This window comes from Eurypyga helias, unplaced genomic scaffold, assembly GCF_000690775.1.
Source record: "Eurypyga helias isolate BGI_N326 unplaced genomic scaffold, ASM69077v1 scaffold15824, whole genome shotgun sequence".
Lineage (NCBI taxonomy): Eukaryota > Metazoa > Chordata > Aves > Eurypygiformes > Eurypygidae > Eurypyga > Eurypyga helias.
Window position 1 is genome coordinate 1 of NW_010246998.1, and position 53,853 is coordinate 53,853.

Below are 53,853 nucleotides of genomic sequence, written 5' to 3' on the forward strand. Positions count from 1 at the left end.
CTCCCGCCCGGAGCGCCCGGCTGGGAGACGGGCACAGCGAGGGGACAGGGCTCACCCCCAGCCCGGGCAATTCGGGGGTCTTGCACAACCACGTGTAACGGAAACGGCACTAAATCGGAGCGTTTACGTGGAGATTAAGGCGTTCAGTGGAGAACTGCCTGGTCCTAACTCCAAAGACGGCAGTCTCTCCACTGCAGACTTTAAGAGATGCTTATTAAAAGGGTGTCATCAGACAAAAAAGGGATCCAGTCCCAAAGGAGAGAGATGATGATCCTCAGCCTTTCCCTGTGCTAGGATAAACCTGGCACCTACCGATGGTGGACAGTCCCCCAGCACAGGCCGCTGGGAGCTGAAGTGGTCCAACAGGTCTCTTCCATCCCCAGCGGCCCCGATCCCGTACCGCAGCAGAACACAATCCATCCATTGCTCAGGGTGACAAGTAGCGGTTCAAAAAGATACCCATCTTCTCCCTGCACGCAACGGAGGCAGCTGGTTTCAGTGGTTGACTTTGTGACTAGTGCCACTCTGCCCTAAGGTACCGTTCTGTTGCTGATCTCATCAGACAAGATGGACTAAGAGTGAGTCAAATTCTCCTTACCCTCATTAAATCATAGGTACCTTTAATGAAATGGGTACAGCTTTACCTTCTGTCTACCGCTGTGTAAAAATAAAAAGGCAGCATTTGAGCTGATGGCAGGGGGTGGCTCATCAATACTCAACGCCGTTCTGTGCTGAACAGACTCAGTACACTGAACTCCTTAACACAGGGAGTGGAGACTCGTTGGCTTAGCCCAGAATCAGTGCACAGTTGCTGTACCGCATACTGCATTACAGCACCCTTCAGCTGACTGTCCTTAATGGTGACAAACTAGCTAGGGGAACACAGGACTGCTGCTGAGAGCATGAAAGACTTGGCAATGGAGACAACGAGCTAAACTTGCTTGGAATGCTAATCTTAAGATCCCTATGCCAGACAGTAAACCCACCGGCCATATAAGCACCTGTACTGTTCACAGTACACCTGTAGGAAGCAAACTGTTATGTTCGTGGGCATTAAAGGATTTTTCCTGCATCTGGCCTTCTAAGCTGTAACAAAATGACAGTCTGACTGAAGACATACTTGAGCATACCCTTCAAAACTAAGAGGAGCAAACAATTTCCATGCTCAGGACGGCATTTGTTACGATTTCCTCATACTGCGCATTCTTACAAAAGGGAAGTAAGTAACCAGTGTAGGACAACCAGACTTGTCTCTGTATGAATATTAATCCATACCAAATAGGTACTTGTTTCCTGTTCCTCAGTACAATAGTATTAGTACGAGGCTTGCTCTAACAGCCTGGCTAAATGCTGAAACCTGTTCAGCCCACCTACCAGTTGCAAGGACAGTGAAGTACCTGTTGCAGTGCTATTGCCACGAGCAGGGCAGGTGCTCCATGGTGCTGGGAGACATGAGTGATTAGATGACACACAAGGAAGCAGTCGGCCAATTCCCACAGAGAGCTAAGGCAACACACCTGGAGGGGAGCTGCAAAAATAAGTTGGCTCCTACAGCTGTAGGAGATCAGATCAGATCAAGGCCCTTGAGGCACTATGGCCAGGTTAATTTTATAGCACAAGGTATGTAAATAAGTGTTCAGTAGCTGAAGGACATTTCGTATCACTTATTGCAACATGGCAACAGTGAAAAAGGTCAGTAATACATGTATTTGCAGCTCACTTCCTCTTCTCTTTATAGCTCTAATTAATAACCTAAACTGATTCAAATTAGCTTTGAATTCTTATTCAGAACTACTGCTACTAGTGCTGACAGATTATTTAGCACTTGTATTGTCTCTGTGTACTTGTAGCATTGTAGAGAGGTGGCTGATTGCAAGGTATCTACCAAGCACAGATAAAAAGGAGAAAGGAGTAAAGCATAGTCACAAGGATCCCTACCTAAAAGCAAGATGAGAAAAAAACCAAACAGTACCAGTTGTGAGAGAATGCCAGGTCACTTTGCTGCTCCAGTTGCAGGGGAGACCCTGAGAACTGGCAGCACACACAGCTCATCCTGAGCTGCTCCCATGGCTTCAGAGTGGAAGATAACGCTGCCGCTTTGGGCTCATTTTCAGACAGAGGATATTCCGGTGGGATCAATTCTCAGTTGAAACCTAGTCATGCCTTGACACAGCAGTACTAGTTTAGTGGTAGGGTAAGACAGGCTGGGTACAGTGCAGAAGTGGGCTTCCCAGTCTTTAGCATACTCAGCAAACATGAGAAAACAATGAACTGAGCCCATCACCAATTGTCTACCCTTGTCTAATGAGAAATTCTTACACAGAAGTCCTCATAATCATCTTAAACCTATTTATTTTTACTAGTGTGAAAAAAAAAAAAAACCTAAAGCCCAAATTATGCAAGATTTGGGTTTATCTGAAGCAATCAAAATTCAGGAAACAGTGTTTAATGGATACTTAACGTTTGGCTTTACAGATCAGGAAACACGTGCATCCTTAGAAAGAACACAACACAGGGCTTTTCTTTGTTCCTTGTGCCAGGTTCTAGTCTCAGTTCAACACAGATGAATAGCTGGAAGAACAAACCAAACCAGAATTATTGTACCTTTTGTAATAGGTGCTCCCAGTATTCCTTCTCTTCTATTACAAAAGCTCTAGCACTTCTGCCACACTAACATAGATGCTTATGGTAATGTAAAAGGCACATGGAAAACAAGGAGGTGATTGGTGACAGCCAGCATGGCTTCACCGAGGGCAGATTGTGCCTCGCAAATATGGTGGGATTCTACGATGGGGTCACAACCTTGGTGGACAGAGGGTGGGCAACTGATGTCATCTACCTGGACTTGTGCAAAGCATTTGACACCATCCCACACGACATCCTTGTCTCGAAATTGGAGACATGGATTTGATGGATGAACCACTTGGTGGATAAAGAACTGACTGGACTCAGAGAGTGGTGGTTAACAGCTCGATGTCCGAGTGGAGACCAGTAATGAGCAGCGTTCCTCAGGGGACAGTGTTGGGATCAGTGCTCTTTAACATCTGTCAGCATCATGGACAGTGGGATTGAGTGCACCCTCAGCAAGTTTGCTAACAACACCCAAGTGTGTGGTGCAGTCAACACACTGGAGGGAAGGGATGCCATCCAGAGGGACCTTGACAGGCTGAAGAGGTGGGCCACTGCCAACCTCATGGAGTTTAACAAGGCCAAGTGCAAGGTCCTGCAGAAAAACAGTTCTTCCCGCAGAGGGTGGTGAAGCACTGGCACAGGTTGCCCAGAGAAGCTGTGGATGCCCCATCCCTGGAAGTGTTCAAGGCCAGCCTGGATGAGGCTGAAAAAAAAAAACTGGTGGAAGGTGTCCCTGCCCATGGCAGGGGGGTTGGAACTCTATGATCTTTAAGGTCCCATCCAACCCAAACCACTCTATGATTCTATGAAAATAAGAGACCAAATTCCTCTCTAGGGTTGTTTTTTTTGTGTGTGTGTGTTTTGGCTTTGTGTTGGTTATTTTTCTTCCTGTCTCCAGTCTCTTACACTAGAGTCATTGCCAGTGTATCTGAACACTTTCTAATCTCCCACTGCTGGTGTCATACAGCTTCAGGCTATAACCAAAGACAAAAAAGTGCAAGTGACTGGAGTGTTTCATTAAAAGATAATTTTGGAATGTATACCGAATCAATTTGTCAGCTTTAATACTCCTGTCTACTCCCCACATGTACGTAACTTTGATCCTCCTGTGATGCTTTATGTGCTCTTATGTTTGAACAGAACAAGCAGTTGCTGTTGCTGGAGGTGTTATAGGAGGGATCCTTTTATTTGTTCTCATGGGAATAACTGCATACCTGCTCCGGAAGAAATTTTGCTGCCTCCTTCCTTACGAAAAGTTCACCAGCCCTGTCAAAACAACAAATGTAAATGCCATTTTTCAGGACCAGACAACTTCTGAAATTCAACTAAAAAGCACAAGGTACTTTGTTTTGTTTTTGAAGCATACACTACTGGTCATTTATTTCAACTTCTAAAGCCTCATATGAGGTGGTAATCTAAAGATATACACATTCAGAAACAAACGAGATAAGTCATATGACATCAGACATGTTCTGGTTTGTTCCTTTGGGAAAATACTTGGTGTTACTATGAATGCAATGATTGCTTCTGATTTGTGTAAAAGTGTAACTGGTGCATGGATAGCTTTGTGTTACCCAGATAAATTTGGCCTATGTTAGGGACATTCCAGGTGGTCTCATTATGAAGAATCTGAGAACCAAACAACAGGACTTCAGAAAGGAGACTGTCTTACAAAGTTAGCTACTGCAGGGCTTTGGGGCTCTAAACCAAGCAGCTGTGGTTAGTTCTTTTCCTTTGAAAGATGAGTTCATAAAGAAAAAAGGGGAAAAGTGAGCCATCTGTCTGAAGAATTAAGAACTTAAGTCTCTCACTTGGACCTTTAGGCATTATACAAATAAAATCAATTGGAAAACAATGGTTTTTTATCTTTTCTATCTGTGCATCTCTGCAAAAGTCTTACAAAATTGTAAGATAGGAACAGTAAATTTATTCCTGTTACCGAGTTTGGTTTCTGTATTCGCACCTGAAGTCAGTAGCTGTTGTTGCCTTGAGCAGATCCAGAAGCGTTCCATTCATCATTCCACCAACACTGCATGGGCGAGACTGGATTAACCTGACTAACGAAGAACACGTTCAGGAAGACAGTGACCCCCACATGATTCCTCAGTCTGGGCCACGGTCATCATTTCATTCTTTGGGTATGGCACTGCAAAAACAGGACTCTTTAAGGGTAACTTGGCTGTTATGAGGCGTGTTTACTGGTGGGATACCATACAGTGTTACACAGTACAAGCCCTAAACACTGTATGTGTGTGTGTATCTAAATGTATATTTATAGGAATCGGGCCAGAATGTAGCCATTCTTGCACACACAGCAGACAAAGCAACCTCTCCTCCTGTGTTCTGAGGAGGCACAACATGAGTACAACTCAGGAGGTGTCCGATTGTTGTCCCCAGAAAGAGCAGCGACCAGTTGCCAATTGCAACAACAAATACCTAAAACAATCAAAGTACAGTCACAGGAATAAGAAAAAAGTGGTGCAGCCTACAACTACTCCAAATCTGAGGGTAAAGGAATCAAAATACCAAGTTAATGGTAAAATGGATTGTGAGTTGAGATTAATGTGATTTCCTCTAATACAGCAGAGGTTATAAAAATGTCTGTTACCATCTTGAGACTAATCTGAGGGTGTTTGTTTTTATTTCATGAAGCTGGAGCTTACGTTGTAGGGACCATTAACCCTGAGCTGTACAAGTTTCCTGAAGACAGAAGTGAGACGGATTTTCCTGAAGGCAACATTGGGCGCCTCTGGTTCTCCATAGAATATGAGCAAGAGTCAGAAAGGCTCCTCGTCTCCTTGATCAAAGTCAGAAAGCTGCAGCCTCCTGCTGAGTCCTGCTGTCTGTTTGTGAAAATCTACTTGCTGCCTGATGAGAGAAGCTACTTGCAGTCCAAAACAAAACACAAAACCCTTAACCCACAGTTTGATGAAAACTTTGTTTTTCAGGTACCTTTTCCTTTTGATGAAGCAGATTTTTGTTTGCAAATACTGAGCTGTCAAACTACAGTACATGCTTTGTGAAAATTAATTTTCTACAAAACTTCTACCGAGATAGAAGTTGTTTCCACTGGAGATACGATTAGTGGAGTTTCTGGAGATCCTGGGCTACTGAAGTCTGTGGCTGCAGAGGTGATCTTGCTTGTGGTCTGCACCAAAGTTGAGGATTCCAGAACTTGCCCTGGGAATGATGAAAACTCCAGTTTCCAACGATGGCTGAGCCGTTCAGCCCAGAGGCAACCAATACTGAACTAAAGCTTTCATAGCTTTCAGTTTCTTTGCTGTGGAAGTAGGCTAGAAACTAGAACTCGTGAGATGTCTGGATGCCATTTGTATAGTCCTGTAAAGCTATGAGCTTGGCTCCCTATGTCAAGAGGCTTTGAGCTGGTGTCACAAGAAAAGCAAGATTTAAAACCAAAAAAAAAGTTTGTTTCAGACAACTGAGAAGCAAATGTTTACAGATTTCTAACCATTTATATCTGGAAGTGAATGCATATCACATTAGATCTGTATGAGCTGAAAAATTGCCAGCTAGCCTACTTGTCAAATGAACTCATTCTGTTTAGCTTGGATCTTTAGACATTTGCATAGCTAAAACTTCAGGCAAATTAAGAAAGTGGACTTCAAATAACTGAAGGAAACCTACACCTACCTTTAACACACTCCGAAAAAAATCTCCTCTTAAGTCATGCTAGAGTAGAAAAGTGCCAGATATTTTATAATTATATATTCTTCCTTTTCCTGTACAGGTTTCCAGTAAAATGTTGCTCCAAAGGACTCTGAAATTTTTGGTTTATCATGTTGATAAACAGAAAAAGCATCATCTCCTAGGTCAAGTTATCTTCCCACTGAAAAATGAAACATTAATGGATGACAACAAACTAATCATATGGAGAGATCTGGAGAAAGAAAACTTGGAGGTATGCAATAGCAGGTTGTTCGGCAGTGTGGAACTTGTGTCACCTAATGAGTAGTGGAGGGCTACGTCTGAAGTAGAATTAATGTTGTATCAAATATACCAAAATCAAAACTATTTGATAAACATGTGGAATCAAAATTCCCATCTTACCAACCTGCAGATCCATAGCTGTCATACAGGGATTATCCAACTGCTCAGAAACAGTCATGTGAGTTAGGAGATGGTTACATAAGAAAGCACTTCTTATTTGCTTGTTTTGAATTAGGAAGAGCAGAAAAAAAAGGCAGAAGAGGCAAGGAAACAGGCATCACCTGGAAGAGCTAGGAATTCAAAGGTTCAGGAAGGCTGATTGTTTCTATCAAGTGTCACAACAGCATAAAATGAAGCTGTTACCATTCACTCACAAGCCTTAGCATGGCACAAACCACTAGTATGAAGAAGAAATTTCCCCCCTCCCAGTTTGTGTGTGTGAAGGGTTTTTCAGTCATATTTGACAAGTGTTGCTCTGCTTTCAAAGCCTCCCTCAGAGTACGGGGATATCCAGTTCTCCCTCAGCTACAACGACTGCCTGGGTCGTCTCACTGTAGTGGTTCTGAGGGCCAGAGGATTAAAGCTCCAGGAGGAGAGCCATGCTGTCAGTAAGTGTGATTTCCTCTCTGCTATTAACTCCAGAATTCCTGTTGTAGTTTGCTCCTTCCTCATCTGTCCACCCAGGCAAGCTCTGAGTGACTCTGAAAAGAACAAGTAAACATCCAGGCGATTTCATTTTAGTGGAAACTAGCCAGACCTCATTACTGGGGTAATTAGATTTTGATAGCTCAGTTCTGCTATGTTTTGCTTTTGATTCATAATAAATGGTTTGTCCTGTGTCACCCAGCAATTTTTTTTCCTCCTGCTTTAATACAGCCAGCAACATCCCTTTGCTACACTTCAGTCTGGAGAAGGTAGCATTTCAGGGGATATCAACATTAACAGAGCTGCCTCAGTGCAAAAGCCCAGAGGTGCCAACTGCTTATGCTCAACAGCTGTCCTGGGGAGAGCAGAACTGGGAAAAGAATTCCCATTTAGGACAGCCTGGCTCTTGTGCAAAGGACCATGGCATGGAATCACAATTTCTCTCCCTTACTGCAGTTGGGTTCTTCCTGGTACATCATGCTCATGTGTCCTTGGCCTTGGAGATGTTGAGTGTAGAAATTACCCAAAAATGTTGTTTAAAATCACTCAAAGCAAAAATACATTAAACAAAACAATATAAACAAACCCAGAAAATCTCAGGCTGCTTTGGATGCCACTGTCCAAGATCTACTGAATAAACCCACAGTGCCATACAGGTTCCCTTCAGGAAGTGAAGCAAAGCAGTTGTTCTTTGTTGTTCCCACACTCGCACACAATTTTCATAATGCTTTCCTGAGCAAAGAGCAGAAATCACTGGTCTTTTCCTCAAACTTTCTACACCAACCACAGGGCTAGAAGTCATTATAGAGCCTTTTGTTTAAGGATTCTTCTTTGACTAGGAGAACGTTCCCCTGGAACATATCCAATCCAAGCACAGGCTGCAGCTTACATACTACTAAGCTCACTACATGGCTCCTCTCTCATGGCCTCCCCTTGTGTTGGATCAATCTTGATCAAATACATGAGACTACCAACCAAGCAAACTAAGATCAAGGATGCAGGCTAAGAATATGACTGCTGCTTTTAACAGCCCCTAAGCTGGAACATTGCACGCAACACTGCACTCGAAGTACTTTGTGCCTAATGTTATGCATTGCCATGCTGCCATAAATGTTTCCTGAATTGTTCATGGTCTAATTTTATACTTAATATTGACTCTTGAAAGCAAGAAATTCCTTAAGCCTTCTCCCAACTGCCTCTGATGTATTTTCTTGAATTTCTTTTCCTCCAAGGTGTCTATGTCAAGGTCTCACTGATGAACCATAATCAATTCATCAAAAGTAAAAAGACAGCAGCTGTTCTGGGATCTCCCAACCCAGTGTATAATGAAACCTTCAGTTTCAAGGCAGATCAGATGGAGCTGGATACAGCAAGCCTGAGCCTATCTGTGCTCCAGAGTATCAATGGAGAAAGTAAGCTATATAAGTTATTACAGTTAAGATCATCTCATATATTGCACAGATATTTAAACCTCAGAGGAACTAATACCTTCACAGAGATAATCATAAAACAGACAAAAGGTTTGGGGTATTTCACAGGCTGTCTCTTTAAAAAGCAGAACAACTTATTTGCAGTAAGTGTCTCTCAGAGGTGCAAGACAAATTTAATGGCAGACAGGAATAAAATAAGTGTAGGCTAGTGACTGTCAGCACAAGGTGCTGTACTTTTGCTTTCTTAGGATACCAGAATGAAACAAGCTTATGCAATAACGTTCTGTAAATACTTACATGTATAATCCCTGAGCCCATTTACTGTTCCTAACAATATCTGAAAGAGGAATAGGAATTCTAATTATCACAGCAGTTCAAGCAGCAAGAAAGAGAGAGATTACAAACAGCCCCTCATTCAATGGAAGAAAACCTGATGCTTCAGATCACCTCTTAATAATTGTCACAGACTCCATTAAGGAGTTCTGCTTAGAGAAGCAAGTGAGAATTCAGTAGTTCCACTGCTCATGAGAAAAACATCTTCCCTGCACTGCAAATATCATCTCAATAGTGAAACATTAAATACCCCCATTTGGATTCTATGCTCCTAAAAAAAAAAAAATCCTTCAGGTGAGATTGTGGGTAGGTGCTTTGGCTTTGAGGATTGACAAGCACTAGGATCAATACTCCAGTCTTTCATCATTGTCACTTGGAGCAGCCAAACACTTGACAAACACTCAAAACTTCACGTATAAGGCAGGTTTGAATTTTTTTTCCCCACCCACAGCTGAAGAGTTCAGGTACGAAGAAACAATCTGCTCACTGGCATCCCGCACACTACGACTCCCAGCTCTCTCAGTAACTAAATCCATTCTTTCCCAAGCTTGAGCATCATATGAATCCTACTACGGCTGCTGATGCCCAAAACTAGGGCACACTTCCACAGTACACACTTGAGACAGAGGGGCTGGGCAGATACAGATCTGTGAGCCTTAAACTGATTCTAGTTTGGAGTGTAGGCAACAGGGTAGGCCTGAACTGACTAAATCCCCCTACTGACTGTAGTAGCTTTTAATGCCCAATCTCAGCACACAGAAACGATAGAACCTGAAATCTAGAGTTCCTTGATGAAAATTTGTGTTTAAAAATAACTTCTAGAACATGCATGACTGAAAAATACAGGTTAATATTCTGATTTAGGTAAATATTTCAGAGAAGCACTCTGGTGTTAATCACCGCCTTTTTTTTTCCCCAGAAACACAGCTACTAGGACGTGTGGTAGTTGGGCCTTTCATGTACACCCGCGGCAAAGAACTGGAACACTGGAACGAAATGATCAGCAAGCCTAAGGAGTTGGTCAAACAATGGCATGCTCTCTGCCACAGCACATAAACAGCACAGATAAACAACCTTAAAATGGGAAAGCTCTCATCTTTCATAATCAAGTGACCAAGGGTACAAAATATTTGACCATTTTACACTCCTAACTAGACCAGCATAAAATAAGTAAATTCTTTTCCTTGCCCAAACGCAATGAGAAGACTTGGACCCTGATAGGCTGGAACACCATCTTTTCTCGCTTCAAAATGTATTTCCAATTTAATTAATATGCAGCAGAATAAAACAAAGCAGGAAGACAAACATGATCTCCCAATATTTATTTTGACTAGTGAACTCCAACTCTTGGTCATTGATTCTGGAAACAAGTGATCACCCGTCATGTGGGCAGAACCCAAAATGACCTAAGAATTGCTTCTGCTGATACCAGGCCTACCAGTCCACTGCCTTGCATCACCACCGACACAGCAGCTTCACCAAAAGGGATGGAAGGCCAGTAAGCATGCCAGAGCAGACAAAGCCCCAAAGACGCTGGCTGATGACTAGGTTTATTTGAAATAGCAGCATTATATTTAAAACCTCTTTTGAATATGAATGGTGGAAAGCACTGGATGTTTATTGATCAAAACCCTAGAAGCCCTTGTTCGCATTCTTCCACAGAGTATATTTCTGGCACTAATTCAGTCAGGTGTTTTCAGCTGACCCCAGTGTACAACACCGTGTTGACACTAAGGTGCTGAAGTCACAAAAGACCGACTTGTACTACTGGAGTACCCTGAGGGAGTAATACAAGGGACCTGTCTTGTCTTTACATACTTCCCCCTAAACAAACCTCTGCTGGAGACAGAGCATTGATTACAAGAACTTTGGGTTTGACCTAGTATGACCATTCTTACACTGAAAATCCAATTAGCTTAAGCCCACGGGACATACATCTGTGTTAGTGGCAGAGTTTTCTTTGTTAAGTAAATTATTGTTCTGTAAAATATTTCAGAGCAATTATTTTTAATGAAAATAAAATAAATAGGACATTCTTCTCTTCTTGATTGTTGACTAGGGAGTTGAGCTCTGTACCTTTAATGCCATATGGTCATAAACCAGACAGACTATTGCAGCAAAACATTTTGTACAGTTATGTTCCAAGAGGACCATAATCTCTGCAGCTGAAATAAAGCCAGCTTCATTTCAAACTGGACACAATATTAAATATATTTTTAAAAATGAGGCTTCTCTGAGGAGACAAGAACACTTTCCATTTTAATAATATTGTTATTATCTAAAGAAAATATTATGAATGAGCATATATCTGAGAGGAATTGTAAGATAACAGAATCCACTTCACCCGATCCCCCATTTGAAAGGTTACGTGGTACCCTCAAGTCTGTCTTGCCAACTGCATCACTGGATAGACCATGAGCCTACATTCATTACATTTAATTGAATTTTACAAAATGTTCAACCCGTATTATATCTCTGTTAAATTAGCCATGCCAGCACCCCCAACCCCAAAGGGTTGTTTTCAAATTTTACTCCTACAAAACCACTGAGAACCAATCTAATAGGCAACATGTTTTGCCCGAGATGGAAGACCATATATAGACTTCAGAATAACCATATTACTACAATAAATCAGTTTTACCAAATATATTATGCCCCTTCTTTATGATTTAAATCATACCAATAAACATTAACGATCTTAAGAGTAAGTGTTCAGAAAGTTTCAGACATGTTTACTGGCTTGTGCAGGAAGATGCATGTAGTGTACACTGCCTATTAACATAAATACCTCCAAAGTGGGAAGGAAGTCACCTGTCTGACTCAAGGTACAGCATGGTCCAAGCAATAACAATGCCTTGTGCTGGTGCAATGGCTTTTCTTTGTGCTTCTTATGAAGTACCAACACTTCCAGATGGTGTCTTCAGTAATGCCAGCTAGAATCATGAACAAACTTACTTAAATGCACCTACCAATGTACATGACTTTGCTCAAGGTCATCCAAGTGAAGTAAATGAGAAAGGTCCTTTTTGACTCTTCCTGAGTAACACAAGAAACATGGTTAAGTAAGAAGTTATAATACAGCATTATCAATTATCACATAATAGAGCATCTTTTTACCCACTGCCTTTTACAGATCATCCATCTGGTCTTATGCTTGAGACTTGTATCAAGAGGTAGGAAAAGGGATTACAAGACCTCTCAGTGCCTGACAGTGCTTCTCTTTCCTCTAAAAAGTTTTAAAATTTAACCAAGATGCATAGCACAAAAAACCCTCCATCCAAGAAATAGATACAAGATCATACAAAACGTGACACCTTCCCTCAATACCTCCCACTACTATTAGCCAATACAGGAATTTTAAAAGCTCTGCAATACATCTAGCCTGTAATGCAATGAAAGTACAACCCCATCAAATGACAGGGAGCAGCAATTTACCATTGTTTCAGAGCAGACGTGAATAACGGTTACGTTCTTCTCAAGAACGGGATCTGGGAGAAGCAGTTCCACCACTACTCAAGCACAGTATTGATATTCCCTTCTGGGTCACTGCCTACCTTACTTATCTCTCAAAGTTATACCTGTACTAGTCTTTCAGGGAGCCTAATGATTACTACCATCTGCACTACTCCATCCTTCCTCTAAGAGAGGAAATGAGAGACCAGAAGGATTTATTTAGTAACTGCTTGCTCCTAACATAACAGTACATCTTAAAAGCAGCAGCTTGATGAAACTGAAAGGGGGCAAGATGCACTGCAGCTGATAAAGGATCAGAAAACTCCTTCAGAAAAGCTTTCTATGCCCGATGGAGCACAGAAGGTGAAATGGCTACCTGTTTGAAAGGCAGGGAGAAGCTGTAGTAATAAACAGAAGGCAGCAGGACCCAGAGGTTTTACACAGAATTACTAATGTCAGGAATCAAAAAAACCCTATAGAATTATGGTAAATTTACTGACTTTAACACTGAACTAGGGTGTCATGTTTGTAGCTGGGATTTCAGACAAGAGCCAGAGTGGTGATCCAAAAATCCATGAGAAAAGAATGAGGCAGTAAGGCCCAAGTCAGCTGGAGAGACCTCACCACAGTACTTAAAATGCAATGTTTAGCCACGCTCAGCTCACTGATCTGCAGGGCATGACTTCCAAAGTTACCAGATCATCCTAACAAGACCTCACACTGACAGGCTATAAAACAATTTAGGATTTCTCTACTGTAATTATGTCTGGTTTTCAAGGGTCTTTAATCAACAAAAAAAATGCTCCTGGAATATTTTCACTCATACAGGATAAGCATTGGTGCTAATACCTCATTTAAATCCAAACGCAAACTGCTCTTCCCTTCCACACAGTTTTGGCTGGCATTAAGAAATTCCCATTTGAGAACCAGACACTGCTGAGTAAAGCACAGTTAGGGTAAGGTATGAAAGGCACAGATGCTTAGGGGGTTGGAACTAGATGATCTTCAAGGTCCCTTCCAACGCAAACCATTCTGTGATTATGACCTTCACCAAGGTGATGGGTTAGGGCAGCGTTATCCTGTTATTGCCAAGTCACACGAAGCTAAAGATAAAAAGGTGTTTTTACAGTGAGGTAAAATTCCATCATTGCAAGTCTGCTGACCTCTCCTTTTATAAAGCTGTGATTTTCCATATAATCTTTAGCACAATTTCTTAACAGTAGCAAAAGTTAAGTTTTCATTCTTGATTAGAGGAGGGCATTACAATTACTCTCTTCTGTGACCAATTCCTCCCTGCTCTAGGGACAACAGTATGGAAATTACTCTTCTACAGACACTTTGCAGTGTTCCCTCTGTAGAAGGGGCTACCTAGTTGCTTCTGGAGATTTGTCCTAGGGATTTGCACACCAGTGGTGCTAGGGTTGAGCAGTTTTCAGTGTCACCACGCTATCTTTCTTATGCTAGTCTCCAGTATCTTGGCACAGCAGGAAATTGCTTTTGCTGGCCTAAGATCAGCATTTCTATGCTCACTGACAAAACTGTTTCAGAGACAAAAATCCTGAGGAGTTATTTTATCACACAACACAGCTAGGGCGTAAATGAAAAGACGAAGTTTGGTATGAGCAGCAGAGCTGCACAAATTTATTTGGTCAATAGAATCTGGCCAGATTGATCAGAACACAAGTAGTCAAATACAGAAATAACATAAGAAACCTTGCAAAGCTTCAGCTGAGAATTCATTCCTCCAAAGTCATCCAATAATCCTTAGGATTCTCTCTTGCTGCCTGACTGACCAGAAACATCACTACTTTCCCATTCATTGGTACACAAGAGAACACGTGGGTTACACATAGCTCTAACCAACATCACTAAAAGACCAGTCACAAATTGGTTTCATACGTGATACAACAGAATCCAAACTAGCACCAAGAAACATGATTATTCAAGTAGTCACTTCCAAGAAGCAGCACATGAAAGCTGTTCAACAGTTATATTGCTTGAATAATATATTGGACAACTTGATTTATCAAATTCAGTTCTGAGAAGAGTTCTGTGTTTGAAGCCTGAGGATAGCTGAAAGTGTATGTGGAAATTTATTTCCTAAATGACAACAGCGCAGGGAAAGATCTGCAAGGATCTAGCCAGACAGCAAGTGACTCCTACCCTACAGCTTCTACCAGCCACTGTAAGAGGCACAATTGATTAAGATATTTATATCAGGAAAATACTGATCTGTTTAATGACTTTCACACTGTATCAAAAAAATACTGATCTAGGTATTTATTCACTTGCACAGAGTAACAGTTATTACATTATTACTTTATAAAGTCAGGTGCAATTATTCACAGATAGTGATAAAAATCACATCTGATCCTTTACAAAATCATTTACCATCTGATAGTGATAAAAATAACTATCAGAACACATTAATACTTAAAAAAAGAATTAAAATTTAGAAATCTGATCAAGTTGGGAGAAAACTATGCAGGCCAGCATTAAACTAATTAAATTGGCTTAAGGTGATTAAGTTTATTTGCCAGCTTATGCTGGATAAATATTACAATAAATACTACAATTAAATCATTTAAAGGGTCCATGAAAGAATGCACCAGTTTAAACTGTTTAAAACCTCTTAAATTGTTGCAGTAACTTCTAGACACAGAAAATAAGATTCCATGAGACAGTTCTGTTTTAGAAGAGAAAACAATGGCAGCAACATTGCTGAGGGTAAATGGCAGAAGTTCTGCTGTTAGAAGGAAAGCAACCACAATAGTAAAGCAATCAAAGACATCAAAGACATATCCTACACACCATCTGTAACTTGGGTAAGACAAAAAAAGTCTTGTAATTAAGTAGTATTACTAAATTTGGGCTGTCATCCTCTAATCTACCATATCTGAGAAAAAACTCGGTCCCTCAATGCTAGTGAGCTTTTCTGGGGAAGAAAAGGAACATAAATAGCCAGAGTTTATTAGCATAAAAATATACTTTATGACAATTTCAGTACTACAGCAGCAGTATATACTATTAGCTGATATTCCATACCAGTCCTTCAGGTGGTTTGTTGAGGGTTTTTTTGGTATAAGTTAAAAACAAAGTCCTTCCTGGTGTTTTTAGTGAGATTTGCTTCCTTGAGCTAATTCATTTTTCTTCTGTTTGCCATCTGTGTGTTCCTATGGTCTCTGTTATTCAGTTACTGCAGAGGTCAATGCTTCAAAGATCAAGATGAAAATTTAGCAGATGGAAATCCTTTTGCTGAGGATAGCTGTTTTCATCTAGCACAAAATGGCTCCTAATTTCCAACAAGTAGGATGCCTCTGTATCTGCTAGCAGCAAGTGACACAGATCGGCTACTACTGCGCTGTAGGTTATATCTGAAGAGGGCACTGCGAAAGACAGAACAAACTGATTTACTCAATTTTCACAATGGCACCAAACATTCAAGTTCCACCTCCATGAAAGCTGCACTGAGTCACAGGAAGCTCAACATCTGACTGGAAAATTAGCTTTTTTTTTAAAATGTGCTTAGACTGTTCCACATTAAACTAACACCTGTGAACCATGTAAAACACTTCAAAAACTCAAACAGGATGTATCAAGAAAAACCCGTCTGAAACACCACTCAGTTATTTACATCATGAAACATGCCAGCTATTTCTAAAAACTGCTAGGAGATGCTATTTTGCAGAAGGGATCCATTTAGTTACTGAATACTTAGTGTTATAGCGTAACACATGTTCATACCACATCACCTCTTGTTGCTGCTACCTCAACTCTGAGCTTCTGAGTTCAGAGGACAGCAACTGAGGTGTTTCTTATTAAAAAGTCTCAGAATATGATCAATCATATTTCCAGAACAGCCTCATCCCAATTTTGAATGGTCAGCAACTAAAAATTTCACTTCTGTTGTGCACTTTGCTGCCCGTTTTCATCATAAGCGATTAATGCAACAGTACCTACTAATCTGTTCAGCCAGTCTGCAGGAATATTGAGGAAGATTTTCTCCATCAACTCAGACACCACATGAACATAAATCTCATATCCTCCATCTTCTACTGTCATCAAAGCAGGTCTAGATCAGAAATCAAAAAAGTTAGCTGCTATGTTGTTTTGATGGAAGCAAAATTTCCCAAAGAAATACAATGTTATATTACCCTCTAGCGTAACAAAAACTAGAAAATCATCTCATCTGACATGTCTGTAGAGTCGGAACGAGATATATTCTGAATCCACTACTCACTGTTAAAGTAACTTTTAAAGCTATCAAGTAAGCCTTACTTTCAGAAAACTGCAGAAAACAATGCTTTTGCAGTAGTTCTGTGGAGGAACTGAGAAATGCACTGTTATGAAGTTAGTGTTATGACATATAAAGATCAAAGCCATAAATATTTCATGTATAAAATGTTAACATGTAAGTACATGTACCTACGAATACACAACAGGTACAAAAAGAATTGAAATGCAAAGTAGAGAGCAGCTTAGGTGTATCACTTGGAACTGTATCAACATCACCTAATATTGTCAGTCTTAATAAATTTATTAGGTTTTTTTTAGTCTTTAATACACCAAGACTGTATTTTTTACTAGTATCAAATTGTTTCACATACTGCTGAACAAGTTTAAACCCCTCCTCTTGCTGGAAACCATTTTCCACATAGGATATGGTCAGTAGTATTCCTATTAGGTCTGAAGTGAACCTGGCTAAGGACTGCTGTGCCACAAGCACTGGTTTTCACAAATTCTGCTGTTTCACATGATTCAAAAGTGATGCTGGATGACAAGCAGCTGGTAAGAAGTGATCCTTTGTTTAGTATAGATGTTCCCTATATTACAAAGGTTTGCCTTCTTTCCAATCTGTCACTGATACCAAACCTTTTTTCCCTGTTCCCCACGCAAGACCTTGCTATTGGTTTTCGCTATACTTCTGTGAGACAATACCTTAGCAGTCCTCTACAGTGATGTTCAACAGGCAGTTTCTGCTCGCTTTCAAGCTTCTGATTTTACCACGCCTGACTGTTTATACAGCTAATGCAGCTTCCTTCTACCCAACACATGCTCTTTGACTGACCTGCAATATCTGCACCATCACAACCCTCACCTTTCATAAAATCTGCACTGATCAAAGCAGGATGCAATGCTTGTATCCTGACCATCCCACAGAGGAAACTAAACCAGCAAACATCAAGACATATCACAAAGGAAATCCTAGTTATAGTAAGACTGGGCCAGCACCAAAGCAGTATACGTTAAATAATCAAATAAGGCACAGTTATCTCCAGCACAGAACTTTTCAGCACGAGATGCTCCCAACAGGATAAAGCGTGCCCACTCCAGAGATGGCAGAAATGAGAGCAGGACAGTCACTTCAGGAGACCAGCAGAGCTGCACTGTCAAACAGGACAGTCAGCCAGTAGTTCAGTATAATGACAACTGCAGAGTATAATTAACAGATGAATTTAGTTAGCATGACACAGAATATACCTAACAGCACTAATCTGAATGCCTGCGAGGCATGAAGGCAGATGACTACAAATATGCCACTTTCCCAGTAGGCAAATCATTTGACTTGCCATCTGTTAATCTAAAAGCTACTGCTAAATTTCATAATCTCAAGTGATGTGATCAAAAGAGATAAGAATTCCATGTCCGATTATCTGTGGGATTGTTTCAAATCTGCCTGTTTAGACAGAAACCAAGATCTATCTGTAGTCTTTACAGACTGCTGACCCCCGTCATGAGAAAAAGCTTAACAACAGTACACTTAGATGCTCAACTTCCCAAATAATTGTGGGCAATTGCTATTTTATCTCTGAATAAATGTATTTTGCTTCAAACAATTTATGCTGTAGTACATGGAAGTCATTGACTTCCACAAATACTAACATAACATTTCAGAGACAGAATACTATTTTTGCAGAGAAATATACTACAAGATGCCACAAAATTTGAAGCTTTCAAGGTCATAGGCAAGTGCGGCCCACATAACTCAACATTTGCATTAGGAAAGATTAATTTTGCTCCATTTCTGGTGGTTGTATGCTGACCACCTGTTTCTCAGTTTATACTCTGTTCTCAACATTACCTAAGCCTTCTTTCAGGTAATCTTATTTACATCAATAAGAGTGAACTGTCATGGTGAGAAAGAAAATTCAGTCTCCAAAACAGTGCCTGGCACTGTTAACATTCTTTCACTAGCACCACAGAAAGTGTAATATTGTGATTAACTTGATTTCTTAACTGCCACTGTTTAATACAGTGAATTTAAATCACTGTAAAAGAGACATTTATGGATATAACTAAGTTTCAATGAGGGCATATATAGTTGTGCAAAAACATTCCTCAGAGGCTAGTAAGTAGTCTGCAGCACCTGCATACAAAGCTGGTGAAACATACCCAAGAAATGTTTTTCCACTAGCACAGAGGGTTAGATTCAGCCCCTGCTGAGCACAGGTACCTAGGAATTTCTTCTCATTACTGCTACTGTGAAGATGTTTCTCTTCTGAAGTGACAAACACTCATTGGTATGGAATGAAAGATGGATTATCTGAAGGGAATACTACCATCATAACAAATTCCAGGGAGAAGATGCCCTGATACTGAAAGTTTAGGCAAAACCAAGTATAAGAAATATAGATGTGATATCTCAAAATTTAGGAGGTGAGCCGTGAAATATGAAATATTTTTCCTTGCCTTAGTTTTAATTTTTTCTTCTAGCTTCATGTTCATATTGTCTGACCTCAAAAAATAAGGAAGTGTTTACAAACATTACAACAGCACTTAAGTTTCTAGGGTCTTCTGCCACACTATTACTGCTACTGTCAAGGTGTTCAGTGTTCCAGGGATCTACCCTGGAAAAACAAGAAAGCTATCTATGCACGTACACCTGCATCTCAAGCTTGTGGCTTCAGCATCTGAAGAAAGATGTGAGCTTCATTAAGATCACAGCAGGTTAACAAAACCAGGCTCCTGCATTTCAAAGGAAAAATATAATGGGGGATAACATTACCAACCTACAGTATTTAAATCCAAGATTTCAAGGTGGTGCTAGTCTCAAGTACCAAGATCCTGTCAATCTATTTTCCTATCATAGTGTCTATTTCATATCTTAAATATTCACACTCTTAAAATAAGAAGTTCCACGTTAGGATAAAGTTGCCACATTCGCTGTATCAAAGCAGCAAATCAAGTTACAGACTGATCCTATGCTTTAAGAAGTCTGCAGTGTTTAATATTACATTTACTCATATATTAAGTTGAAAACAGTATGCAGATTTTACTCTCAAGGAGATGCTGGTAGCAGTTGCATTGCTAGAAACACAGCACAGTGAATTTACTACCTCCTTACATTGAGGGATGAAAACCAATGAGATAAGGGGACATTATTTAGCAAACTACAGGAAAAAGGTAATTTTCCACTAGTTGTGCATACAGTTTTATAAATAAGGCTAATACTAACCTGATATATCAAGCTGTTGAGTAGCACAATAATGCTAGGACAGCATCTTTAACTAAAGTTAATAGGATATTTCTTTAGCAAGACAGATTTTTCTCCTGTTAAGATGTAAAGGTACTAAGCTATGCTACAATACAGAATTTGGAAATACTACCAAGGAGATACATCCTTACTGAACTAATCAAAGCAAAATTTCAGTGCACAACTGAGACTTTTCTTTGAACAAGTTGTGCATTTAATTTCCATGTCAAGACGTGTTCACATGCTGAGAACACAGACAACAGAAGTTCTAGAGAACTAATAAATAAGATAGACATGTTCTATAACTCTTATGTCTATTATGGTCTCCACGTTCTATACCTACAGCTCTTTCAAGTCACTATGATACTTACATTTCAAAAGTCAAGATAAATTTAAGAATTGAACAATTAGTTATAATGCTCTTATGTCAACTGGATCTGTTTAGTTTATTTTCTCCAAAGTAAAGGTGAACACATATTGTCTCACAGTGCCCCCTGCTGGTAATTTAGTGTCTCTGCTGTCTATGAGAATGTTAATTGAAAACATTTGTTAGTATTATTTCTGCAAGACTAAAATTGATAAATCAATTCTAAAGTATACTTGTGCATTCACACAATCTGAAACTTAAACCAAAACAAGACACTCAAGTTCTCTCTTGGTCCTCAAGCTTCTACTTAGTTTACTGACACACTACTGGGTAAACCTTGTTACTGTATGACCTAGTATTCAAAGAAATTAGCAAGTTGGGTTTAAACGAAGAATACCACCACCTATAGTTAACAGTAATAATACAGTAATTCAAGAACAGCTCCTTCAACATTAACTAGAAAAATACATTAAATATTTGTAACTATACTTTAAATACATGAAATTCTGTAAGGGGGAATTTAACATTGAGAAAGTGGTCGCTTACTTCCACAATAGTACAATATTTCAGTTTTGCTTACCTGTAGAACGTTTTTACTTTGTTGTAAGGCAAACATCTAAGACATTGCTTGTAGATCATGTTCTCATCTGCCTGTAGTTCCAAACCACATTTAGCACAGCCTGAATATGTCATCAGAGGCAGAGAAGCCAAAACACACTCCAGTGAAGTGTCAGCACAGATGAAGAGTTCCTTACACTGACCCATTGGAATGTTAAACTTCAGTTCCAAGATCCGGGCTCTCACTTGAATTACCCCTACAAAACCAAGTTTCAATCAAATCTGCATACTTTCATTTATAACTGAAAGCCAAAGCAAATGGTCATAGCTGATTCAAAAGCAAAACCATTATCAGTAAAAACTTACTGAATTTTGTTCCTTTAGTAACACATGCTCATCTTAGATTATTTTTTATGCAGCAAAAAATCATTTTGGTTAAACATTATTTAAAAATGTATAAAAGTACTACATTTTCAGGTACTATTGTGGCAGATGCCACTATAGAAGAGCCTGAATAAGCAAGCAAGAAATTAGAATTGTGCAAATAATGTCCATTTGCTTTCCTTCCCATGCTAATTCAGAGACACTGAAAAGCATAGTTTCAACAGCTTAACTTTCCACTAGTTACACAGAAACTAGAGTTAAATGCTGCAATGCCAGCTTAAAGTTACTTAATGTTTAACATCAATCTTAGCAATCTTCTAGGTTAATCTGGGAGGGGGTGACTGTAAAATGCATTCTTTGTTCTTTTGTAAGAAGTTTCAATAGCAGTGGCTATTTTCTCTTGCTTTAGAGAACTTCAGTTTTGGAGAAACACCATTCAACAAACTTTCAGTGATTAATCACATCATTACTAGACTGGCTGGTGTGGCCAACACAAGGCAGCATTTCTCCCTGTGTTCCAAAGCCATCTTTGTGTGGTACCACACCTATCTCACCTTCGGGCTTACTGAATGGAGGCTGCATTCACAACTTGGCTGGGTGCTGAGCCTGAGCAGCCTCCAGAACAAATTCAGATTACCCAAACTGTGTCAAAAAAATAGAAGCATTTCACTTAGATCTATAGAGCATCTATTTTACTTTATGCACTGCACAACAGGTATTAGAGCTGTGGATAACAGTGTTACCTGAGCACTTTTCCTCCAAATGTGCTGAGAGTCTTGTCATCTGCATGAGAGATGTTTTGCTTTCCTGAAACTTCTCTTTAAACTCAACTGCCCTTTTGTCATCATCAAATAAGCACTCCGAGGATGACCATGGAGTTGTGTGCAGTTCAAAGGCACCTGAGACTGAACTGTGTTGGACCAGAAGGTATTTAAAGTCCCATATGTGATCTACAGAACAAAAAAAGCACACGGTAGAGCTCACTTTCTATACCTTGGTTAACTCACAGAAAGCCAAAGTCACTTACAAGACAGGGAAACAAATCAGCAAGACATTCTCATATGGTCAACTCTGGCAACATTATTTCAAGCCCAATGACACACAGGGCTTCTCCTTCCTCTATAAACTCTGCATGAGTCCTCCCCTAACAGAATGATGATTTTGTTTCACTTGTAATGAATTCAGCTTTCAAGACATCTCCACTTTTTGAAGCAACAGGTTCTGAAATTTCTTGCCAGCTCTAATAAGGAAAAGTTGGCAACATCTAGAAAATATTGTTCATGTTATTAATCAGCCTCCATCTTTAACATGTCCCTGCTTTTTCATCTTCTATCTTCATAATGCTCTGATTTAAATCTAAATTAATCTTCCATCTTCCAATTGACTAATAAGAACATTAAAATAGAAATTAAAGAAAAGCAATATATTTTGGTCTTCCACTTTCATATGAGAATCCAATATTCACCTACTAATTAAGTCTGATAACCATTTCAGCTGGCATTTGCTCAAGCTGGAAGTTGCAGCCAAAAATACTAGTTTTTGCAAATAAGATTAGAAAAGTACAGATATTCAATGTATTTAAGTGTCTATATAAGCATTTTATTAGCATGTTTTAGTGTTTTCATATTTTAGATTCCTCTTGATTTTTAGTGGTAACTTGCTAAAATTCACTGGCAACAATTTTTAGATGCTCCAGAACTGCAGTCTTACACAACTTTAAGTTTGTAGACAGTTTAAAAACTACAAGTCTCCATACCTTCCTCCACAAGACTACTAGGTTCCAATCTGCTAGTACAACCACTGAACACAGCAACTGTGTTGTGACTCCTCACAAGCATGGACAATGTGCTCTTCCTCTGACTCACTCACACTACTTAGCTGTGATGCTGTGTATGCTTTAGTATCACATGAATGTCTTATTAGCTATCTTACTAGGATCAACTGTTCATGGTTGGCTTGTGATTAAGTATTTGAACAGTTGAGACAGTCTTATCTTGAATTTCAGAGAACCCTTTTGTCATGAAGATGCCAGCTGAAAGATGGGCAGAACACTAGCTGAGGAGTAAGACAAGCTTTACATCAAATACAAGCACTCAATACAGACATCCACATCTCATTTTTCTGCTTTCAGCAGAGAACAATATATTATTGCATCCAAGAAATTTCCTTCATGTCTTTTTGCTGCTAGAAAAAAAACCCTGTAAAATCTCTATTTTGAGAAGTGCAGTATTCTAGCATGATAAATTCTGTAAGATTTCTAAGCATCTAATGGCCAGTATATACCAGCTCACGCTGAAGTATGTACAAAAGTAAGAGCCATGTAGGTGTTATGTAGCAAAGTTAATTGGTCAACACTTACATTGGATCATCTTCAAGTAGTTGGAAGGGTAGGTCTTGCAGTTAAATGGTTTCTAGGAGTGGGGATTACTTATAAATTGAAGTGGAACTGGCAGAATTCACTGTCTCTGCATTTAATAAGTAAAGATTCACTATGAAGCTGTTTAAGCTTTCTGGGTTTTGTTTTGCACTATACAAAAAATAGCTTTTTATGCAGTCATATTCAGTGCTTCCAGTAATACAGCATTTACCTCCTAAGCATACCCATTGATCAGACACAAAATCATAAGTTACCAATTTAACAAAAACCTACTTTAAATACTTATTTTAAAAGAACAAAGCCAGGAATAAAACAAAAATGCAGTAATAGCCACTGTTAAAACACAAGCTATCTAATTCTTGCAAGAGATGCTTTTAGTCATTACAGGAAGATTTGACAGCAAGCCAAGTCTGTCCTGTATTAGGATATAATGCCTGACACTGTAGTAAGATGGAAAGCAAGAGAATGAATATTAGAAGTAGAAAAAAACAGCAATTCATGCTAAACCAGTGATAAGGAAGACTCAGCAAAACCAGTAACATAGTTAACGCTCAATTTTTTTTATATTTACTTAACTAGGCACCAGTGCATTTTGTATCTAGATTCAAGTTTCTAAATAGCCATTCTTTCTCAGAATAAGGTGATTGTATTAAAATTCTGTTGCTGATGGCACTGCTTCTAAACAGAGCAGATGCGTTAATATTGGTATCAAATATGTTGCCCTTCCAAGAGGAGTATTTAAAGGTTGATTAGAAAAATGTGACCAGCTGAGCATTTAAGATATTAACAGCATCACAAAAACCCTTTTATACCTACTTATGTGTTCTAGGACTTTACCTTTTTTCCTTCGGAGTTGAGGGCACCAGGCAGCCCCTGCTCCCCACAGCACCATCCTGTAGTGTTGATCTCTCTCCTGTTCCACTGTTAGAATAATTTTTCTCTGGTTGCCACCTCTGTAGCTATACACAGATTCTGAAAAAGTTGGAAATGTTATGACTTCTACAATAAAAAGCATAAACACAAAAAACCCACATGCCTCAATACCAAATAAAATCAGTAATCAGTACAATTATAAGCAAACAAGAACACACCTACAGTCTCTTCAGGAAGCAATGAAAGCAAACCGATTTCTTCAGCAACATGAATCTAGTTTGAAGGAATGCATAAAGTACATTAGTTTACCTTTATCCACCTAAACACTCAGCAACAGAGCACCTCCCTTTGAAACAGTAGGTATCTGAGCATCTTTCAGCTCACACTCATCCTGACTGGCATAAGTGGAAAGAAATTGTACTCAATCTCTCAGCAGACTGTCATAATCAGAAGTTAACGTTCCTGTAACTTCTGTGGAATACACTGGAACATATCCCTAGAAGTTTTCACATAAAAGAAAACTAGAGTCATGTACAGCACACTAAGGATTAATAAGAGTACATATAAACTAAAACACTTAGGATCTCTACAGCACTCTTACCCAGGACATTGCCTGTAAGTTTCTTCTACACTAAAGCTACAATATTTTTCATTAAAAAAATTTTTGCACAAGAATTCTTACTTTAAAATATCTAACAGTTCTGAAATTTATGTACAATAATCACTCATGAAGATTTTGATCTTCAAAATTCCCCAGGTATAATGAATAAACATTATATTGACAGTGTGTGTAAAAAATTGAATCTTACTAATAGAAGATAGTCCAATATGATCAAATCTATATGCAAAGCTTGAAGTCAAGCACGGAGAAACAGTAATACCATAAAGAAAACATAATAAGGACAGTTATGCAGAGAAAACAGAGGTAGACTCCTTTTCCAGGTGGAAACAGCAGTTGAACTGCCCAAAGTGTGTTAAAAACACATGGCAAGACACTGCATGAAATACTGAACATATGTCAAGATAACTAGGTTTTGTTCACTACAGAAGGTGGAGAAGATGCTAGGAATCAGCTGTAAGGCCTCATTATGAAGAAATAGAAAAAAATTATCAACTTAAATATGAAAAACTGCCTCAGCAAAAGGAGTCCTGAACTAATAGCATTCACTATTAGAAGAAAAAGTAATGTGTAACAGAAGAATAAACTCAAAAATCAGTATATGAACTATTGACCATGATTCTTTAGGTGAGAGGAGTCTTTATAATAAAAATACACAGGAAATAGACAGGATTTCCAAAATAAATTACATTAATACTACACCTTAGCAGTGCCACACTGTGCATTTTCCAGCATTAGAAAATCAAAAAGAGCTTGTTCAAAGGCACACAAGTAATATAAAGAAATATTGCATTTAAGAAAGCAGAAATGCTCAGCTTTAAACATCTGTTTAAGTGGGGAAAAAATAAAAATAATTGAAGTGTTCCAGATAAAACACGAGAAAAAAAAAAAATCACAGTTCCATTAGAGAATAAGGAAGGCAAGCAAATCCTAAAACATCAGATTAAAATAGCTTATTCTGAAAATCATGATTTATAGTGCAAACATTTGCCTTTAATGGCACAATGCTTACACAGAAGGCAGTTTGCAGGTGAGCTTTGAATTAGTAAAGCTTGACTGTCCCACATGGCATCTTCATGAACAGTCTCCCTTTCTCAAGCAGTGGTCTACAGCAAGAATGTACCTATCAAGAGCCATTCAAAACACATTTTTAGGTTTTGCTTGTGAATTCAAATGTCAAATGCTGGCGTATAGAAAGGAAAATAAATAGTATTCCTGCAAGGCAATTCTGGTTAAGTTTTACCTATTGCTGAGGTTTTGAAGTTGAAGCCCAGTGCATGAACTCACCTGTTAATACAGCAATGTCGATGATTTTCACAATGGAGTGAACCAACATATTTGGCTGGAGCTGGTCTAGCTGCATATACTGAACACTATCCAGTCTCTGAACCGGTCTTCGTGGAATGTCTCCGAAGTGTGGAAATTCCGATGACATGTATGCCAGTAGGCCATGGAGAACACCACTATCCACTATAGGATAAACTTGTACGAAAAAAGCAGAGTTAAGGGACACCTTTTCAGTTTTTAAGCTTATAAATAAATTTGACTGGTAGATATTTATACTGAGAAAACCAAAATGCTTGCACAATGATTGTCAGGCAAGAAATTATTGAGATTTACAGTTTAATTTTGGATCAAATGTTATGCTTGATCTGCCTCCTCCTAATAACATCTCAAAGCTAAGTACAGTATTTTAAATTACAGTAAACATAGGAATGAAAACTGGTATCAGCTTTGTAAGAATAGCTGTTCCTGATCATTTAGTGCAGAACCTGCCTTAAGTAGCAGGCAATAATGGACATCAGAAAGACATTAAGAACAACACAAGTTCACTGATACTTCCACTGTATTTCCCATAGTCCCAAACCCTCCACAGCTTGGGGATCTTTAAAGTTTTTTTGCTTAATAGCCTGCAATGAATTACTTCCCCCTGAAAGGATCTACTTACTCTATAAGCCTCAAATTTTTGCAAAAAAAAAAATCTCATGAAGTTTCAGACACCTTACGGCTGATTCCTGGGATAAGTGCCATTTCTTAAACTAAGCTCCAAAAAATTCAGTTTTTCCAGAGTTCAGAGTTGTGAATGGCAACCACCCAACTTCACCATAAGCTCCAGATGCCTGACATCATCAGGTCCACATTTTGTCCACAGGTGTTCCTGTCACTTTCCTACTGTTTTGTACCTCTCAGTTGCTCACATTTCCATTTTATCAGTGTATGAGGCACTGTCAACAAAGTACAGTACTTTTTATAAAGCTATTTTACTGTGATTTTTGTGGAAACTTAAGCACTATAACCTTACATTCTTCTGGATTGAGCGCCAAACAGTTGCCCAGATTCAGTAACTGACTGGTAAATGTAGACTGCAGCATAATTTCTCCACACCAAAGGTTCTCATACATTACTACATCTGCAAGAAAAAAAAGCAACCTTACCAACTCACATAATATTTAAGTGTATCACACTTTTCTTGACTACAGAATACATACCAGTGTAAGAGACAGCTTGAAAGAGATCAGTTGGAAACAAAGTGGTTTTTATAGCATTCTGTTACACAAAATTTGTTCTCTTAAAGAGAGAAGGGTTTGCTCCTGTTATGCTTTAAAGAGTACAAAGGATTTACCTGGAGGAATCTTCATTATTAGCTGACATGTTATAAAAACAGGCAAACTGCAAACAGTGGTTTATATTTCTGCTGACTATGTCAGTTGCTAATTCATAAAAACTCATCAAGACAATAGTGCTAAGCTACAAAGTCCTTCACAGGAGGAAAAGTATTTCTCACCCTGAGACTGAACATAACATCACAATTTTCAGGTCCATCTGCTGGTCCAGCAGCAGCAGAGAATTACAAAGAGTCTATAAATCAAGTAACTATCTGGTTTGCAGTAGCACTCATACCTTTCAGGAAGAACTGTTTTCAAAACACTGACAGGTTTCAGGACACACCTGACTACCTTATGGCACTGCCCTTGTGTCAACGCACTGCTGTCTCAGACCTAAGACCTAACAGATGGACAAACCTGTGTGGGCAGCCAGTGTTCTAACAGCAGGATGCCTGAGAATTCAGAGAGATGTTGAGCCATGTAAGAAAGATACATACAAATGCTCAGCCCCAGCTCCAAATTACTGGTTACATGCTGTTCTGCTTTCAACAGGCATTTTCGAGATCCACATTTCAAAAAGGCAAATCAAGGAATTCTTACCTGTAAGCAGTGCAATATCCCCAGGAAACACTGTGAGTGACCAAAACGCAGCACCACGCCACAGCACCACCTTCCTCTCAACTTCTGACTGGTCCGTAACTACAACTGTTGCTACAGGAACTTTACATGAAAACTTTGGTCTAGTCTTCACTTGTATTTCTTTGATATGACAAGGATGTACTATTGTGACCAAAACATTGTACTTTTGATTTTTGCAGCAGCAATCCTTGAGGGGTGATAGCTTCTTCTGAAGTTTTTTGAACTCTGTTAGCCTCTCTTGATCCACTCTCATCCCAGGACCAGCTGGAGAAGAATTCAGTTTAACTCTCTTGGATTTCAGCTGTCCTTTAAACACTGAGTGACAAGTACGAATGGATCCTTCACCTCTGTGGGCTCTTTTAGAAGAACTCTTATGAGAGCTGTCTACCTGAGAGCACAATATTCCTGAGCTCAACAGTTCAATATGGATTTCATTCACAAATTGCTCTGCAGGAACATTAAGTTCTTTAGACTTTCCTGTATCTTCCTGATCACTTCCTTCTTGTTTTGTGACTCCAAAGCAAACATTTTTCTCCTCACCTTCAGAACTGAAAAGTTCAAGGGAACTTGTATACTCTTCCTTACATTTGTTTTCATCTAGATTAAGACATGTTCCAACATCAGAATTAGATTGGATGCGATTATACGGCCTTTCTTCAGTTTTTTTGCCTGCTTCCATTTCTGATAGTTTCATGATTCTTCTCTGGATCTCACTGTGATCCCGTGCAAAAACAGCCATCTGACTTGAAGTCATTATACTACGGAATTCAGTATCTGTTGACACTGCAAAGTCTGAACAATCACTTGGTTCTTCTTTTGGTTTTGACTCTTGATTTTGGGGGAAAAACATATCAAGATATCGACTTAAATGTTCATGGTGATCACATCTATGATCTGACTGAACACCTTGTCCCACAGACCTTAGATGTATGCTGATCTGCTCAGTACTGGCAACCAAATCAGAAATGTCAGAGTTGTTAGCTTCAAAGCGACCGTCTTGTCTTCCAGCAAGGTTTGAACAACAGCCATGTGATGGTTTATCTTGCCTACCTGACACTGTGACTTTCTCTGTACAGTGTTGATCTGCAGTCTGGTTTACATTTGCGTGTGTGCATCTATCTTTAGATATTTGACATTCAGAGTAAGTTAAGTTTTCGGTCTTTTTAGGTGTGCTGGTACAAGTTACTGCCACAGGTACAAGAGATGTCAAATATTCCTTTGCTACCATTAATCTCCCCTGTTCCAACTGCTGAGAGCTGTCATCACTTGTAGGAACTGCTGTGACCACAGAGCTTTCTGCCTGAAACATGAAGTGGTCAGCACCTTTTACTTTTCCAGAAAAAAGACTATGAGTATCACACAAACAGCGGAGTTCCCTCCATTTTTCAGCAGCAGGTGCTGAACTGCTTTGCACTGACACCTCCAGGGGGCCAGGAATACTGGGTGCTCCAACAAAAATGTGAATTTGAGGTCTTTTGGACATTTTTTGATTGTTGTTTAAGTTTGACTTTAAACAATCAGGTATGTGCAATAAAAACAATAAATATTAGTAAATGTAAAAAAATATATTTGGCCTTTTCTTAACCACTTTAAAGTAACTAAAATGCAGAGGAGTATTTCATAATTTAACTGGTAAAACACTCCTTAAGTACTTAGCTTCCTTTTTTACCTTAAATTTTATAGGATTTATCTATTGCATCAAACTTACATAAGAAAATAAATTCAGAGTATGGCTTAATTGCTGATTCTGATACTTGGAAACACATATCAGATGCAAAATAGTACTGAAGCTCAATTTAATTATTGAAAAGACTTATCTTCATTTATTATTGCTAATTAAACAGTCAAATGTGAATTCAGTGTTCAGTACTTCATTTTATTTCATGTGAAATAAGTGCCTGTAGAGCTTGCACAGAATGGTTAGGAGAATCTCCTAGAAAATTACAATTTTAACTAAATGATTAAAAGTACCAGAGCTACTTAATTAGTTTAAAAGTTGACTAGAAATGGAATATTTTACACACTGTTTTAGCATGAAAATACTGCGTTAAGTGATTATTTTATGAAATGGTAGGCTTTAGGATATCACTGATAAAATTATTTATCAAACACTAAGGAGGTAGTGAAACTTGAGCAGATGATTTAGAATTTGCTTTAATTTATGAAGTATCATACTACTCAAGAAGTTACTAGCTTTCCTAGCTGATTAAAAATAAGCCCACCTTACACAGCATACAGCCAGAAGACCCTTTTTTAAAATATCTGCTACACTACAATTTTAAAAAACTCAACTACACATGTTCATTAAAATGCAGACACTTAGCTACATGTTTTGGGAGTGTTGCCAATACAAGTTGGTGCAATAGGGAATTCTGCAGAGGTAGGAAGCAGACCACCAGAAATGAAATTTGAGAGCTAATCCAGCTGCAAACAGGAAAAAAAAAGAGCATTAAAATAAATACAGCACTGCAAAAGACTTAAATTTTTCACTTACTAAATTAACAGCCATTTGCCTAACCCCCCACTAGGGGTCGATATATCTGCACATTCATAAGGCTCATAGTAGCATGGAAAAACCATAAACATCCTGGCAAACTGATCTCTGGCATATTACAGATGTAAGCGGAAAAACAACATACAACAACTAAAATTAGATCTATCACGTAATAATACAAAGCAGCTGCAAAACACAGTAACCTGTATCACTCAGTTTTATGCCCACTGGAAAACAAATACTTTAAAAGATCGGATATTCCAAACTTCTGCAGTTGTACATTTAAATTTAGGCTCATAAGACAACTTTTGAAGGACAAGTCCCATACTTCCCAAAGTTTACATTACAGAACTGAAGAATGACAACATACAAATAACTAAAAAGAACAGATTTACAGTTCAACATTAAAATAATAGATCAGGTATGAAGAGAAAGACAGGGCAAAGTGCCAGTGAGGCTGAATCCCTAAAGAACAGACATTAACAAGTTCTGTAGATAAAAATAGCTTCCCAAAACATGGTGTAAAAAAACTTTAGGAACAGATTCCCTGTGACAAACAGAATTCTATCACTACTTCAAAAATTAACTTTAGAAGTGTACCCTAGCTGATGAGATGGAATTATTTCAGTCCACTTGCAGCTTTTTTCATTTATTATCTTGGTTACAGCCATTACAGATGGGTTAATTATGTACTACAGTATAATATAAATGCCTCCTAATAAAGAGGCTCAAATGGAGCAAATGTTAAAATCATTCACAAAAGGTTTCTTCCACATAGGTGCTATAGTAGAAAAGAGGTTGAACAGCACAATTCTGACACAAGCCCATTCCATGCTATTTCTAAAGAACTTGCATGTCATGCAGAGATTTATGGAATAATCAGTCATTTCCAAACTGGGTTTTGGTACAGCAAGTAGCTCTTTTACTTCAATCTTTACATTCTACATAGGCTGAACACCCATCAGTCACACGTATAAGACACCACCTTAATCCAGTCTGACTATCTTGGTGCAAAAATTCAGGTACATGTGCATCAAGCTTCAGGGAGATAGGAATCCTAAGTGAACTAAAATATGTTCAGGGCAAAATAATTTGCTTGCCTGTTTTCTATATCCCCAGAGTAAGCTTATAACAAACAATTCTAAGTTTTCTTATAAGGAAAGACTGAGATTCAACAACACTGTAAGTGAGCCCGTTGAATACTTCAGTTCAGGAAAGGCGATTTGGTTGCTGAACAGATGAGCACATTCCAACAGTATGTTTAGGGAACAGCATACAACCTGGAGTTGCAAGACCTTTCAGACTTTTGTACTCACAGAAAAGTTGCTGTTTAAGATGCCATAGTATAAAGTACTCAAAATGAAAAAGTAAAAAACTCAAGTGTCCTAGACTACTTCATATAAACATAATGCAGGGCTTCACATACTGTACTAGAGAAAATTTTAGCACTTAAAACCATAAAAAGGTAACAAAGGAAAGCCTTTAGGTAACTATATACTTCATAGGCTATACATACCTTTTCAATATGTGAGGTTCAGTGTAAAAGTTTAAGATCCTAGAAATGCAGTTGTATTTCACTCTACTTCCAGAGATATCCTGTATCATATTTCAATTGTATTCTTCCTATAATTAGGGTTGAAAAATGAATTAATCAGTTAAAAGGAGAAATATCACTCAAGTATCATGTTCAAGCATGTGGGTTGTTTGTAACTCTGTCTACTTCCCATATTAAACCCACAGAAGAAGCTTTGTTTCTAATTCCCAAGCATTACCATATTACTTTTAATTAAAAGCTTTACAAATCAATGAAAACAAAATGTAAACCTATTTGCATCCCTACGGCCATAGACTGTCTTCTCCACATATATATACACACCAACTCTTTATGTGGACTCTGAATTAGACAAAGCTGTTACCTCGGCATACTTGTGGTCTTCAAAAATAAAAAAACTAAATGGATTTTATATCATTGAGATCCAACTGGATGAATAACTCTTACATGAAGATAAGATTCTTGTGGCAAACAGTGCTTTAGTTTTAGATTTAAATAAGGGAAAATAGAAGAAATAGAAAGATACAATTACATCAGATTTATGTCTAATGATTTCAATTTGTTATGGATTAGTTTTGTGGTTTGCTCTAAGTAGTTTTGTTCGCATTACAAAATTAAGTAGTATATGTGTAAGAATCAATATGACAAAAAAGTAGTTACATATCTTTACATCTCTGGTAAAGGAAGTACAGATACATCATAAGACTAATGAAATAACTAATCTTTTTACACCTACATTTATAAATACACACTAAGATCTGTGACTAACATTAAGGACTACTTCGAAAATACATTTGTAGACAAGTACCTCAGTATTTGCTTTTATAAGCACATCTTATACCTAGATAGCACTGACATGACAACAATAGGACAAATTAATGGTGCCTTAATTACTACAGTACTAAAACCCCACCAACAACGGAAGTGAGCTACTGATCACATAAATGAACCCAACATCATTATCTACTACTACATATATATAGGAACATACATATAGCTTCTTTAGAATAGTATTACTTATTTAAGAACTTGTTAGTGAAATTCTGTGCCTTGTTTTACTAAGTCTGAAAGAACAACTCATTACAGATCTTAAAAAGCATCTTAAAAGATATCTTAAAATCAGAGCAAAAACTATCATATTAGCAGAATACCACTGCCAGCAAACAAATACATTTCACAAATGCACTGTGAAGACAATTAACTCTGTCCTGACTAAAGCCAGCACAATACTGCAGTTAGATTATCTGTGAGGAGACAGGGGGTTAACTACACCAAAGATAACAGGAGCTAAAGCTCATAAAGATATAACTGAAACCTGAATGCACATATCCATTATACCTGTTAATTATTACACCATATTCATAAGAGCCAATGAAAGCCTAGCTTTTTATCTCTGAAATGGTCAGAGTCTGATTGACGGGTCAATGATCTATTAAAAACAGTCACTACATCAGCAAGTTTTACATTTGCTAAACACTGCAACTAAAGTTAAATATACCTACTACAAGAACTACACTATGTAGTGTAATATATTTCCCCCAACTTAAACAGTAAGGCAAGAATTCTAAATTTAAAGGGTTTTAAAATGAAGAAGTCATTAACAGTGTGTTAATTACTAGCAGTTTGCTACACATTGGACAATTAAAAGTAGCTTTAAAAATCCTCTAATAGTTAAATACTCCAGGAACCTTGAGTGATGCTACATACATGGCCTTAAGTTACCCTTAAAATACCTTAGTAGCATTAATGACTTTTAGTGTGTATTTCACCATTCATTAGTAGTATTCACTCACCATGATATTCACCTAGGCCAAGGTAATTTAAAGGGGATGACACAGCTTCAGCTTCCTATCACTTCTGAATGTTAATGGTAGTTATAAGCCTAAACCCTCATTCTTTAAAACTTAACCCAAATACAGTTTCAAGTCTCTACTTAAGCCCTATAGACTGAAAGTAAACCACACTAATTCCACCTCTGGGTGACAGTTTATGTCTGTCACACACTACAGCTTCAAGCCAAATAAAAATAACAGAAAACCAGACAACACATCAGAAGAGAAAGGATTAGAGCTATATAATGCCAAAGTACAGCTTCTTTTCCTCCTCCAGAACTCTCATACACTCCCCAACACTTAGGTTTTTTTAGGTTAAAACCAATACATTCATTTAATCTGCAGCTTTGTTTCACACAGCTTAATGATGAAAGTCCTAACCTAACATCAGGTAGTTAACTTCACTTCTACAACATGCTTAAGTAATGATATTGTCCTTTACCTGCTGAAACACTGGCCCTGTAGATGAAGAGTATCCTACTTTATGTATTGGTTAAATTCTAAATTTTAACTTCCACCGTGAGCTTTCCCTTCCCTCATTTGCACACTTGATTTTACACATCTAACTGTAGTAGAAGCAAAATTAAATAACTGTTTCACTGACCTTACAGCAGAAGAAAGAGTTACTAACAGCCATCTTGCCAGTATTTACTTTCAGTTCAATTCAAGCTGTAGGGTTCTTTGGTTAGTTTTTGTTGTTTTTTTTTTACAAACAGTAGAGTAGAAAATCTATTAAGACACTTGCCAATCAAAGGAATAATAGAAATAAACCTCTAATCAGAATAGCGATTACATCACAGGAAAGCTCTGGCACTTTTACCGTGCTGCTCAAGTCTTCCTCCACAATTCAACTTTGTCTTTTTAAAACCCAGGTACTGTAGCTGTACAATAACCTTGAAAAACTGAAGAAAGGGAAAGCAGTACAGGAAGTTTCACACACTTAAAATCTGAAACAACTCCAGGATGAAGTGATGAACATATGTTTGTTTGCAACTTGCGCAAGAAAAGAGAAGGATGATATTTATACCAACAAACTCATGTTGGCACTGCAAATGAATCAATATCAACAAAAGCACCTATCCACCAAATCAGTAACAAGCTTGGTCCATTGATATATACTCAGAGGAACCCTACGGAAAATAAAAACTGCCAGAAGAAGTCAAGTTAAGCAACTTGTAGTTGAAGCAATCATTCTACACAAGTGAGGAACATATCATATGGGCTTAAAAGATTATTATAGTTGTAGGTAAATGGCAAGGAGATTTAAGTAGACTGCTTTAGACTAGGCTAGTGGGACCTAACAAATTTAAGACAACACACGAGGGAGAAAGTACATGTACATATTAGCAACTGGAGAAAAGGACAGTGTAGGTAACTACAGGTCTTATCTTTCATCCTTTGTTTGGGGATGGTAACAATCCAATACCTTTCATCTAAATTTTAATACCTGGTTTCAGGTAAAGACTGTAGTTATAGATAGAACTAACCTGTTTAACCAAAAACGTAACTTTACTCCAAGATGGTTATTTGGCTCACAATACTGGGCACAGAGACAGCTATCGGGCACAGAGGTACAGCAAGTCAGTAACTAAAATTATGAAAACCACAAGCCTTCATTTGGCTACAGCCATACCAGTAATAATTAGTAAAACATTACCTCTAATTGCTATCTGAATATAGATTATTCCTGACCATGAAGTAATTTCTAATAGTACATATTTGTATTAACTTGCAGCCACACTAATCCATTCAGTATTTAGCTCTTATTACCGGCTACTACCAGAGGACAAAATACCATTCAGTCTCAAGACACATACAGCTGGTGTACAAATACATAAAGCCTGTATTCAGCAATATATGGCCACAAAAACCCCCCATGCATTCAATTTTTTTCTTTATCTGCAGTGTTTCAGTAAGAAATATGTTTTTTTTGAAGAGGAAACACTTATGAGTTAAGCATTGCAATGGAAACTTTGCTAAATACTCCAGCAGCATCAGCAGGGAAATCAATAATTTAAACCAAAATTAGTGTTTTGAGAAGTTCCATGCAGCCTGACACTCCTCAAAAGTTCATCAAGACACTGAATAGAAAACTAGAAACACTAAGTTGATCTTCATAATTATTACTACACTAATAAAATAGACATCTAGGGCAAGCGATCCAACGGCACTGCTAACATTTAATGTTTACCTGCTCACCTGCAGGATCAAGGCCTGTGGTTTTTGAAGTTGTGCTCTAAAAAGAAAATATTTTCCTGGATCTGAAATAAAGACATTTCTTCAGCAAATACAAGCTTAGATCATATGGAGGCATCGACTCAGCAGCTGCATCAGCCATTTTACATTAAATTAATTATTTCTTGGAACCAAATGATGCAAATCTGAACCCTGATAATATATTTCAATTCAACCACTGAAATGGAGTTTGAAAATTGGAGTAAAGGTAACAGGCTTTTGTGATCAACTTGATAATTCTTTCCTCACTGCATTTGTGCCTTGCGAGATCTCATTTTAAGTAAATGCTATTTATCGATTTTTGTTTTGCAATACATCAAAAAACTTAATTAAGGAGATATGAACATACAGTGGCTGTTACAAACAAAAGAAGTTAGAAGTTCTGAAGAACACTGACCTTTAGAGTAGAAAAGAAAGATAAAGGTAAAAGGTCAAAGATACACAAGAGTGCTGTGCATGTTTTGAAGAACACTCATTCCTCAAACCCCTATGTGAGAACTATTTGAACAGCTAAAATGCTATAGATTCTGTCAAGATATTCTTCCAGATAGTTCAGCATATTCAAAAAACTCACAATTTTAGAATCACATCAGCATACTCAAAAACCTCAGTATTAGGTCATCTTGGCTTTTTTTTTTTAGAAAAAATGGTTAAGTCCACAGAAAATTATCCACAGGTATCATTACCAATGGCAATCTATTTTAGGACTTAAATCTCCTGATAAACTGAGGTTGATAAAAGAATACAGGAACTAAGATGAAAGTGAGGCAACAGGTCCAAGAAACATGATCATAATGGCCCTACTTCCATCAGATTAACTGTCTGTAGGTTTGATATATTAGAATCATAAAATAAAACCCCAAGATATCAGACTACCATCAGCTTTTATTTTTTCTTGTAAGTCTTACCTGTTTTCTTAAACTGATTTTTTTTTTTTTGACCAAACAGGAAAACAGAACTTGTTCTAAACTGAGCAACAATTCACTTGATTTGATTGAATGGATTTTCATTTAAAAAAATCTATTTCCAGAACAGCAAATATCTTTCAGCTTGAATTAAACACAAAGGCCAGAACATTGCTATGATATTGTGCAACAGGCATTATAATACTCAAATACATATTCCTGCACAAATCCAGTACATTTCTCAAAAAATGTGTTTAGGGTCAAGTCATGTGAGCTAGTATTTCACTTTATGTATGTTACTGGAACCCATCTTCTACAATTATCATAGAATCACAGAGTGGTTGGGGTTGGAAGGGACCCTAAAGATCATCTAGTTCCAACCCCCTTGCCATGGGCAGGGACACCTTGCACTAGCCCAGGCCGCTCAAAGCCTCATCCAGCCTGGCCTTGGACATTTCCAGGGATGGGGCATCCACAGCTTCTCTAGGCAACCTGTCCCAGTGCCTCACCACCCTCTCCAGGAAGAACTTCTTCCTGATATCTAACCTAAACCTCCCTGATTTCAATTTGTACCCGTTACCCCTTGTCCTGTCACTACAGGCCCTTGTAAAAAGTCCCCCCCAGCTTCCTTGTAGCCCCTTCAGGTACTGGAAGGGGCTATAAGGTCTCCCCGGAGCCTTCTCTGCTCCAGGCTGAAGAAGTCCAACTCTCTCAGCCTTTCATCACAGCAGAGGTGCTCCAGCCCTCTGAGCATCTTCGTGGCCTTCTCTGGACTCACTCCAACTGATTACATACATCATTGGGATTAATTGGTTGGAGCACACCAATAGCCATAATCAAAGGCTGCTCTCACAATTGCAGTTGCTTTAAGGGCTTGAGAAAGAAAATTTACTCCCCCATATATATGGGCCTTCCATGATATTGCAGAAAGTTATTTAAAATACAAAGCCACCACTATTATTTTCTCACCTTTACAGAAGCCTTGCTCAAAAGACTTTTTTTATAACAAAAAAACTGGATGCTGACCTCGCTCAAAAGACTTTATAACAAAAAAACTGGATGCTGACTGCACACTCAGACAAACACAGGGTATCATCGATGTCTTGGACAACACATGTAGGTAAGACTGTCCTTGTGCTTCTGTACTGTGGCAGACGGTGCTAAAAAGGTATCACTCCTAAGCTTACTGATTTATCCCACCTAAGTAATCTGCCAGTATTAGTGAAATCGCTCAAAAGACTTTATAACAAAAAAACTGGATGCTGACTGCACACTCAGACAAACACAGGGTATCATCGATGTCTTGGACAACACATGTAGGTAAGACTGTCCTTGTGCTTCTGTACTGTGGCAGACGGTGCTAAAAAGGTATCACTCCTAAGCTTACTGATTTATCCCACCTAAGTAATCTGCCAGTATTAGTGAAATGCCTGTCATTGCCCACCACAAGTGGATATATTAGCAGCAGACTTGAACAAAAGCTGCCTTAAATGCAAGAGGAGGTGCAAGAGAGGTATTTTACAATTTGTCAGAAACACTGAACAAATCAAGCTAGATGTCTGTTAACTAAAACCAACAAAACCAGCCACCCACTCAAATGAGTCATACTAGGAGCACACAAGTCATCACTAGATCAAGACATGCTCCAAGGCTATGCAAAACTAGAAACTACACAAGCAGCTCCAGAAGAAACCAGAAGACCTCTTCAGACCAATAGCTCAATCAAGATTTCCTTTAGCCCCTTGCTGTTTATGCAGGATCTCTCCAGAAGAGGAAATATTTAACCTTCCTGTCAACAGAAACAACAGCAAGTCCTTCTTGACAGGACGGAACCTATGGCACCAGACCTCTTCTATTCTTTCCCCACCCTAAGCCACATTCTACATGTCTTATTTGTTTCTGTTGTATGCAACTACATCTTTCATGTGGTATCATTAGTGTATTTGTGTGAGGTTCAAAGGAATTGGTGATCTGATATACTAAATAGCTGATGCCCCCAGTACTGTCCTATCTCAAGATGTAAGCTGGCTTTGCATAGTGTCGCTATAAATGTAAAGTCCCAAGAGGAAAGTTCATAGCACGTGCTTCTGATACGAGCTTTGTATTTTAAACAAAACCATTGACAGATGTTAACTGCAAGGCAATAATGACTTTTGAAGAACAAATCCTAAAGATCTGGCTATAAAATGCAAAGAAATTTCAAAGTTATTTTAGGACCTTGCTATTTACACACACCCCCTAGGAATACACTTCAGCCTTAACAACTGAAAAGATATGTTCTTCTGTATAGAAGTTGAGAGGTTTAACATTGTTTCAGAAATAAAGCTCCCTTAGGAAATATAACCTTCCCACATGGACCAAGCTGGCTCTGTACAGTATCACAGATGGTTCACCACACACGCTCCTTGTTGTGGCTACAGAAGCAACATACCCACCAACTTCTCTACATAACTGCATGAATGTCAGCCAAGCAAATGCTCTTTCACAGATACTGTGGCAAAGGAGTAAAGTTGTTGATTCGCTCTAGCACTGCAGAAAAAGAGAAAAATTTCAGAGCATTTTAAGTTAGTGAAAACTACAGCAAAATTTCTGGAAACAGAATGAAGTCCTTCAGCATTTACCTAGGGGAAAAAAAACAATGATACATAAAGGAAATTGGCATTAGCTTTTTAGTGTATAAGCCTTTACACTTCAATGGTTTAGATAGATGTTAGTTTAGCAAACTGGTTAAGTTTTAACAGAGAACAGGTGACACTGAGTAACTATGAACACAGCTGACTGAGCCAAAGGTGCCTTTTAGATGCAAATTTGCCCATTTCAGAGGTAACTTCTCTGACTTTAAGGCAGCAATGCAGGTAGGCTACTTATTGGCTGTAATTTGATTGCTTATACTTAAAAAAAAACATAGATCAATTTCTATCCTGCCATGCCCATAAGAGTTGAATGAAGTTCACAACTGAACAAAATCTGTGAATGAAATGCTTGAAACATTTCTATGGCCTGTACATCTACCCCTTTTCCACAGTAATTCAGCTGTCTGAAAACACCTCAAGCAAAATTAAGAAAACTGAAGGTATGGTGTTACAAATCATTTTGGGTCTCCTACTGTGATGAGGCACAGCACACATCACTAGTGCACAGCAGCATAACCACTGCTAAAAGCCTTGTACTTGTATTCTCAGCAAAGATGCATCGTTTTCTTCCCTGTTTTTATGTTTGAGGCAATACCTCTATGATTTCCTGTACCGTGCTGACCATTGCTGTGTACCTTCATTCAGTTCCCTTTAATTCCCTAATTTTTACAAATGGATTTATCACGTCTGCCTAGACAACATTCTTGAGGTGTATTACACTCCTTACACTGCCTGACTCACACCTAATATAAGTCTTCAAAATCCTTTTAATACCTGGGAGTATTCTGCCCACCCTAACTCTTCCATCATGTGCTGTGGGAGAAAGTCCAGCCATGTATATGCAGACTTCACATACATCAGCACCACAGAGGAGAAAGCACCTTTCTTCAGAGAAGCTGGTTCCTGAGATGATCAATCTTACCACCAAACTATGCTGACAAAATGAACAATAGAAAAACATGAAGGCACCCTGAAATTTCAAGTTGTGTAACCTTCAAAACTCCTGAACTATGAAGAGTTAAGGATGGAAACTAAAGAGAGGTTATCTATCTATCCATTGTCTTCATGCAAAAGCTGCTCCAAGCTGAAGTAGAATTATAAATTGCTTCTGCGTATAATTCTATATGATGAGAAAAGACTAGAGATTTAACAAATGCTCACCTCAGTTCACTTAATATCCTGTATACTGCAACTGTAATCCTGTTTGCAAATACAATTTTTTCTGCCTGCCAAATGCTGCAAGTTCTATATTTGATCTTTACTAGGATAGTAACAGTATGACTGAGAGTGTACATAAGGCCAAGGTGGCCACCAGAATACTGGTGTCACTTTTATCCCCACAACCATATAAGTTACTACACACAGCTAAAATAATCACAGTAGTCTTCAGAAAAATATTTTAACACAGACTAGTAAAAAGTTCTCATACAGAACAGAAATGGCAGTGTCAATGTTAGAAATATATCTTTAAGAACAGTTCTGTTTAATGCCCCAATACATACAAGTTTGGTACTAAAGTAACTCTGAACAGGCTTTCACAACCTTACTCTGCATAAACTGCCATACTTTTACAGAAAGGCAGTTAAAAGTCACACACATAGTTGTACCTCAGTGTCATGTGCACACAGGTGCATTTTACTTTCTGTAATACCCAAAAGAGGAAAATTGGAGGTAAAAAATTTAGTTCAGGGATGTGAAGAAATACAGGGAGCGTACTATCTATTCCATATAAAACTATTATATGTATTTAGCTAATGATTTGAGTAACTCTAGATTTTACTTGCACATGTTAGGAAGTACACACAATATAAATTATCAGCTCTTGCAGTATTGAGCAAAACAGGTAATAAGTAAATACACATTGGTTTTGTCCTTCCCATAAATTTCACATTAAGACCTGTTTATATGTGCTTACTTTAAAGGCTTTTAAAATTAGCAGATAAACCAAAAAGCCATTGTATTGAACATATGACCTACTATCTTTCTTCAGATTAGTAACCTTTACCACTGACCAGAGAGAACAGAATTCAAAAAGCAGTACAGTTTGTTCTGCCTTAGCTAATGATCTGAGTTACCTGACATCTCATTGCAAGAAATACACTATTGTTTACACTATCTAAAGCTTTATCTGGCAGCTAAAACTAATATATCATCCAAATTAATGGCAGTTTAGAAGCCATGAGCTCATAATAACAAACATTAAGTGAAATTTGGCAACATTTCATGTTAGCCATTATGAAACACTGCAGCAGAAGAAAAATTTGAGATAAATAAAAAAACGTAAGCCCAAACTGCTACACTATCACATTTGTCAACACAAATCTAAAAAGCAACAAATGAAATTCAGTTTATGGTATGGAAATCAGATTAAAACTCAATTGAAGGCATATTCCCCAAAATGAAGAAAGTATTCAGTCATTAAACACAAGGTATTCAGAGGCAAATGAAAACCTAAATATTAACATGTTACCTGAAAGCTTTTCTCTGTAGGAACTTGTATGATTTCACAATATATTATGAACTGCAGCTGTCAATGGAACACACATGTGGAAAAGTGAAGTCATATCCCAGTGAGGTAAAAAAATTAGTAAGTGATGGGGTATGGCTGGGATGTTTTAATCTTTAGAAAATAAGCAAGTGCAAGTACTTGATTTGATGAAGGCAGTAAGAAAACCCTCCAAAGCAGTGTCCACTTAAACTGTACTCCTCATTAAAAAAGGCAAATATAGAAGAAGGAAGAAGTAACAACATAATGCATAGAAGAATTAAGAACTACATAATGATTACACAGTCAATTTTATATATTATGATTTACTTGACGCTCCTTTCTCACTTTTCCAAGAAGGTTTCACTCTGCCAGCTCTGCAGGAAGTTTAAACTCTAATCTCAAACAGGAACCAACTGTCAAGTCCCTTTACCTATGCCTATCCCTTGAACTTGTGAAACCTAGCATTTAGAACACAAGTACTTGCATTTTAAATCCAGATAATTAAGTCTGAAGCCCTGATCCTGAGAACTACTCTATGCAGGTATTCTCTCCGTACCCCTGAAACCACATACTCTTTAGTGGAATCTCAGCTTTTCACTGAGCAGGTAAAAATGGGAGAGGCTGTCCATCAGTAGTACCCTCCACTACTGAGCAACGCAAAGTCACTTGTACTGCACTGCTGTACAGAATGGTGGTGGTATGAGACGTTTTCTTCCACAGTCACAGCCCAGCTTCTTAAGGCTGTAAAGATCATGAAAGACCATAGAAGTCTTGAATCAAACATCTTTCAAAAATTCTCTTGCAGACAACATTAGTATTTTAGAAAGGGGTGGGAAAGCCTTACTCAAGACTTGGAAAGAATGAGTTTTGACCTATTCAATTGCTCATCTTGTATAAATCAAAACAGTTTAGTGGAGACCAAAGTTGTTCCCATTTAAAGGTTATCTAGGGTTTTCCACACTACATTAGATTTCCCATCTAGTTCCAGGCTCCATGACAAAAATTTGCCACCATGCTTCACACCAATAACAGTATCCATGGTAATTCAAGAGTAGTCTAATCCCATTATCCTAAGAAGGAAATAGTCACTTCTCAGGTAAAGAACTAGATGTCAGGAGCAGTACTGTTGGAAGAAAGCTTGCCACTGATCTTTAGGATCAGTAGTGCTCTGTAAGCACTGATGCAATAAGGGGTTTGATCTTGACTCATTATCCTACTGTAGGAATTAAAGTCTCAGGCCTGGGAAATCAGAGCTCTGCCCACTGGGGTTACACTGCTGTACAGAGGAAGACTGGGGAACAGCCAAACTGCAACGTCTGTACCCCCAGTGGGGGAACTAGAATTAGCAGTCCATGCAGTTAAAGATAAAGTCATCTTGGTCCATCTCATTTCCCAATTTCACATTCTCTTATGATCTAGGATAGGAAAACAAAATAGAAACAAACAAGTGCAGACAACGCCCAAGAGATTACCCTGCTTTAAAGAAGTGGATCTGACATTCTCAACAAAATGGCACAATCATATCTACGCTGGCACATTCCCAAAGAACTCATGCCAATCCCAGTATCTATTTCCTTTGCTCATTGAGTAATTTCACCTTACTTGGAATAGTTACAGGTCAAGCTATATCACCTTCTCTCCATCTGCCATCATCCAACTTGCTGAAAGACTTTTTTCCAGGGACATTAAGCACACGGTGTGGAAATAATTGAAATAAAGTTTGCTGGAAAAACACATGCAATATATTTGACAATCACTCCTTTTATTCAGACTGACACATTAGCTCATGGACACAGTTACAAAAGTATTTGTTATTCCAAGAGAACTTCTGCTTATTCTATGGACACAGTTACAAAAGTATTTATTCCAAGAGAACTTCTGCTTATTCCCCTAACACTAATTTCTATGGATTCTTTTAATCCAACAGAACCTGGAAAATCCTACTAACATCTTTCATTATCTTCAACAAAGTGAGTGAACTGTAGTTCCATTAGAGCTCACAATTTCTGTTCCTAACAAGGAAAAAAAAGAGTAAATTTAATATGCTCTGATAAAGGATAAACATCCAAGACAAGTAGTATGTTCCAAGCTTATCTAAGGCTTTCCTATATGGCTTGAGAAAACTTAAGTTCGACAGGAAAGAAAAACTATCAGTTTTAGAAAAGCAAATTCCATGAGCTTCTCACTGAAAATACATACTGTCCATGCTCAGTAATTTCTGACCTATATTCATTCAGACATGAGGACCATACAAGTTTGCATAACAAGCTCAGTTCCAAATGATACGCAACATATTTTTCCTCCCCATATCTTTAAGAAGTCAGGAATAAATTATCATCTGTTTTTCTTATGGAAACTGAGGCTAGGAAAGAGTAAGTACTCTACTTTGGCTCACACAGTAAACTGAAACAAGTGGAGAACTCACTCTGTGTGAATCTTTCATACTTTAAACTTTGCACTATCATTCCCCAACGCATAATCCTTGGCCTTTTTCTTAAGTCACAAAACTATCCTTATCATCTCAACTTCTCATCTTCCCTATTGAGACCTTAAGAATTACTTAAAATTTTAAGTCCTGAGGGACTGAGCTATATTCTGATGTGACTTTAAGACTTACAGACTCTGGGAGAAAAAAAAAAGGTGATGAGTACAATGTTTTTGCTAAGTAAGATATCTCTGTTTTAGTTAACAGGCCCATTAATTTCTCTGACTTAAAATAACCTTCACTGAATTAGCCATGTAATAATAAAGAATAAATTAAACCTAAAACTAAACACTAACAGACTTGCACTACGAGTATAGGTTCACTGGTAGGTGAGGCATAAAGTATACAGGGGGGACAGAACAGTGAAGGAGACTGGCTTATTTTTCCTTCCTTCTTTCTCCTCTTTTCTCTTCAGGAGCTGTTTGTCATATGAACAAAAAGCTCAATTTCTGCTTCTATCACCCAATGTTACATTTATTTAATTGCCATGATGCTGATGTAGACTATAAACCTGAGATGAACATATAGCATACGCTCTGTTCAAGAAAGCTGACCTCTAATAACTGAACAATATAAAAGCATACATTTAGATTGCTGGTTAGTTTTCCTTTACTAAAGTGAAGACAAACATCAGCTTACCTGAGAAACCGATAAGACAAAACGAAGGAAAAAAGTAAGCTTTTACAAATTCTGTGACGGTTTTAACTCATTTAGTCAGATAACAGCAATATAATACTACTTCTGAAATCAAAATCTGTTACCAGTGATGTGCAGAGACCCTACCTTAACAGTATTTTAAAATAAGCTTACCTTCAACCTACTGACTTCAGGAAAAAAGCACCAGAAGATAAAGTAGAACAGATAAATTAGACATTACCTTGCCAACATTACAAAGATTAGGCAAGAAATAATAAAAACTTAAACAGCACAAAATCTTCAGCTTGTTAATGAAATCTATCTAAAACAGATTCTATGGCAGTGATGAGGGCTTATGGCAACAGTCTCAAGCTGTTCTCATGTCATCTGCCAATATCCTTTGGATGCTCCTCACATCTCCGGACACCACTAGGCCCATCCCACCCCTGCTGCTTAAGGTGCCCACTGCTCCCACACTGGCACCGAATAACACTAACAATGCCTCCAGAAGATATTCCAGGATCAATAGATTTTGTTTGTCCACGTTTTGCCACAACTCCGTAAGATGGCACTCGTATCTGGCACTGCATGACTACACTGTTGAAGTGATTACCATATGGGCACCTAAACACCATGTATAACTTGATTTAAATGAATTTCAGCCTTTCCACAGAAGGCCATAATTAATAAACCAAGTTAGTTAACTAGAAGACATATCAAAAGGAAAGGAAAAATAGCTGGTGTTTTTTTTTTTAAAAAGTGTTTTTTAAAAAAAAAATCATTCGAGTGCTCAAGGTGGGACAATTTAATTGAAACAGAAATATTTCTTATTCTGACCTATCTTCCCATTCCAAGATTCCTCTGGGATGAGCTATGCAACAGTGACTTTTTGCCCTGGATCTCTAAATCCCATAGGCACCGTGAACAATCCTGATGTCTGCAAAAGATGACCGAGACAAGGCCACACACATTTTTAGCATCCAGCATAACCGGTGATTTTTTTTTAAAGAAATCCATGATGTGCTGAAAAATACCAGTCAATGTACTCCTGGACTTCACTGAAAAACAATTACAGTATCAGTTGTACCAATAAGTTTGAGAGGCAGTTCTTAATTCTTTGTATCTGGGCACCATCCACCATCATCCTTCACAGAGGATAGACTTTTTGCTCTGGATCTCTAAATCCCATAGGCACTGTGAACAACCCTGAGGTCTGCAAAAGATGACCAAGACAAGACCACACACACTTTTTTAGCATCCAGCATAACCGGTGATTTTTTTTTAAAGAAATCCATGATGTGCTGAAAAATACCAGTCAATGTACTCCTGGACTTCACTGAAAAACAATTACAGTATCAGTTGTACCAATAAGTTTGAGAGGCAGTTCTTAATTCTTTGTATCTGGGCACCATCCACCATCATCCTTCACAGAGGATAGAGCATTCAAACATATTGACATTATGCATTTCCACAACCAGTCTTCCACAGTGAAAGAGGATAAAGATGACTGTTAACAGAAAAGCAAACAAAAGCACTACAGAATACTAGTATTCTCTAGTTCTTAAGAGCTTTGATGTTTGTTATTTAAACAATATGCACTTTGTTTATATCAACAACTTCTGACTGTCAATTGAGTACTAAACCAAGGAAAAACCAATCTGCAGTCTCTGATGCTGTGACTCCAGGCTGTTAAGATCTCAGGTATAATTTTCACCCAGACAGCCAAGGCCAACAAGATTTGCAAAAATATGAATTTCAATTGTAAATGCTAACTTGAAACACGTCTTCATTCACTCCTGGCAAATAATGCTTTCTACTATCTATTTGCTGCACTGACTCAAATAGACAGCAACTCTCTAAAAAGTAGTATGATTTCCAGGAAAATAAACTGACTACAGCATTTTCTTTCCCTGCTAACCCTGTTTAAGGGAACAAAGCTCACAGTGTGCCTCCGAAGGTCTTAGTGCATGTATACCTGTCATTTCCCATTACTAGCTTTTACATCAGCTAATTTCTAACACATTTAATAGTTAGTAATCTCAAACATATTGAGTTTGGTAACTATCATCTCTTTTATTTTAAAAAAAACTAGAAATGAGAAAAAAACACAAGCAAAAGATTATTCCACAAAGAGACAAAACAGCCACTTTAACAGATTCTCACTGATATAGGAACTGAGAAAGGAAAAGCCTTCGCACTGACCCACAAAAACCTCTCACTTCATCAAGGGCCATGCTGACTGAAAGGTCACTGAAATCAGATTAATTGGTTACCAGCTTCAGTAACCTTCAGATCAGATCTGCAACCTCCAAAGTTACTTTTTGTCCTACCAGTCTGAAAACCAGAAGTGGCATTACAGGAAGTAAGCATTATAAAGAGCATATTTTGTATTTCTCAGTTACATTATCTGGCATTGCCTATTAACAATATATTAATAGTCAAAGTACCAAAACTTGGCACAGAATTTTTGTGTATCTATAGGTTGTCCAAAGAAGAGAGGAGGACATTATCTCCTGTACACATTGAAGAGCTTTTTATATCTGTTCTGTCACAGAGCTGAAGTAAACAGTTGGCAAACTCAGTCATCATGCACAGCTACAATATAAACAGATGGAGACAGAAGGTCTTTAAAGCTCATAAACACAATCACCACCACTTTTCATGGCAATCAAAATGGTATTTACCCATGAAGTAGTTATTGGAATCCATGCAGTATTTTCTGACTTCAGCAGCAGAATTAACACTTAAAAGGCTCAGGAAACCACCCTCTGACACTTGCTCTGAAACACTAGTAGGTAAGTCTGCTTACTGAGGGTTTTTCAAGTACCTTTCATTGAGAGAATTAGGAACCCCTGTCAAATTTACATTCTGGAAAACAGCCTAATACTTCTATTGCAAGAATTTTTAAATAAGATAGATATCTTGTTGCAGAAGTTCTGGAAAAATAAAAAGTCTTATGATTGTTTAAAAAATCTTATGATTGTTTAAGTAATAAATTTAAATTTCATCTTGCTCAGCTACTGATCATTTTTGTAGCAATGTCTCAACGAAGAAAACCCCAAGACTCCCACTTCAGCATTTCCTAACTAAAATCCCTACTAGGCTAAACATACCAACTTCCTACTTTACTTGTACAATTAGGAATTACACTCCTTACTTTTACAGGGCCATATACACACAAAAATTTACCATTTATATATGAACAAGACATAAGCAGCTTGAATTCAGCAATCATGAAATATTTAAATTTGATACAAAATAATACCTCCAAAGAATGGTAAATAATCAGAACACAGGTACCTAAGTATCTCACTAATAACAAAATAATGCAAGCTTTAAAGTCTTTATCTTGACAGGAAATAATCCAAATCTCTCTTCTCCAACTCTGGAGTATTACAGAAAGCACATCTCATATTTGAAGCATGCACAACTCTAACTTCTGCAACCTGCCTGGAAAACCACCAAATTCAGGTTCTTTTGTATTAAGGCAAGGGGAGCAAATGAAGAAAGCCTGGTCTCCAGCTTTGGTATGGCTGAACACAGCTGAAGATATTTATAAAGGAAAGAAAAATTATGTCACAGACTTCAGTTAAAGGATTCATGTGTATGAGAATTTGAATTTCAGCTGGCTCCCCCTCAGTACCCAAACCAACAGATCCAAGTATTAATACCTTATGCTGCCAGTGAAACAATTTTTCACCAGCTTTAGTCTTATTGGCTGCAGAGAGATGACTGAAATGATTTCTAGACAAGTGCTCATTTTGTAGAAGTGCTTATATAGACAGGTCACAAATTAAAGGAATCTCCTGGGAGTCACTTAACATGTACTGCTGTCATAAGCATCTTACAGAGCCAGCTGTCTAGCAACACTGAAGCCAGGCAACTGTGCGCACCCCACTTGTCATTTCATTCCTGTTATGTCATGTATACTGCCTTGGCATAAGAAGGGGAGAAATATAACCAAGAAATGTGGTGCTTAAAGTAGAACAATTTATTCACAAATTTGAAATTAAACTCTGTAGCATGTTTATTTAATAAATACGCATATTTAAAAGAACACATGCTTTACCAACATTACCTCCCATTATTCTGAAGACTGAGTGCTGGTACAACGTTTTCCTGCAGATGAAGAAACAGCAATCTCTACTCTCGCATCCCATGCCAAAAATAATTGTAGGTGAGGTTTTACTTTAATACGTTCTTAAGGCAGAAAATACCATCCATGAAACTTCATAATATATCAAGCAAAATTGTGCCAAAGAATTAGATCGCCCACAGGTAGTGTCTCAGCATCCTTTGGCACAAGATTCAGGCAGCTCCAATGCAGGAGGGTTACTGTCAAATCCTACATATTTGCTGCCTACCTGCATACCCTCCATTTAACAGGATCATGCACAGGATTTCAGAGAGGAACATGAATAGGACCACAGTTTGTATTTCTGACCAGTTTATACCCTCCCATTCTCCCAGTAACTGTTATTCAACCATCCACAGATCTGTTAACTCACAGGCTGAACAGTTTTGCTTCAGCAACAGTTTGGGATGAAGATCCCTGCGCTCACCTGTCCAGTTACACTACCAAGTCCTACATAAAGCCGCACAGCATAGTACTTAAGCCCAAGAAATAGGCTTTTTTTTCAACTTCTGTTGAAATGAGGAAAGGAAACCTAGTTGCTCATCTAGGCAAATCAAAAGGGAACAAGAAGTTGCTTCAACTTGTACAATATTTTACATTATCCCACTGAGCTAGAACCTCAGGTTTACAGCTTAACATGTTGCTTCTGGAATCATTAGAAAAAAACCTCTTCATATCAAAGTGTTACCAATATTTGGACTTCATCCCAATCAATTCTTTAAGCAAATTATAAGAACTGCTAAATTCTTCATGTGATATGGCTGACACCTTAAGATGAAGCCTGCTGAAACAACTGTAATCCCATTTCCAGGGTATTTTAAAATGCATTCCTATTCCCAGAAGAAAGTTGACTTACCACAGAAAGGAATTAATTCTCTGCCCACTGTATGGATCAACTTCCCTCCTGAGCATGTAGCCTAAGGGATGTTCAGACTCTGACATCTGACCTGGAAGCAACACCAGGGTTACCTTGGATTTGAAGGGGCTTAGCCAGGGAAGGGGCAGAGTTATTCAGAGACCTGCAAGGATCCCTAATTTCCAGCTTCTCTACTGTCACCTACTTTGGTGACCTGGTAGAGAGACTGGGATGCAAACTGGGGATAGCAATCCTGGCTTCTGAGAAAATCCAGTACCAGTACATCCTAGGATCATTTTAGCCAGATTGATAAACCTCAACAGAGAACGCTAAGCTGAATCTGACCTTCTGATTTTAATAAAAATGTATTTTCCACTTACAACACCACTATTAGTGATGTTACATATAGGAAAAATTACCCTAGCCACGTACATGTTCTCAAATACGTAATACTTCAAATAATATCATGGATTAACACAGAAATTACTGGATTCCTGAGATCACTTTTTTCAATAAAATTTTAAAATCTGACACATAATAAATTTGAGCCCACTTCCTACAAAATTGCCAGTTTGCACCCTAAAACTGTGGATTGCTTCAGAAAGGCACAATACAGTGTTTGTTAGTGCCCTTATTGATAATAAAAATAAACTGTTAAAATACTAAAGATTTCTTAGAAGAATCTTAGGAAATTAAATCAACTTGTTTGTCTCACTCACCTATACTTGACACATTTTAAATAAAAGCTTATGCCAATCTATCATGTAAACACTTAAATATGACCTTATTGCAGAGTCCATGAATCATACAGACAGTTCCTACTGCAGAGGTGCTACGTTTTCTCTATGTATCTCTCTTCAGATGCAGGCTTAAGACCAACATTCAATATAAAGCTCACAAAGTTAGTGCAACTTGTGGTTGTGAAGACAGAAAGTTACCTTTTAATCCATGCAAGAGACTTTTTCACTGATGCTACTCAAATGTGAATCTTCTGATGGCATCCCATATGCTATAAAAGAACAAAGATGATACAGTTCATTGTTATTATTACAATTACCACTTTCATACCTGCTAAAACTCATTCTAAAGCATGCGAATTCTAATTTCCTCTGACAAACAGATTTTGTTTCAACTGCTCACCACTTACCATATGAGAAAACTGGAATGGGTATAGGAGTCCTGTTCTTATTCTTCTTGAATACCCTCAGGCAGCACACTTACTCTTGCCTCCACAGGGATTTGAAGCAAACAAAGATACTGTAGGGATCTGCTGGGGTTGGTAAAGTGCCTGTAAACTGCACACACAACTTCATTCATTAAAAAAATGCAAACAAAGATCCTTAGTTATTTTTTCATTTACCATGTTAGAAGACCAAGAACCTTAACATACTGATTTAGCTATTCTTAGCTTTCAGCATGCAGCTTGTTGAATATTCTGTTGACGTTCAGTATTCTTTAGAACAGAGGGTAGCTATGGTGCTGCTACTACCCCAAGTACATTTGTGTGACTGAACCCATGGAGAGATCCATGGTTTGTTTTTTCTTAACTGTCACATACCATACTCAGTCTCAAAGACATTCATAAATCTGTGTTACAAACAGCCTGAAACTGCAAGCAGCTGGTGAGTAAAGCCTATAGATTAGAGATGCCACAGCTGAAGGCAGGATACAAACCAAGCATGTTAACCTTATTTTAAGTCTACACACTTGAGCAAACTGGTTAATCATATTTTTCATTCAACCTTTGTGAAACAGTATTCTAAATAACCTACAGGACCAGGTGAAAATAATTAGCTGGTAAGGACTAACGACAACATAACCTTTCACCACCTCCTTTCTTATACACGTATAAAAGATAAGAACTTGTACAGAAGTTGAGCTTTAGCTAATGAGAGCCTGGAGATGATAGCAATCAAATAGTACCTCAAAACAGATATAATCACTGGGAACACTGCAATTCTATAAACTGAAAATGAACACCACAATAGCAGTTGCCCATGAACCACCTACAGCATGAACAGAAAAACACAAATCAGTAAGTTCCTTACTGAAGCCTTTGGGGAACACCCAAATAACAATCTGGCCTAAGAACAAGATCCTTTCTTGCTTTTGTTTCCCTATCACTTACTATCAAGGATCTTTGTTCTCTATACCACAGTTACAAACCATCCTCATTACAGATAAGGGGCAATCATTCTCCTTACTGTGGTCCCTACAACAAGTTCTCAAGAATCTTAGGATAGAGAAACAACTGAAAACACCATAAAATTTGATTATCAATTGATTAAGAAAATTAAGTGTATTGAAAGAGCCCATGACTAATCTTCCTGCTCACAAATTACTTTCCCACAAGCCTTGCAGCACAACCCTTGGATGCCCATAGCGGTTAGGGAGATTTCCATAGAGATAGACCAACTTCCTGGTTATTCCTGCCCTAAGGGAATTGGTCTCCCACATGCCTAAACAGAAAAAAAACCCCTGTATTTTCTAATTAGCAGCCCAATCCCAGAAAATTAACACACCACTTACTCCTTATAAAACAAACCTGCTAAAAATGTGGCAACGCATTATCATGCACATTCTGGAAGTGGATCTTACACAGTGTAAAGCAATATTCTTAGAAATTTACTCAAAAATCTGAACTATATAACAAAAAATGCCCTTAATGGGCCAAGACCCAGGAGAAGATGACATGCTACCAACGTAACACCTGAGTGGACAAAGTAGCTGTGTTACCAGCTAACACGGATACCAACTTCAAGCCTCTGCCCCCCTTCAAAGGGCAGTCAACCAAGCACGTGGATTAGCTCGGTTTTCCAAGAAGGTATTTTAAAAGAAGTTTAAAAGAAGTCAAAAGGCATTTTAAAAGAAGTTTTCGTACAAACTGTATTTTATTTGAGAACAAGTTGTAGCCTACTACATGGAAACACCCTTACTTATACTCACAGTACGAGAGGCCAGGGTTTTAGCCCAGCTAAGGGGCAGCATGCAACAGCCAGGCCAGGCCAGGTCCCGGCCTAGGACACTCCAGCATCCCAAGTGGGCACAGAACAGGGCGCTGGAAGCCAGCTAACGCCTCACACTCGTGCTTTAGCGACAGCACCTTGACGCCAGGCCCTTCACCGGCGACGGAGCACAACCCCGAGCGCTCCGGGCCAGCGGAGCCCCAGCACACGCCGACCCCGCAGCGAGGTACAGCACACACAGACCCGAGAAAGGAAAAAGGAAGCGGCCGTAAGGCGGGACCAACCTGCCCCAGCCGAGG

The 53,853-nt window shown here is 38.3% G+C and overlaps 2 protein-coding genes across 2 annotated transcripts; one reads left to right on the forward strand and one right to left on the reverse strand.

Annotated features, from left to right (window-relative positions):
- Window positions 1-1,985: 1,985 nt before the first annotated feature.
- LOC104504540 (synaptotagmin-15-like) lies at window positions 1,986-10,043 on the forward strand. The gene is made up of 8 exons (XM_010150608.1): window positions 1,986-1,992; window positions 3,772-3,970; window positions 4,627-4,769; window positions 5,284-5,579; window positions 6,380-6,550; window positions 7,067-7,187; window positions 8,457-8,636; window positions 9,907-10,043. The coding sequence occupies exons 1-8, from the start codon at window positions 1,986-1,988 to the stop codon at window positions 10,041-10,043; spliced, it is 1,254 nt and encodes a 417-aa protein (XP_010148910.1).
- Window positions 10,044-15,653: 5,610 nt separating this feature from the next.
- FAM35A (family with sequence similarity 35, member A) lies at window positions 15,654-29,820 on the reverse strand. Its single transcript, XM_010150609.1, has 8 exons — window positions 28,299-29,820; window positions 27,395-27,502; window positions 26,380-26,574; window positions 24,438-24,572; window positions 21,967-22,173; window positions 20,862-21,096; window positions 16,397-16,512; window positions 15,654-15,826 (listed from the first exon to the last, which is right to left on the reverse strand). Exons 1-8 carry the CDS (start codon window positions 29,818-29,820, stop codon window positions 15,654-15,656), a joined length of 2,691 nt encoding a protein of 896 aa, XP_010148911.1.
- Between the last annotated feature and the right edge of the window lie 24,033 nt (window positions 29,821-53,853).

Coding starts and splice junctions, on each gene's coding strand:
- LOC104504540 (XM_010150608.1), top strand. Junction 3,971..4,626: donor ATTCAACTAAAAAGCACAAG/GTACTTTGTTTT, acceptor TGCCTTGAGCAG/ATCCAGAAGCGTTCCATTCA. Junction 6,551..7,066: donor TGGAGAAAGAAAACTTGGAG/GTATGCAATAGC, acceptor CTGCTTTCAAAG/CCTCCCTCAGAGTACGGGGA.
- FAM35A (XM_010150609.1), bottom strand. CDS start 29,820: ATGTCCAAAAGACCTCAAATTCACATTTTTGTTGGAGCACCCAGTATT. Junction 27,503..28,298: donor GGATATTGCACTGCTTACAG/GTAAGAATTCCT, acceptor TTTTTCTTGCAG/ATGTAGTAATGTATGAGAAC. Junction 22,174..24,437: donor TCAACTCCGAAGGAAAAAAG/GTAAAGTCCTAG, acceptor TTTGTTCTGTAG/ATCACATATGGGACTTTAAA.